Source organism: Ammospiza nelsoni, chromosome 3, assembly GCF_027579445.1.
Source record: "Ammospiza nelsoni isolate bAmmNel1 chromosome 3, bAmmNel1.pri, whole genome shotgun sequence".
NCBI classification, from domain to species: Eukaryota; Metazoa; Chordata; class Aves; order Passeriformes; family Passerellidae; genus Ammospiza; species Ammospiza nelsoni.
The window spans coordinates 91810263-91872621 of record NC_080635.1 but is presented as its reverse complement, the minus strand read 5'-3'; the positions used below and the strand labels follow the sequence as shown (position 1 = coordinate 91872621).

Sequence of the window (62359 nt, the reverse complement as noted above, 5' to 3'; positions counted from 1 at the left end):
CGTGCTCCTCCACAGTCAACCTTACATGCATACTTAAAGGGTGTGCTGGGGAGGCTGATGCCATTCATAAATCCAAGCCTTTGCAGAATATTCACCATGCTTCCTCTCATTCCACAATAGCAAGGGCACCTTGAATACAAAGGAGGATTAAGCTTGGTCAAGCCAGTACTTTCAGGGGCATCTCACTCCTAACACCCCTCCTCAAACACTCTCATTCCCCTAAAAGTGGAATTCTCCAGAAAATTAAAGGTATTTGTGTTTATGACTGAGAGCAAGAAACTGAAAACTCCATGAGGAACATCCTGTATGTGTTGTGCATGCATAAACCCTTGGGTATTTTACACAGAAATGTTGATTATAATTATAGTACCAGAACATTTCTATCTGCCAAAGCGTCTGCCTTGCACCTGCTCTCCTACCATGGAAAGAGAGCAATGAGAGAGAACAGAAGCTGCATCAGGAAAGGGAAGAAAAATAGTAACCTCTTTAGAAAAGCACCATCAGTTTTTATTCAAACAAATTTCTTCCTGGCTTCAGTGTGAGGAAAAAACAAGCATGGATCTTCCACTCTTTCCCTGCTCATGTTATAAGAAAATTCATGAAGGCACCTCAGATCTACAGTTCTTTGAAGAATTGAAATGACAGGATGGATCCTCAGAAGCTGGTATTTTCTCTTTGTCTGATTGAACAGTAACAGGTCTTGCAGTGTCAAAACAGGTTTTCTTTCCCTGCCTCTGAATGTTACGTGTTTGTTGGCACTGTGACATCACGTGAGAATTCATACAGCTCCTTTGCAGGTCAAAGTAAAGTCACTGCAGGTTTCAGAGGCAGCCAGGGCAGGATTTAAAATTTCCTTTTGAGGCATTTTTTTTGAGGCCACTCAATCCTTTTTAGATTTCCAGTGTGCTGCCAATCAACATATGGGTTTTTCTGATAAAAGCAAAATGTGCACCTGGAAATGAAACTCTCAGTTATTCTGAGTTAAACATAATGCTGGGTTTCATTTATAATGAAAATTATATGTTAATATACATACTAACATATGTTCAAATGCAAAAAATTTCCCAAACTTGCTCTCAACAATGTACTTAAGAATGTTTATGCATAAAAGTTGCTTTAACAGAGCATTCACTTAATATTTTTTAAAATTATGCCTATCACTCCATATTCATGTCCCCTTAATCCTTTCTATGTATCTCAGTAAATAAATAAATAATAAACCCACAAATAAATATATAAGTTTCAATGTATTTAAAATATGTATTTTAAACAGAAAGGTACTTAGTGTGCATGAGAAGTCATATTTTATTATGGAGTATTTGCCAACAATATGAGACATCTCTTGCAATACTGAGAGAATGAATATCTAAAGAAATAATTTCCAGGATTAGCTCTGCATTTAAGATGGAAAACACTCTTAAAATTTTTTGTGTTTTAAATTTCCTCTAATAACAGCACCATTTAAAAAAATACATATTTTTTGCAATTTTTATTTAGAAGATACATCTGACAAAGTTTAGATTTCCTATTTTTTCAGTTTCCAACTAGGCCATATATATTTAGGTAAAAGTTAATTTAATATGTACTTTAATTTAATTTAATATGTACTTCATCCATATGCAAAAATTCCATATATATTTTATGGTATATATATATATATATATATATATATATATATATATATATGAAATGTCAGTATTCTTGGATGGTAAGAATATATATATATATTCTCCTATATAATGTATGTTTTACACACAATATATTTTAACAGTATAAATATAGCTAGAGATAAATATAAATTCTGTAAGGGCGAAAAACAGAGAAACAACAACAATAATTTACAATGTCTGTTATAGCTACAAAGTATTTCAGCAACAAAAAAATCCCCAAATTTGTTATGATATGAACTGCTATTTTGAAGAAAGAACCAATTTAGGAAGATGGAAGGTAAATGTAATGGAAAAATGTCAGACTCTTTTTTTATACTCATGCTGCAGCAATGCCTGGAGGCCAGAGAGATACTTGGCTGACTAACAAAATGCTAATTATCCAGAGACTTCTGTTTCACAGAGTAAAGCCACATCAGTAACTTGGAAAGTGGAATCTGTGGAATTCTTAAAGCATACTAATGAAAAAAAATGCCAAGAGAAAATTTAAAGATGAGAGAGTAAAAATTATTAATAATGTGATATCACACTTATTGCTATCCTGTATTTCTTATTGTGAATACCAGGATGTGCAGGAATGCAATGTCTCCTAATGAGACTGTGGCTGTAGCTCAAACAGGAAAGAAATCAATAAAAATGTGAGCTGAGGAAGGTGATTAAAATATTGAGGATGCAGCTTTAAAAACACTGTGATAGTGTTCTTCAAGGTCTTAAAAAATGACAAATTTATGACTATGAGAGAAAATTTTCAATTACCTATTTTGAAAGTTTTACCTGTGTATAATACCTGTATCTAAGTATCTACATTCATGTCAAAACCAAATATTGTATCCCATAGTTTTCTGCTTGATATGAAATATATTGAATATTTTGATAAATTTGGTGGTGAATAGTATCTTGAATATTATGTTTGGGCACATAAAGGCATGCACAAAGGCTTTTGAGGGAAATTAAAAAGGGGAGAATCTCAACAAAATTTCCAGCTGGAATACACCACAGACAATGTCTTACACTCACAGACAATTGTGTGTCAAAACAACATTGTAAAGACTGTGAGAGTGAGCATCAGAAAGTTAGAAAAATGCCAGGATTATGGTTATCTACACAACCTAAATTCAGCTTGCATGTGTCTATGCATTATGGCAGTCAATGGCACCACCACCTCCTGTTTTTCACAAGTCCCTTTCCTCTCTCAGTGCTCAGAATAGGTGATGAGAAGGTATTGATTGGCTTTTCAGCAAATCATTTGTTCTCTGCTCAGCCTGCACACTCTGATGGCTTCCTTTCTTAGCAAAAACAAGACAAGATTTCAAAATGCTGCTCTGATGGCCCGGGAATTGGACCTAGATGATTTTTAAGGTCCCTTCCATCCCAAACCATTCTATGATATTAAGATTCTGCCAGTAACCATGGTGGCTGCAGGAATTAAACAAGACTCCACAGAGCCTTTAGAGACTACTGCTGCCATTTTATACCAAGTGGCTAAAAAGGCTCTTTAAACCTGGCTGGCCAGTTTGAGATAATTAGGACTTCATTTTTCCATAGTATTATATAGTACTGAATTATACAGTACTGCATTAAAGGCATGATTCTCATTAATTTCAAATGCACTCATGAGCCTCAGATCCATAGTGTTCAAGCTATTTAGGACACAAAAGTGCAAGAGGGAATTTGCACTTGCAAACCCTCGGAGGGACAGACTTAAGCACTTCTACAAATCTTACTGCAGCCTCGTATCAGACAAACAAATACAGAGATATGTCATTTGGATTCACATTACCTAGCCTGAGACATCTAAAAGCTATTGTCAAGCTAAACTAGGCATTTCTAAGTTAAACTGGTCATCTTTCAGAGGCAGTAGAGACACAGATTGAGCCAGAGAGCTTGTCGTCTTGCCTGCCCATGGCATTTTTGACATTTTAGGACATTTTTAGGAGACACTCTCTTCTTCTAGGACACAATCAGTTGTCTGAAGGTTTCTATTGAACAGCAACCTGAATTCATGTTAGATTTAAATAAAGAGCTATTAAACACTTATATATGATGAGCTAAAAGTCATCTGTGAACCTCACAGAATTTTTTTTAGGTTTCTGCTTTCTGGGTGACTGACTGCAGAATTAAAATTGTTCCACATTACAGTCTAGAGGTGAATTGCTATGTTATACAAATACAAATGGAAAAACCAGGTGGGAAAAATCATCAGGTCATGCAATAATAGGACCTAGATAGAAAAATGTCACAGACATCTCTGGGACAGAATCAGAGAGAGCTCCTTTGTTTATTCATTCCTTTTCTATTCTTTGCTAACAAGCTTCTGAGACTTTTCTCTCTATTCCTTTTAGTGTAGTCATAATGTAACATATATATCATAAAATAATAAATCCAGCCTTCTGATCATGGAGTCAAGATTCTCGCCTCTCTCTTCACCCTGAAAGACCCATGCAAGCCCAGCAACAGAAAAATTCAGTATGACGCAGGATTTTGTTCTTTGAGGTAAAAGAGTAACTGTTCGTGTTACTAACTTGGAACCTCTCTAGAAGACTATGGGACCTTTGCAGCAGGTTTCTCAGGCCTTGCTGGAATAGAGTCTCCTGAGGTCCACACAGGCTTTGGAAAGGTGCACACTGGGGCTACAACTCCTACATTGATTTTATTCCCAACTCAATTACCCTCTCCCTTCTCCTCAATGTACCAATATTTTAGACATGTATCTTCCCAATTTTGACTTTTCATCTTACTTCTTATTAACCAGTCCCAGGTTCTAGCTTTCAGACTCTCTTCAGATTATGTCCAGGAACAAAACATCCAGGCTCAGCGTCCTTCACTAAGACTGTTTTCCCAGTATTTTCCCATTTGTAAGCACTTGGAGGTCTTCCTGTCCCCAGTCCTTCACCTCAATCTTCTTACTCTGTTCTGACATCACCAAGTTATAATTTTCCAGTCAAAATTGTCCTTCCCATGCTAAATGCCTTCTTTTGCCAGCTCCTATTCTAGTCACTCTTGCTTTGCTTCTGCAGCCTTGCTCTTTGGTGACTGTCCTGCCTCTTTTCTCTCCCTGTTCTCTGATGCCTATCTGGGACTTGGATCCAGTCTCCTTGCTCCCACATCTTTAAGATGACTTTCCCCATATCTACTAAAACCTACTCCTCTCCAAAAAAAAGGCATCAGAACTTTTTCATATTGCAAGATGATCTCCCAGTCCCCAGAAGTGTTCAAGCCAAGATTGGATGGGGCCCTGAGCAACCTGATCTAATGAGTGACATTGCTGCCCCTGGCAGGGGGGTTGGAACTAAGTGATACTTAAGGTCCCTTTCATCCCAAAACATTCTATGATTCTTGAAAATGGCTCAGTGATTTGAGCTGTCTTGTTTTGTTTGCAGTCTCCTCCACTCCCACATTCCCTCCCGCACCCCCGCCCCCAACTAATTCCTCTACCACAGGAAAATTTAGCTCAAATAAAATTTGGAAAATTATAAGCAATGGAAATTGTGATTTTAAGGGTACTGACAAGCAGCCTGAAAAACAAGTGATAACAGTTTTTACCTTTGTTACCTTTGGCACTTATCTGCATCTTCATTAATAACAGACAGGCTAGCATCCTATCCCTTGTGCTCAGGATCCCTGGGAGCATGCTCAAAGAAGTGCTGAAATTCTGACACGATGGAATTGGCAGCCTCACAACATCAGTCACAAGAAGCCAGTGAGGAGCTGCAGGCTTAGAGGGTTCCTGTCAGCAGCTATCTGCAGGCACCTGAGTAAGAGCTCTGACATCCCTGCAGTGCAGTACGAGATACCGAGTGTGCGCCTCGGGCTGGCACTGCTTATCTTCAGGACTCACATTGCCTTTCTCAGGTGCTTGTTTCTCAGAGGTACAGCTCTGTTTCTTGCAATTCATTCCCTCCTGACAGAGGTTAAATGCTCCATTATATACATCATTCTGCATTATATACATCATGCTTAGTGGCATGCATCTTTAAGGGAGAGTTGATGCTGTGCTGATAGCTTGGAGAGACAAGGGAAATTGAAAAACAACCGCTCTGCTTCCATCGCTATCTTTGTAGCTAGGAAAGCAATATATCTGAAGAAACAGTTAATTGAATGGAACATTGTGAGAGAGGAGATGACATTGCTAGGGACTGTATTACCAGAGGGGTCAGATCAGGACATTCCAATGATTATCTTAATTTCTTCATCTCTTCTGTCAATAGCTGTTGGCTTCATTTCATTTGGCTGCTTCTCACTTATTTCCAGAGGCAAGAGGGCAAATTCTGCCAGTGCCACACTGCAGCACTCTGTGCTCCAACTGCAGCAAACACTGTGACATTATGCTGCATTATGCTGAGCCAGCCAGACACTTCTGCTGAGCCCTGGCATCAATGATAAATCAGTGTTTCACCGACTCCTATTCTATTAAAAGAGGTTAACAAGATTGGTGTTCAGCACTGACGTCTCTGTTCCTTATCTGCATGGAATTTAAAGTGCCCATAACTCAATAGCAAGTGATACTCCTATTTTTTTAAAAGATCCCTGTAACTGGTGACTGATTCTATTACACACTCTCAGTCCCTTAATGTGCTGCTTTCCCATGTGGATACATTATCCTTTACCATTTGCCAGCCTGGGCCTGGGAGCGGAGTGCAGAGGGGGAGGGAAATGAGGAAGCCCAAGGTGCTGTGTGCAGTCACACTTTGCCACTTGGACACGCGGGGCTCGCTCGTGTGCCATGAACACACACAGCACATTGCTCGTCCCCCAGCAGACTGCAGCGACCGCCCCAGCACAAAGCCTGTAACAGCACCAGCTCTGGCATAAACCTGAGGAAGTTGGAGGGTTTCAGTCTCATTGGCAGGATGAAATGTAGAGCTGTGCCCCTTCAAGTGAGGCCATTCACTCCTGAATTACCAGCAGCTGGTTCCCAATAGCAAAAAGAGGGTGAAAAGACATCCTTTCCTGGAATTGCATCCCTCCGTTTCACAAAGTTTTCTTTCTGGTGTTTCATTTAAATAGAGGAGGGGGAGAATAATTTTCTGCATAAAATGAAAGAATGATGTTTAATACTAGTACAATCTAGTCAAAATCCAGTGAAATGAGGAGAAGTGGGATGGATATGTTCATGAAAGAGGATTTCATCTTTAGATCTCCAACATACACCTCTGTGGGAATCACCAGGCACTTTGGTTTAAGTGGAATGACTCTGATTATATACTGCATTTTTGTATATAAATAGGATGGTAAAAATACATACCAGCAATAGGACAAGCACCACCTTTATTAACCAAGCAATCATTTTATAGCCATTGGTAACACTGGTAATGTGAATAGACTGGTCTGCTGACTTAGTTATGTTCCTTTTTTTTTAATAAAAAGGTTAATTTGTATTTATTTTATTTCTTGGAGTGTAGTTTGGATATCATATTATTTATTGACAAAAATAAATCATTTTGTGAAAATGCTGAATGAAGCCCACTTTCAGGTACATTAGGTCTATTGAAAATACTCTATCAAATCCAAATAGTGGTAAGGACAAAGGTTGGTAAACACATCTGTGGTGGTCTTTTTGCTTTGCAAATTGATGTTTTATTTTCAAACTATAGCAGAAAGAATGCCCTTTGTGTCATATCACAGCTAAAAATGCTTAAAGCCTCATAAGACATCACTGCAAAGTTTTCAGTAAATTGTTATTGCATACAGATGAACATCTACCAAAGTTGTTCACAAATTTCCTGTGTGAACTTTGCTTTTAGTGGGAAAAAAGATATCAATTTATGAGCTAACAGACCAAACACATAAACAAATGACATATGTATGTACAGTCAATACCTATATGCAAATATCAGGCATAGACTTAATTTGAAAACCTGGTCCTAAAGTGCTGCTAAAAGTGGAAGCATCAAGATGAAGCTAGGCTATAAAATAATCAAGATCAAATTTTGTCTGTTAATCAGTTTTCTCAGTTCAGTCTCAGTAAGAAGAAGAACAGTTCCACGTGTTTGACCTTGCTTTTGTCACTAAAACAAATTCCTGACTAGATTAAGCCAATTCTCTCCCTATATCCACTCATGCAATAATTTTCATTAAATGTCCCTGCTTTACTCATAATTGAGAGGTATTTCTGCCTTAAGGGAGGTGAATATGAAGCCAGCTGACTGTCCTCTGTCCAGATATTCCCATGCCCAGTGTGATTAGCACCGTCTTGTCAAATTTAGCTCTAAGCCATTTGTGAACACCTTCTTGTTTATAGTAGCACACTGAAATCTGCACAGATCTCTGTGTTTGCTTTTCTGTGTATCCTATTAACAGTGCACTACATTTCAAGATGTCACACTGCAGAAAGCCACAAAATCACTTTTAATCAATTTAAACCAAATTTTAAAAAATTACTTTCATTCGGGAAAAATACTACTTGGTATAATTCTGGTAGAAGAATCACTGTACAAGAATTTTTGTACTCTATTTGAAATTCTTCAATTGCAATTTTGTACAAAAATTCCTATAAAAATCAACGTATGGCTAAGCAGGATTGAACCCTGTAAATGACTGGCTATGATCTGCTTGGAAAATGGTATAAGTAAGTCTTTTAAATCTATGACCTTGAGAGAAATTTTCAAAAAGCACAGGTATTTTTATTATTGCACAAGAGTAAATAAGACCATAAACCACAATTTTTCAGTTTTCATTCCAGTATAATAAAGCACAGTGTATTAGATCCTGATTAGCAGCCTTCCTTTCCTAGAGGCAGTCTAGTTATGTATGTACAACCTAAACTCAGGACTTGTACTTTTTTAAAAACGTGGAAATACAAAAAAGCAGGAACTAAGGCAGACAATGAGAAATATTGCTTTAGTTAGATGAGTCAAGAATGCATGAGGGAACTGCCTCTATTGGACTTCATGTTGAATTCAGAGCTATGTATTCCACTACTGTATTAAAAGAACCAGTTTAAAGAGTATTCCATCACTCCCATTACACCAACTATTTGTTCAGCAGTGGTATGTAGCTCCTACCTGAAGAGATTTTAGCATGATGAAACAATGAACAATGCACTGTTACTACACAGCGCACAAATTGTAGAAGAGACAAACATGACAAAGCATCTTCTATCCCTGATTTATCAGTTTCCAGTCTGTATTTCAAGGTCAATGGGAAGATAGCAAAATGTTAAGGATTTGGGTTTTTTTTTTTGTTAGTGGTGTTTTTGTTTTTTCTTCTTGTTGTTTTTTATTTTTTTTTAATGATGTCAATGATAACAAGTTATTATTGCAATGACAGACTTCTGTATTTCTCTCAACAAACAGGACTGCATTACTGAACTGAAAAGCCAAGAAGACTGACACAGTGTGAAAATATGCAGGGGAACAACAGCTGTTAGTCATTATTTTCTCCTTATCCTTTCAACACCTCTATTTCAATTTGCTCTCTAATGGGTAAATCACACTTTCTCCCTAGGATGTTTTCTCATTTCAGGCAGGTACTAAAAAGAATCCTGAGACAATTAAAAGTCGTTGGTCAAAGATACCTCATCTTTTGTTGCTTTCACTGTAGACATTAAAATTAATTTTTATGCTTTACCAAACAGATAAAGCTGATGTTGTGTTCTCCTAGCCCTTTGTCACTACTAATGCGATGGAGGATGTTTCTGCTTTTCTTCTTTAGACAATGAACTTTGCCTCTTCTTTTCCCTTATGTAGCTTGTGTTAAACTTCTCAAAGGAGAAACGTGAAATATAAAAATTACTGCTTTCACTTCATTTAAGCCAAAGAAGAATCTAGTACCAGAGAGCTTTTAAATATTTCTTTTATGCTTTACCTCACCAACAAGCATCACAGTAGCTATTTGGAAAAAAATGTAGAAACAGTTTTGCTTATGATCACATTTGGTTTATTGCACAAGTTACTATACTTTGCTCTAGTCTCTATTTCTTAGCTGTGAGATGAATATGAATTGTAGTTTGAGCCTTTTGTTCACTGATTTTAATCAATCTCATTCTAGGTCAAAGTGAAAATAAGGCAAGGAAAAACACAAAGGGCTACAAACATCACGTCCTACTAAACTGGATTTTCACTGGAAAATACCTTTTCCTTTATTAACTCTTAAAGTCATAATTATCAATTTTTCCAAGTGGCCAAATGGCACAAATCTCCAAAATGACAGAGTATGTCCACTGATAAAGTTGAAATGTATCACAGCACACACAAGCTTGAATGTGTGCATTCTTCCAACTATTTCTTGTTCAACGTAAGTGGTTGCTTTCCTTCAGAAAGGCAAGTCGGTCTACATCTGGTTTTGACTTTAGGATGTGAAAGATTACCCTGATTACATTTCCCACACAGCTTCTAACACGTAACATTTTTTACAACTGGTACTGCTGGTACTATTTGGTGAAATGGATTGTGCTGAAGATGATGTGGAGAAGGCACAAGCCTGTAGCTACTCTTTTTAGAGCAGCAGCTACTTGCAGTTACTCTTGGGCAATGCTAAGGTAGACACATTCCTTATGCCTCAGACAAACTCGAGGAGGCAAAATACTATTCCAAACAGTGCCTCAGTAATGTGGGTCTTTAACGGGACAATAAATTACCTGGGGTTTAAGCCCTCCTTCAGCATCTAGGGCAGCTCCATCCCACCAACCCTCCTAGTCCTTAAGGCTGATATTATTACTGTTTACCAGCTCTTACGTAACTTGTTTCTGCTCCTCTCACACGCATCACTGATTGCAACCTCAGAAAGAAAAGGGGATAATAAATAAAAATAGAAACAAAATAAAAATAGAAACAAAAGTAAACTCCCTTGGTACCGGGGAACATGGAAACGGCAGGAGCTCCACGTAAAACCTTGCACCTGTAGTGATAGCATCCAGTGCTGGCAGCGGAACAAAGTATTGGACCACAATAAAAAGGAATTAAGACAGGCACGGTAAAAATACCCTATTAAAAAAAGGTGTGTGTGTGTCTGCATATATTTAGATACAAATATATAAAAAGAGCCACCACCGTTGCCTGAGGGGGAACACGTCAGGGAGCGCACTGGGGCTGACGCGTTATTGAATAAGAACCCCTCCGAAGGGCGTCATGTCCCCCGCCACCCGGGGATGGGATGTCCGTGCCTGCCATCCGCGGTGCCCACACGCCGTGACTCGCCGCTCCGGGGCATAAACAAACACGGCTGGAACAACACAAGGCCGCGGTGGCGGGGGCCGGACCCCGCCGCCGGGGCGCAGAGCGGCCGGGCGCATCCCCGGTGCCGCCGCCCCCGCTCCGTTCCCACAGGGCTGTCCCCGCCCGCCCCCGGGCAGCTGCCATGTGTCTGCTGGAGTGCGATTAACACCGACTCGCCAAATCCCCCCCGCGCCCGCTTCCCCTCCCCGGGCCATTTGGGGCATGCCCGCGCCCCGTGTTTACACGGCGGCGCCTTCGCGCGGGGCCTTTCTGCGGATGGCGCTGGCAGATGAGCCGGGGGAGGTGGGGGCTCCGCTCCGCGCAGCGCCCGCCGCCGGCTATAAAAGCCTCCGGGCCCGCGGGCGGCGGCGATAAGCGAGCAGCCGCGCACGGGCGGAGGATGGAGGGCGGCTGTCCCCGCCCGCTCTCGGCGGCGCTGCCCCCGCAGGGTTACTCGCCCCTCTCCTCCTCCCGGTGCGGGGGACGGCCCGGTCCTGCGCTCACGGCCCTGCCCTCGCCCCGCAGCCCTGCGCCCTTCTGGAGACCGTGGGTGCCCGCGCCGGGTGAGGCGGCCCAGCGGAGCCCCGGCCCCGCCGCGGTGAGTGGGGAGCGGCGTGGCGGAGCATCTAGCGCACTCGGCGGGCGGGGATGCTCGGGGAGGGCCCTGTGCCGTGCCGGCGGGCTGACCTCTGCTCTCTCCTCCGCAGCCTCACAGCCCCGGCGGGCTGGCGGGAGCCTCCCGAAAGCTGGCGCAGTACACGCACCCCGTCAGGTAAGCGGCAGTGCCCGGCCCCGGCGGCTCTCGCGGGGCCCTCGGGGCGCCAGGCGCCCCTGGCGCTGCGCGGCCAGGAGAAAGTCCCTCGCTCGCCAGTGTAGTGTCGTAGCATTAGCTCTCCCGCCCCTTTTGTTTCCACCCATGTATTTATGTAGATATTAAAGCGCCTTGGGAATGAATTTGCCGTCTACGTGTTTTTTTACAGATCCTTGGGCAAATGATTGCCAGGATTTGTGTATTTAATATATTTCAGTTGTTGATGTGCCTCTGTGGTTTGAGACTTAAGACGTATTACACAGGTATGTGGGTGTTTTTTGGTGGTAGTGGAGCTGGCTGAAGCACCCTGTTACTCATTCCCGTGCCCACGATTAAAAAAGGCACGGGACTGTAGTTCCTAGGCTGTGCTGCTGCGCAAACATTCCAGCGCCCTCCCACAGCAACGAAGCAGGTGGAGGCGTGGGAGAGAGTGGCAGGATGAGAAGATATGCACTGGCTAAGCCACCATTGCCGAGGAAAATACTTGTGTAACTGCTGCTTTAATGATAAAGGCAATGATAGTATCTGCACTGTCAGTTCTGAAAAGGAAATAAAAGAAACTAACAGCAGTTGAATCTGTAGGAGAGTCTGTATTCAGAAATGCTGCTAGGTTTTGCAAGATGCTTAAAATAATTGCACAGGTAGTTTTTTCCAGACAGAAGTGGCTTTCTTTCAAATCTAGGCTCTCATCCTTCAAATAGTGATGCACTAGCTAAGCAACTGTATGGGCAGACTTCACTGTGACTGCTCCAATGCTTAGGTTTGAGTGAATGCTGGGAACATTGGGAATGGCGACCTGTTACAAAGCCAACGTCAGTGACTTTGTGCTGCCAAGGAAGCAGTGTTCTGTTAAATAGTAGCCTAAAAAGTATTTCTTGTAATTGCTAGAAAGCTGTCTACTTCTGTTTCTTCATGCATTTCTATTTTAAACAATCTGCAGTCAGCATTTCATTATGTTGTAGTGTGCTAGTCTCTTGGCTCTTGGGACTTCCTTGGTCTATTCCTTCTATCTAATTCCAAACTGTAAGCAAAAGAGGACACTAGTTGAAAAGGAACAGGAATTTGGAGTATATCAATTGCAATATATTGTCATTAGCTGATAGCCCATGCTAACTGTGATCTTATCAGCATATTTTGTTAATTTCTGAATACAACACAGACGGCTTTAAAATCTACATCCATGGGACATCTTCCTTATGGAGCCTGTTGATTATTTTTGGAAAGACAGATGAAATACCAAGGTCTGATCACCCCTAGACATTTATCATTCCTTTGAATTTTACAATGGTGTGAAACAAGTATCAACAACTACCTAGGCTGGGGACCTTCAGTAAGAAAACTTCTAATTTGATTCAAATTTTTTTTTATCCTGTTTGATGCCAATTATATTCCCTGTGAATAGTTCCAGTAGGGGCGGTACAGTTAATGAGGTACTGGAGTGGGAAGTTCCAGATGCAGAGTCTTGGGCTTTCGTAGTTTTGCTGCAAAACTCGCACTCTAAATCATCTTTTTCTCTTCAGATGGAGATAAGATTTTTTTTTTCTTAATTGAATATAGAAAGCAACTTAGCAATTGAGCTTGTAAGGAAAAGCTCTATAGGATACTTGTTTTAATAGAATTTCACTTTGCTTTTTTGCATGTCCCTCCATGTAAAATACATAATAACAATAAGCAAATCTATTGTATACTTGTTTCAGACTATTTTGGCCCAAATCAAGGTGCTATGATTACTTGTATCAGGAAGCTGAAGCACTTCTGAAAAACTTCCCAGTACAGGCTACAATTTCCTTTTATGAAGACTCGGATAGTGAAGATGATGAAGATCAACAGGAACAAGATTCAGGAACAGAATCAGATTGCTGACTGCAGCAACTTCTGACTTAATTTAAATGTAATATAAATATGTATTATAGTATTTTTAAAGATAATTTATTTCTATGTAAGTTATTCTTAATAAAACTGAGATGCCTTGTAATTTTATCCTTTTTCCTTGGTTCCTTTCCTGTCCTGGTTTAAGTGGGGAAGGTATTGATTAGTACTTTTCTGTCTGAGGTCCTATAGTTTGTAGATCATAAGCTGAACACCAAGCAGAGAACAGATGCCTTATTTTGACAGGCTCTGTGGTTGTGACTTTCTCAAAGTCTGAGGACACAAGGAAAGCTTGTAATTGTGATTTAGTAGGCTCCATATGGAAGTGTATCAAGGAATCATTGGATTAAGTATTCCAATTGTGTGGTGCCTGCTGTTACAACCGTTTCAAACATAGAGAAGAGAAACAATACAGCTGTTTTTGAAATGGAGAGAAGAGTCCAAATTCTAATCTAGTTCTTGTTGTGTAGAAGAGTTTGCCTCACATCACTTGTATTCTCATGTATATGTGCTGTGTTCTTATACATAAAAGTAAGTTTCTGCACTTGTTTGTAAAGTGGACATCAAGAAACAGATCTGAGTTGTTATAATAGTGAGATTGGTTTTAATAATTGAAACAAAGTTGGGTCTCAATCATCGCGAAGGCCAAAGCCCCTAAAAGAACAACAGAACAAATCCAAAGCTTTAAATTAAAGGCAGTGCCTCTGTCAGGTAGCGGCTGTGTACTTACCTGGACCTGCCCTTGCCTTGTGTGTGCAGCTGCAGGCCGCGCTGGCTCAGTGTGCCAGCACCATCCAGGGAGTGCTTGGCCCGTGCTCCCCGGGCCCTGCAGCAGGATCGGAGCGGGTCCGCACCCGGAGCCTGCCCACACTTAACCTGCAGAGCGCGGGGTGCACCGGCCTAAGCACCTGGCGCTGGGACCCCTGGACGGAAAACCAATCCTAGTGCAGGGGCGTGCACCCCCTCGCCGCCGGGGTGGGTACGCGCTGCTCCGTGCCCACAGCGACACCCGCTCCCGGCCAGTCTCCCCCACACCGCCCCCGAGCCGAAGCCGCCGCTCCCGCTCCCGGCCGGGCCGCGGCCCCGCCCGCCGCGGCGGAGCCTGCGCACTGTGTCCCAGCGCTCCGCCCGCCCTCCCGCGGGGGCCCGGCTGCGGCCCGGCCCGGCACGATGCTCAACGTGCCGCCGTCGGCCTTCCCCGCGCCCGGCTCCCAGCAGCGAGCGGCAGCGTGTGGCCGCAGCAAGGTACGGGCGGCTCTGCCGCTCTTGGTCGCTTGGGGGGAGGTGAACGGGCCCGCGTTTTTCCCGCTGCGGCGGCGGCTGCCTGGCCTGGCCCCGCCCGGCCGAGCTGCGGTGGTCTCCGGTCGGTTCCCGGTCGGTTCCCGGCTGCAGCTGGGGCAGGGCTGCTGCCGGCCGCCCCCCTCCAGCGGCCGGGTCTCGGGCGAGGGCCCGGCTCGGCTGCGGCGCTGGAAAACACTTGGTACTTCTGGTTAGAGAGGGCGGCGGTGACAGCGCTTCCGGCACTTCCTGCCCCGGCTGTGCCTGCTGTGCCGCGATGGAGGCTTTCACCTTGGAATTACTGCCTGCAGCTCATGCTTTAATGTTGGATCTTCGTCTTTGGAGGGGTTTTGAGAACACTTGTTGTCTAGAGACCTTGCTTGGAAAGCAGACTTGGACTAAAGTAGCTTTAAGAAATATTAGTTTATGTACGCTTCAGGTTTTTTGCTTCTGTTTTTCCTGTGGTTTTGTAAGACCGCAGTTCTTTAACCCTGTTTCCTGTTGTTAAAGCTTGGATCAAAAGGGTTCCCAAACTGTGGTCTTACTTGTTTACTATTTCTTCGAATGCCTTGAAAATGCTTGGAAAATAAAGGTTCTGCAGCATGGGTGTGCTTTCTGCAAGGAATTGCAAACATGGTGTTGTAAATTGTGATTGACCGAGTCGGTATTTTTTAGAAACAGACAGTGGGTCTCCATTACTCACTAGGTGCTGTTGAAAAGGAAGGTGTTAGATACCCTGAAGATCTTGTTCTGCCTTTCAGGACAGGCAGGCCATGGCAATACTTCTCTGGAAAGCTACTAGTTCTGTCCCAGCTTTCTCTAGGTCAGGCTTCCAGTTGCTGTAGGGCTTGTGAAAAGTCTTTATGAATGCTGTGAAGGCAAAACTTGTCTTACCTGACCATGATTTTTAAATTTCCTTTCTTTATTGCTCATAGTTTTCCAGACAGTATCTCAAATGATTTGCCACCACAGGCAGACTTGGTGTCTTCAGCTTGCTTTGGGAAGAGTCAACTGAATGTTAGTTGCTGCTCAGTAATTTCTGTGTCACTACCCAGAACACTCCCTTAAGCACCCTTTCTACTGAGCAGGGCTCCCAAATACTGGTGAATAATATGAGTTGGGTTATTTCTCTTTTGTTTTTGTCTCAGCCCTCCTATGGAGCTTAGAAAAGTGTATTCTTAGAATGGCTTTTTCTTCCTTTAGAGGTTGAAGTTGTTTGTATATTTTTTATTTTTCAGGTACCTTTAAAACCAGGAAGGAGTCTTATGGATTGGATTCGGCTAACTAAAAGTGGGAAGGACTTGACTGGTTTGAAAGGGAGGCTGCTTGAAGTCACTGAAGATGAGCTCTCTAAACACAACAAAAAGGAGGACTGCTGGATATGTATAAGAGGTTGGTTGCTGTGACATTTTTTCTGCGTTTTTTACCTGGTTTCTCTTTTCTGTACTTAAAGAAGAAGCAATAAAACTCAAAAAACAAGAATAAAAGCCGTTCTCCGAGAGAAACTATGCACCTCCTGTGTTTAGGCCAGGTGTAATCTTGACATACTTTGGCATAACTTCAAGTAAGAGATTTTGTGTTACAAAGATTTTCTTTGCTTTCAAGCCTTTCAAAACAAATCTTCCAAATTGGCATGTTTTATACGTATTTTATAGCTGCCTATGAAAATAATAAAACACAAAATTTTAGGCAATGTATCAAATAAAAAGGACTTAGCAAGAAAACAGGGCTTTGAAAATGCTGACATGTACACTTGTCAGTCTCAGACAGTTTATTATTTTGAGGAGTTGACTATTTTTAAGGATTGCTTTAGAGCATCCAAAAACATAAAAATTAAAAATACTACTTAAACCTGGAGAATGGTCTTTAGGAAATAATTGTGAAAGCACACGTACTACTTCATAAAACTTAGCAGTGCAAATGACAGTTGCCAAACAGAGCAAATGTAATCTCTGACTACAGTGACAAATACCTGTGGTGACTATGCAATTCTATTTCTGTTATTATATTAATGAAATTTTAGCTCAGAAGTTGAATCATATGTTATATGTTTAGCATTGTGTGAAGGTGGTCTGGAGCAGTAGCTGTGGCTAGAAGAGTATTTTTGGAGTTGGAAATGAAGTTCCTAATTTTCCTACAGAAAGGAGCAAAACATTTGCCCTGCAATTTAGTCATTTAGATGCTAAAATATACTAATATCACTGTAAATTTATTAGGAGGTAACACAAATTTCTATGAAGATAGAACCACTCTTTCTACAGATATGTCCCATTAGTGTCTCTGATCTTCTTAATCTCTTAGTGATAACATTGATCTGGTAAGGAGCAGCATTGATATTTAATAAAATGTCATATCTGAACTTCAGCAAAAGAAAGCTAAGAATTTCTGTGTGAAGGTGATTGTATTATTGTTGGGTGTTAAAGGTGATGAGGGTGAAAGTAAAGGTAAAATGTTATTCAATACTGGCCTTTGACCAAAATAATCAGGTTGTTAATTTCCTGTGCTGCAATTTCATGTGCTAGTAAAGCTACAGTAGGAGGAGAGATAAAGAAACCTTGTCTGCCATGTTCATTGGTTCATTTTTCACTCTGAAAAAGGAACATCTACTGCAGACAGAATTACTGCCTAAAGATGCTTCTGTTTTCTTTTTAATCTCATTTTACCTTGACTGCATCTCTGAGGCTGGGTTTTACAAGAACTCCATCAAGTTGCCGCTGTATCTTTCCTTAAATTTTTCCAGGTCTGCCTTTTCTGTGTTTTCAGATGACCAGTGAAAAAAGCATCATAACCAAAAATGACAGTAGCCCTCGTACGTGGACACGTAGTAAAAGAATATAATTGTGGAAAAGGCTAAATTAGGTCTCTGTGTTGGTAGTTAGACTATCTCTAAAAGAAAGAGCAGAAACCCATGAGAGCAGTGTGAAGTAAAAGAAGAACAGGAACTAACTTGGTTCAAAACCCCAGTGTGATCAAAGAAAGGTGTCATATAGGGCACAAATTTGTACATAAAGGGGGTTCAGGGGAGTTAAAAAATGCATGAAGGGTGTATAAATGATATATTTCTTTTGCTCCAGCGAGTTTGATGGTAAATTTGAGTAATATTCAGGAGGCCATGGCTATGCAGAATCTTATAATTTATTGTGTGCAGTAATCAATGCTGCACACAAGATGGCACAGTGAATGCAGCCATCAGAAGAGCAGGTTGGTAAAGTGTGCAAAGATCCTTCCTTTGTTTTTGATGGGTCTTTGTTGTTGGCTGGGATGGTTGTTCTTGCCAACTAGGATTGCTCCAAATATGTCTGCCCCAGGCTCAGTGCTGAATGCCTTTCTCTTCTTCTGAAGTAATTAATGTACCGTTCCTAATGTCTTCAAAGCTTTTCTTCAAGCAGTGGCACAGTTCTGTTTTTGGTAGCTTCCTGTTTTGATAATGTTAAATATCTTCAAATATTCATGCAGGTAGGGATGCAATGATCATGTTAGCAGCAATATGTCTGCAGTTAAATCTGGTTATAGGCGCATTCTTCAGACTCCAATAAGCCAGTTGCCTAGCAACAATAATTAGCCCTCATCATTTCAGACCTGTGAAGAAACATTGTTTTATGTTGCTGGAGGTGTAGAAACAATGCTGAGCCCTTTTACTGGGACAGATACAGCCAGAGTTGTAAGCCTTCAATGAGCACGAGCTGGGTTAAGTTTCTTATATTGCTGAATCTGAAGAATGGAAGTTTTGTTGCTGATGGTGACAGTATTTCCTTGTGTGGGACAGTTCATTCCTGTAGGCATTTCATTCCATGATGGTGGGGTGGTACCGGAATGACTATGACAACACTTCAGGGAGAACTTTATTGGAAAGGAAACTGAAAAATTTTATGCACTAGCTGGTTCAATTTTGTCTCTTTTTAAATCTGCCTGTGGTACTTTTACCCTCTAGCTAGGGTTCATCATAACCAATTTCTAGGTTGAAGTCTTAACCCAAGGCAAGTGGTGTGGCATCTGCCATCTGTTGGGCTGGCATCTTCATGTAATAAGATACCTCTTGTGCTCTATACAATTGTGTCACTTATGTTTCTGTTTTTGTGAAGTCATACTGTCTGTTCCAATTATGCCTACTGTTTGCTAGTATACTCTTTAATTTGTGCTATCCTTTCCATTATTTTTGGAGACAGGAATGGTTGTAAAAATGCTGCTCATATGCTTTTATATTCTGTTTTCTTCAGGATTTGTATATAATGTCACGCCGTACATGGAATACCATCCAGGTGGTGAGGATGAACTAATGAAAGCAGCAGGAACTGATGGTACAGATCTCTTTGATCAGGTGAGAGCAACTGGCAGCAAATGACACTTGCTCACCATACTTGAAAAATGGATGTTTTGCCATTATTTTTAGGGCATTTCCGTGGAAATGGTGATTTGAACTTTTTCAGTCCCAAGGAAAGGCAGCAGGTCACTGCTGAGAATGACACTTACATGTGCTGGAAGATACTTGTAGTTTAAACTTTGTATCAAAAGACAGTAATGAAAATGTTACTTTATGTTGTTAGAATTACCCTTCAATTAGCTTTTTTTTAGCAGAAGTAGCAGTAAAGCTAGCAACAATTTGAGATACCACCTTCTTAATACATTGCTTCAATGACTACTGTTGTTGGAGAGACCTGTTTTTCTAAGAGCTTTCACTTTTTGACAAAAGCTTGTAGAATTCTTTGTCTGTTTATTTGGCAGATGCATTATCAGTAAAAATGCTGGAGCTTCTATTAACTTTAACTGGTGAGCAACTCACAAGATGACAGTTGGTCTCTTATTTCTTTACTGTTTCTTTAAATGCTTTGAAAATACTCAAAGGCTCTGAAGCATGGGTGTGCTTTCTGGAAGGAATTGCAAACTTGGTGTTGTAAAATGTGATTCACTGAGTTGGTATTTTTTAGACATTCTGTGGGTCTCCATTACTCACTAGGTTTATCTGAGAAACTGCAAAAGAGCAGAAAAGAAATCTCTGTTTCAGAAAGGAAGTATGTTACCTCTTTACATGTCATGCATCAGAATATGTTATGCCTTCATTTGCAAATATTTTTAACATTGTAAATAAAGATGGATAATGTTTTAGCTTTGAGTCCTTTGTTTTGTTTTGTTAGTCCTTTCACAAATGAAATGTTTGTTTTGGGCATAATTCTTTGATTTCAAGAAATCTCTAGTATTGAGTACCCAGTATCAAGTTGGGGCTTGGAATTATGTTGCTGGGTCATTATATGATGTCCTTGAAAACAAAAGTCTTGACATCAGGAGTATTTGGGGAAGCCCCTGTAGTTAAGTTCAGATATATGCTTGCAACTTTTTAATTTTTTGTGATGGGAATGGAAACAGGTTTAGATCCTGAAAATATGCTTTTCACTTTTATTGTTTCTGGCTTATGACTTTTATGTTACTGGAGGTGTTTGTTTTCCCCTCTGCTTTAGCATTCTATGTCTGTCAGATAGTATTTTTTTTAAGAGCTTGGTAGATTGCTAGTGTTCCCCAAATTTCTGGAAAAATTAACTGTCATTCATAATCCTTCATTTCTTTCTGTTACCTGTATATGAGGAAACTGCAACTTGTTGATGGGATTCTTTATCTCATCTCCTTAGCTAGTCCAGTTGAAAGTTTATATTTTTGAATCTAGGTACCATTCAAATTTGTCATGCAACACTTTGTTTCCTTTTCTCTTCTTGTGATGTTATCCTGGATGCCTTATCAGAATTCGCTTTTCTGCCATCCATTTCCTCTACAAGTTCTCCAGTTCTGGTCTGTAAAGCTACTGCTTTTTCTTCACTTTATTTTACTTTCTTAAATAGGGAATTTCCAAATGATTCAGTGATAGTAAGACAGAAGCAAACAGAAATACACCAGCTTGGTAGGAGGTGTTTGTCTTAACTATTATTTTTTTGTTTGTTTTCTTCATCCTTTTTCCCTTTACTTGTCTAAACAAGACTAATAAGCATTGTGATAGTGACAAGGTCTTTGTTCTGTTAGTTGTGTAGCATGCATCATAAAAATGCTCTTCTGAAATATATTCTGTTAAGGTTATGATGTTCATATATTGCAAACCATAAATGAGTAAATTAAACTATTGTTACTTTTTTCATAATCCTATTGTTTCACTTAATGACATGATATCTGTAATAGTAGTAAAAATAAGTACTGACTGATGTGATAGGGACTTCTAATGTATTTAAAAAATAATCTGCTAAATGAAGTTTATTAGTCAATGTACAAAAATGAACTTTTCTATTTCAGTGCATAGAACAACATAGTAAGAATCCCAAATTTTATGAAAAATATTTTGTTAATGTAGGTTCATCGTTGGGTCAATTATGAATCAATGCTGAAGGAATGTCTTGTTGGGAGAATGGCTGTCAAGGCCATTGCTGTTCCAAAAGGTGAGTTGTTTTAAGAAAGAAATATTGTCTATTATACTTTATTCCAAAATTATCTGGAAATTATGAGAAATCCTAAATCACCTCATATTTATGAGGAGAATCTCTATTCTTGTGTAGAGTTGAAGGCTTTTGTGTATATTACTTTTTTTACACCAGATACCTGTAGATGAAATTGTTGTATAATTGAAGACTTTTAGTAATGTACTGCTGTTTCTTCTTTTGTTTTTAGTAATTAGAAAACAGCTGTGCATGTGTGTTACATGTTTGTGTATATAGAAAAGACCTTTTACTGTCCTGCCATCTCTCTTCTTCTGATCCCAGGGGGAAAACTGTGATAGGCAGCTATCATATTGAAAGAAAAGTCAGTATTTTCAATCTGGTGATTTCAGCCCCTTAGAAACATCTGACAAGTTGCATATGTGTTGAGTTATTTGAATACACTTTGTGGGCAGTTGTTTTTTCCAGAGGTCCTTTCATTTGAATTTACCTTGAGAAAATTTTGCTAATACAATAGACTCCTCTGAGCCAGGAGAGCAAGAAATGTTGTATGGTCTTAGAATGCAGGTGTTGGTTTCCAGAAACTTTAATCTTCAGTCTGTTTTTTGGTTTGTAGGCCACAGCCAAATTTTCCTATACCTGGGAAGCAGACAGTGTTACTCAGTATTGACCCTTAGCAAAACTGCAGTGAAAACATGAAAGGATTAATGCTTACAACTATTTTTCTCCAATTCTATGACATACTTCAGTTCATGATTTCAGCTATCTTGTTGCTCTTCAGCTCCTGAAGAAGTGCACTGCATGCTTAATACTTAGATAACATTGTCTTAACAGTTGAGTTTGGTCTTTGTGTGAAGTGGAATAGTATTTTACATCTCCATCATGCTAAGTAGCTAATTCCAGTGTGAAAGTTTTAAAGTGCTACAAAGTATGGAGAAACCTCAGCAGCATAGCTGCCTCACTGAGTTGAGGCATTACAGAGACATTACTGCTGCTCTGTCAACTGAGTTAGAAATTTAAAAGTAAATATGCATTTTGTTGATTTTATTAATCTAACTTTTCTGCAACTGGAAGGAATTCTTGTCACTGCCAGTCAGTAAAACATAAACACATCTTCACCCCTGCTGGCTCTGGCAGTCCATTTTTCTGCTGTTCCCTTCTTCTGCTTTGTTTGCTAATAGGACTGTCTATTTTCCTGTAGTAAAATTTGCAGGATAAAGGTTGTCAACTATATACAACCAGTTCTGTTACCTGTGTCGTTTTTAACCATTTCAGACTTGAAAAGACTTAATTTTGTTAATAAGGAATCAAACTGGTAACAGAACTACAGAGTCATTTAGGTTGGAGAAGACCTCCAAGATCGAGTCAATTTTTTGAACAGTCACCACCTTGTCAACTAGACTGGCTAAGTGCTGTGTCCAGTTATTCCTTGAACATATCCAGGGATGGTGACTCCACCACTTCCCTGGGCAGCCTGATACAATACAATACTTGACAGCTCTTTCAGGGGAGTTCTTCCTGATCCCCAACCAGAACCTCCCCGCGCACAGCCAGGAGGCTGACCCCCACCTGGCTACACCCTCATTTGAGGGAGCTGTAGAGAGCAGTAAGGGCCCCCCTCAGCACCATCTTCTCCAGGCTAAACAACCCCAGCTCTCTCAGCCACTCCTCACAGGATTTACCCTCCAGACTGTTCACCAGCTTTCTGGCCCTTCTCTGGAACACTCCAGCACTGGACTTGCTGAAATCCTTCACTCTAAGATTCTCAAGGTTTACTTTGATTCCTGTGGGGTTATATATCCTCCTCTGAATTATCAAAAAGTGATTGACTTACTTCACTATTAGCCAGCAATACTAGTCTTTTATTTTTTGAGACCATATTCTGCAAAGTTTGCATTTCAGAGTAGAAGAATAAATTACTAAGTTAAGGTGCATGTTTTTGAATAGAGGATTAAATGGGTCCCATAAGTATAGAGGCAAAATAAGACTTCAAATTATGGATTACATTGCTTTCTTTTTGTCACAGAGAATGAATGTTCAGCAGTAAGATGAACATTAGTATTTGCTGTTTGGTGCAGTCTCAGTACAGAGCAAGGAAGGCAGATGTAGGTTTGTTTGGGCATTGCTGGAAGATTTGTGGTTTTTTACCTTAGGGTATTTTCCCTGTGGTGTGGTGGTTTCTTGGGAGATGGTACAATGGTTTGCTTACTGAACTGCTTAAGGAAGCTGAAGTTGTCCTTACACACTCTAGGTTGGGGATTTTTGAGGAAGAGTCTTTTGAAAATGCTGGTAATAGTTAGTGTTTTGTCAACTTGTATTTTGAGAATGCTGCTTCATGCTGTGGTGGTGACTAATAGGAAATTCTGAGGTGTCCCTTCTGTAGTGTTACAGTGGATCTTTGCTCTGAAGCATGTGGTGTTTGTACTTGCTGAGAAGGCCAGTGCCATACCTAGGTGTGTAAAGGATGATTTCAGAATCTCCCTCAGCAAACCTGTACAGCATGAAACGCTTGCTGCCCCTTCAGGGTGCTCAGCTGTAAATATTAGCACAGTCTGAAATATTTTAATACTGCTGGTGTTTCCAGAGACACTGGTTAGTGTGTATAGTAACATAATCCATATGTTACATTAGTGGTTCCTTGGGAGTCAGAATGCATGTTGTATTATTGTTAATTCAACAAGATTAGACTGGGAGCTGTGATGTCATCCAAGGAAGAGAGGTAGGGCTCTGCCTTCGCTGTATCTCATGTCATCCTTAAAATTGCAGTGCTGATTTCTGTGCAGTGTGTTAAAATATAGTGAAATGAGAATAGGCTTCTAAATACAAAGAATTACCTTTCATTAGAACACAGTTTTTGTGAACAACTTGCCCATCCTGGCAGAAACCATAAAGTGGTGCATAGCAGAATATGCAGACAAATGTTACCTCAACCAAAAATTTATGGAATATTTTCTTTTTACCTCAGCTAAAAATGTGTGGAGTATTTTCTTCTTACATTGAAATGGCACAACATGAAAGTCTCTGAAGGGTGTTCTTAAAGAGCTCGCAAGTAATTTTGGAATACCATTTGGTTGGTGCTTTGCTCTCTAAACCTTTCTTAACTTCTCTCTAGCATTTTTTCTCTAACACTCACTGGTGCAATGCAGAGCACTGGGAATGATATGGAAGACCAGGGAAGAAACATTCCTGTTTTGGTTTTCATAAAAAGGAGTAGGAAGAGCAGATTTGCTTCTCCTACTTCCCAAACTTGGCTCCTGTAAGAGAGAATATAAATGGGGCCTTTCATATAATGACATTCTGAGATGTGCAATGTAGAGAAGGGCAGAAAGGGGCCCCAGGTATAGCCAGAGGTCTGGTTTCCCCTCAGATTTACTGTGAATGGAAGGACATGTGGCTGAGAGGTGCAGTGCCTTTCCCATCAAGGTGAGCACCCAATAAAAGAATTGATGCTGTGTAATTCACCTGCTTGGTCTCTCTTTTTTTAAATTTTCTGCTAGAGTCAGTTGGTTTGGAATAGTTGTAGCGTACTGTAGAATAAATGAAAAACTGAGATAATAACTTGAAAATAAAATCATTTGGCAGAGGAAGCTTATAGAAATATTTCCTTTTTCCTATGTTCCTGCCAAGGATTGGGTTCATATTTCTAAGGATTGGATTGGTCAGATTTGCAGTCTATTATGTGATGTTGTGAGACAGGTATCGTTGGAATTCTTAACAGATTCAGTGAGCTTCTTAGCTATGAAGTTTATAATTGCACAAGATAATCTGTGATGGTTTTTTTGAAGTGTCAGAGTTCCTGCATTTCCTATCCTTTGGAGCTGTGCAATTTTTGGTGCTTGTAATGTAACAATTTTTTAATTAGACATGCTCTTTTGGAATGGTCATCAGTGCTGCATTTTTTTGTTGCTTCTTGATGTCTGAAGCATCCTGTTCATTCCGTTAAGACTTTTGGAATGTTTACTCAGAGATCCTTACTTTGGCTAATTTAGCATGATGTGGGGAAATACTGCAGCTTCTTAACTGTTGTGCTTCTTTTTTATTAATGCTTGCAGAGATTTCTTCTGCTGTGTCTGAAGACAAGAAACAGCTTAATGGTAAGTTCTCCCCTGGAGCAAAGTTGGGAGTGAATCTCAAACTTATGTGAATATCATTGAATGAGCAGTATTTATCCACACTTCTCTCTCTTTGCATTTGAATCCAGTAGTCAGGCTGTAGTGATTTGTGGAAATTTCAGAAGGCAAAATCCTACCCAAGTGTTGTGAATTCTGTATTATAAAACTGCAGTGGAATAGTGTAGATAAGGGAGATATGAGATGGACAAACAAGGTCATCTTGTCTGTGAAATGCCAGGAAAATTTTCTGCTCAAGTCTTTTCTATCCAGTCAGGTCTTCCACTTGTTTTGCCAGATCTTTTTTTTTTTTTCTTTCAAAGTGCAAAATTTTGCATTTCCTTGTGAGCTTCATGAAGTTTTTGTCAGCCCATTTCTCCAGACTCTCTGCATCCCTTAATAACCTTAACTTTCCATGTTTGCCTGTTTGCATGATTTGTTATTGTTCTGACTGGGAGAATGTGTGCCCTGTAGATTGCTGGTGACTGTGTGAAACAATATCAGCATTCCCTGTTCCCTAGGGAGTGCTTGCAGTATCTGCCCTCCAGCTGGACTTGGTATGCTGATCACAGCTTTTGTGACTGGCAGTTCTACTCACTTTCTGTCTGTGATACAATCTACCAACCAAACCCAGCTCTTTCCAGGTTGGCTGTGAAGGTGGTGTGAGAACCTCTATCACTAGCCTTGCTGTCCCATAGGATTGTGTAAAGCAGTCCTGTGATGTGCAGGGTTATAATTGTGCTGTTCATCTGGTCACATTAAACTCTTCATTTCATGCCTGCCATCAGCCTTTGGCTTCACCCACAGCTTTTCTTTATTTGTGATCACCATGACTAATAGAGCACTTTGCTTAATTGGTTCACTGATCACCTGAATCATTGTCTTTTTATTGCAGCATGAATCACTGTTTTCATGTAGCATCTTACAGTATTTCAAAATAATTAATAAATAACTTGTTTTGCCAGAATGTTCTGTTTTATTGTGACTGTTCATATATTTCTCTGGACCTGCAAAAGCAAATAAGAGTATGTATGACCATGGATTCCTGTTATCCCTGGAGACCAAGCAATTCATATGTGTGTCCTCAAGAAAGGCTTAGCCCTTGAGAAGGCTTTTATCATTAGGTGATGGGTTTTCTTTTGCAGTGATCTGACTGCTCTGACATTTAGCTTCCTTGGCAGCTGCAGATGTTGTGTACTTAGGAGTAATTAAGGATCAAAGAATGAGTAATTCGACTGAGTTTTAATTGCTTTGGGTTAATTCTGGGTGATCAAATAGTTTTGACAGATTGGGTTAGACCTGAGTGGCTCTTTTTGTTTTTATCTACTTCCCACGTGTTAGAGCCACTCAATTATGTGTTTAAGCTTTTAGTCATACTAGAAATTTTACTGGCATTTAGAAGATAATAATCTGGGTAACTGAGAATTCATGTGCTAATTATTTAATGCATAGCCATTTCAGGTTTGCAAGGTTTGCCTTTGAATGGGCTTGAAACCAGCACTTACCAGCTGTTCAGTCTGCAGCTTCCTCCATCATCATTCTATTTAGCTTCTTTGTGTTAAAACTGATTCAGGATTGCAGTTGCTTTTATCTATTCTCTGTCCTCAAGCTTTTGCCAAGTATGTTCAATTTCTATTCTGTCAGAGATTGGTACAGCTGACATTTTGAAAGACTGACCAACTGTTGCTTCCCAGCAAAAGCTGTTCCAGACTGTTTCATGCAGTTAAGTAGTTAAAGTGAATGTCTGAATTCTGTGAAAATTCCTAGCCAAATGCTGTGTAGAAAGATTTGGGCTGCTATCTTTGCTTAATTGACTGACACAAAATGTTACTTGCAAATTAGGTTAGATCAGACATCTCAAATTGAATTTATTCATCTGAATTGTATAAACAAATAGTTCTGATAAAGGAAAATCATTCAGATAATCTTTTTGTGCTACACTATCACAAAGTGTTAAAACACAAGCTACTAACAGATGAAATCAAGTACAACACAGGTACTGTGGTGTGTAGAACTGTGTTCTGAAGTAGACCTCCATGTTCTAGAACACTGCTCTCCAAGAGAAAGTGCTGAATAAAAACTAAGTACAAAATGTATATAGTCTAGCTGTGGAAACAAAGCCACCAAATATTGTTCAAGAACACTTAGAACATTCAATTATAAAAACCAAAACCATAAACCCCAAACATACCTAAGTATTATTTATATTAAGCAAGCATCCCAGCAAATATTTTAATGACTGTCTGCTCTTTGCAGGTGTGCTTCCTGAGAAGAAAGTACTGGCTTCTTCTGCTAAAGATTTAAGTCCAAGGTAAGCCTTTGTCTGTAGTTGTCTGTTGAACATTCTGTTTAAGAATTCTGTGCAATTCTTAGTAAATACAAGGCAAGTTCTTCCATGGGTAGCTCTTGAAATTTCAGTTAAATGAGTGTATTTCATTACCATCCTTGTATAAGTAGGAAAGTTGAAGTTCAGGTTTAAAACAAGTTGCCAGAGGTCATAGGGGCAGATGATGGTTCTTTACTTGTTCTGTTGATTCCTAAATCTTGTGCTGCCTTGATTGTATACAAATGCTTGGCTTATATTTGCAGGCTCCTCACCTTTGTTTCTTGGGAAAACTCATGGAAAGTGATTCTAATTGGACTGATTACTTTCTTGACTTTAATGAATTTGTCCATAAACAATTGCTGTGCCTTGAAAAAGGGCATCATTTCAAGCTGGAATGTATTGAGATTGATAGCTGCATTCAAGTTTCTACAGTATGTGAAGCCAAGCAGGCCCTGAAATCTTACTGTGATATGCCTGCTGATGTCACTGATGCATCATTTTACTCCATGATACCTTTGATCCTCAAGATCTAGCTTCCCACCTGGCATCAAAATCCCCTGGAAATATGTGTTCTCTGGGCTAGTTGCATGCAGTCATGAAATACTATGGCTTGTAAACAATTGGAATGGGGTTTATTTTCTGAAGTGCTCTCCAAACCTTGCTGCCTTTCTTTCCATGTGTGTCTGGCATATTCTGGCATGTGACTGGAAGGTGTGCAGCCTAAGATGTGTTGGCTGTCAGGAGTATTTTCTCCTCCCTTTGTCCCTGTTTTTCTGGTCCACGAGTAGATGGAAGTTACTTCCTGACAAGTGTAAGGCCATGCAAATAATTAGCAACTGAAGGCTTTCTTTTCTTTTTGTACTTTACACTGGATTTATTACAAGGTTTGGACTTGGGAACATAGGAATGAATGCAAAAACTTGATTTTTGATATAGAGGTCAGTCAGCCTGACCTCTATACCTGGCAAAATAATGGAACAGTTTATATTATGTGCCATCATGCAAAATTTGCAGGATGGCCAGGGTATCAGACCCAGCCAGCATGGATTTAGGAGGGGTAGATCATGTCTGACTAACCTGGTCACTTTTTATGACCAGGTAACCCGGCTAGTGGATGCAGGGAAGGATGTAGATGTTGTTTACTTGGATTTCAGCAAGGCCTTTGACACTGTCTCCCATAGCTTACTCCTAGACAAACTCGCAGGCCGTGGTCTGCACAGGAATACTCTTTGCTGGGTTCAGAACTGGCTGGATGGCCGGGCCCAGAGAGTGGTGGTGAATGGTGTCACATCCAGCTGGCGACCAGTCACCAGTGGTGTCCCTCAGGGGTCTGTGCTGGGGCCAGTTCTGTTCAATATTTTTATTGACGACATGGATGAGGGTTTAGAGTCTTTTATTAGTAAATTTGCTGATGACACTAAATTGGGAATGTGTGTAGATCTGCTAGAGGGACATAGGGCTCTGCAGAGAGATTTGGAACGGTTGGATGCATGGGCAGAATCAAACGGGATGAACTTCAATAAGTCCAAGTGCCGAGTCCTGCACTTTGGCCACAATAACCCCCTGTACCGATATAAGCTGGGGACGGTGTGGCTGGGCAGTGCTCAGGTGGAAAGGGACCTGGGGGTGCTGGTTGACAGTCGATTGAATATGAGCCAGCAGTGTGCCCAGGTGGCCAAGAGGGCCAATGCCATCCTGGCCGGTATCAGGAATGGTGTGGCCAGCAGGAGTAGGGAGGTCATTCTTCCCCTGTACTCGGCACTGGTGAGGCCTCACTTGGAGTATTGCATCCAGTTCTGGGCCCCTCACTTTAGGAGGGACGTTGAGTTGCTTGAGCGTGTCCAGAGGAGGGCAACGAGGTTGGTAAGGGGCTTGGAGTACAAGCCATATGAAGAACGACTGAGGGAGCTGGGGTTGTTCAGCCTGGAGAAAAGGAGACTAAGGGGCGACCTCATCGCTCTCTACAACTTCCTGAAGGGTGGCTGTGGTGAGCTGGGGGTCGGTCTCTTTCTCTGGGCAACAACAGATAGAACAAGAGGACACAGTCTCAAGCTGCATCAAGGGAGATGCAAGTTAGAATTAAGAAGGAAGTATTTTACAGAAAGAGTGATCAGATACTGGAATCATCTACCCAGTGAGGTGGTGGAGTCATCATCCCTCGAAGAGTTCAAAAAAAGACTGGATGTGGCACTTGCTGCCATGATCTAGTTGAATTGTTAGAACATGGGTTGGACTTGATGATCTTACAGGTCTCTTCCAGCCTTGAATTTCTGTGATTCTGTGATTCTGTGATTTGTGGAGGTGAAAGGAATTGTGGTTTTGTGGTATGTGCATCAAATCTTTAAGTCTTGGAAGCCACCCTGTCCGTTTCGGCTGTTTGTCTCTGCCCAGACACGCGTAGGATGGCTCTGGGACAGCCCGCACTTCAAAGGACGAATCCGGACTCTTCAGATTTTCAGTCTTCAGATTGTTTATTATTTCTTATCTACAGAATTTTCTTTCAGCCCGACAGAGGTCTGACCAGCCAGGCAGCCAAGGGCACTCTGACCTCCCACTGGGCGGTCATCTATTTTTATACTAAAAACTACGTACATCATATTTACCTTTATTTCTCAATACCTTTCACCCATATTAGCAAGTGCACCTTCACCATGGACCAATCCCAAAGTGCCAACATCACCACAGAAAATGGATGACAAGAAGAAGAAAGAAGGACAAGACATGCCCTGATCTCTCCATCTTGTCTCCATAACCCCCCTGTACCAAAACCCTAAAATCTATATTTCACTCTGTAAATACATCATTCCTACACCGTTCATTCCCAAGTGACTCTCACGTCCTCAAACAGGTGGCACATCCCTCGAAGGGTCAAAGTCAAGACACCAGAAGCTTCTGGCAACATTCCAGGATTTCTGAGCCCCCCAAGGGTTGTCTCAGTAACTCTGGACATCCGGAGTGATGTGCTGAGTTCCCACACCACCCTGCCTATTTAATGCTTTTGTCTGGACTTAAGATTTTAATCATCCATATGCAAGGTTCATATACTACGAAGAGAATATATGTGCTTTTTAAGTAAAATTAATGCCATACAATTTTAACTACAGTGTACTGACTATAAGAATACATAATTAGGTAGTTATTTTAGTAGTTTTGTCAGAATTACTGACTTTGAACTTAGTCTTCAAAAGTAGTAAGTAATATGTTTGGCTTGTAAATTTGTTATACAAGCTCTGTTTGAAGGCTTGGGGTTAAATATGTTTTGATATGCTCAAATAAAGTATATGTTTTTTTATTTATTTTATTTTTGTTTTACAGTTACGACTGGTTCCAAACAGATAGTTTGATCACAATTGTCATATACACTAAGCAGAAGGTAAGTATATTTCATGAAGGAAGAATTACAAGATCCAGTTGTGATCTAGCTTGAATTCTGGGAGAACTTCATAAAAATTTTTGGTTTTTTTCCCCTTGGCTATGAAAGGACATGAATGCAGACTTGGTGATAGCTGACTGTCAAGACAAACAATTAAGGGGAGAAATCATCATGGATGATCACTCATATCTTGTAGAAGTTGGTAGGTACTGTAATTTTGCAATTGAAAGTATTGTATTTTCATTCTACTGTATTAAAACCTTTTCATCACACCATTAGCATTTTACATGCACCAATTAATATTTTATTCCTCTTTCATTAGAGATGGTTAAAGTGCCTTGATGTAAAGGAATTACATTGTTTATCAACTCACATCTTCATTTTTTTAGTATGTACTAAATTTCTTACATATGGACTAAAATGCAGTAAGAAATTGATTTTAAAGTTGTGTAAAATTTTTCTTCAAATGTGTTTTTTATGATTATTAAAAAGCCCTCATTCACAAGGGCAAGTGCAATAATTGCAGATTGGTAGCTTTGCCTGAGCCATTATTAAAAGTAATGGGAAAAATAATGCCTTCATGCATGAGGCTTGTAGAAGTTATGAGTCAAATTTCAAGGCCAAATAAACATGCATACCTTTTTTAAGTATTATTAGTTCACTCAGTATTCCGAGACTTACCTATACTTTTTGTGTATATGATGGCTGTAGTAGAATTTCTTTAATGCTTAACACACAGTTTGTTTGTTTTTATTTCAGACTTGGATCATGCAGTTTCAGAAGATGTGGCTGGTAATTTCTGTCTCTTGCAGCACTTCTGTATCTCTTCTAGGATAGTCCAGTCAGGAGCTGAACTTCCACGATCTTTGTGGGTCCCTTCCAACGCAAGATGTTCTATGATTCTGATACCAAAATTCAATTTAAATTGGGAATTTCAGTTTATTTTTCTGACTCATCAGATACTTCACAATTTTACTTACCACCAGGTCCTGACAGAGTCAATCAAACCAAGTCATAACATGAAATATTTTTTCTTAATTGTGGCATTTGGGCCTGTGAAAGTAATAAGCTGGTAGTGCTCTGATCCCTCTGAGCATGACTGAAGGCTAAAAGAGCTAGAAGTTGGTTCTGTTGTGTATTTTTAAACTGTTCTTTGCTTGGACTGAGACTTTCTTATATTTCATTGTTAATTCAAATGGCTTTGAAAAGAAGGTAGTAAGTTGTGCTAACTAACAATTTCCAGTACGTGAGGACTCTGGGTTCATGAGTATTTTTCTTGACCAGATGGTCTGTGAAGCTGTCCTGGTTCCACAAACTGTCAAGCAAATAATGTGTATTAATTATGCATATCCAGTTAGTGCTTTTTTGAACTGCACTCTAAAATATTATAGGGAGATAGCTGGAAGTACTAATTTGATTTGATACTCTGATTTAAAGAATTAATTACATGTGTCTTGAGAAATGAGTAATTGTTCTGAATTTCTTTATAGTTTATGTGTGAAATTTTTTTTGTACAAAGTGTAACTAAAAGTAACAATATGAAATCTTTTCTCTTTTAGTAAATATTGCTGAAAAAGTAGGGAAAGTAGAGATTATCTTAAAGAAAAAGGATAATGTTCATTGGAAAAATCTGGGCCAGCCCTCTGAGGGTCATAATACTTTTATCAAACGCACAGACAGAGGTAAGCAATTTTATAGCCAGCTACCAGCTATTTTAGGACTTCTTGGAGCTTGTTAGTGATATTTGTTTTTTTCCAGAATTTCTTTTTCTGTTGTTGGACCTTCACTTCTTTTACAATTTGAAATTCTGATCTTGAAAGCTATTCAGGAATTTTCCTAGAAAGGGTTTGATTTGGAGGAGGGTTTTTTGTTTTGCTTTAGTTTGCCCGTTTGTTTTGTCCCACAGTGGATTTGAAGGTGAACCTAATATTGGAAGGGGAGCACTGCCTGAGTGTTGTTCCATCTCATGGTTGCCTGTGTGCTGGGTGACCTCTCTGTCCCCATGAAAACCTCAGTAGTCCCTGAGGACAGTGTGCCTGGATATGTGTCAATCATTATGAGAGTAACTGGAGTGAAGTATCAAAAACCTTCACTTGCAATTGTTACTGTAGATACAGTAACATCTGTCAGTGCTGCAAGGTTGTTCCAATACTTTGCGTCTTTGTAACTTGAGCTCAGATTAAATAAGGGACTTGAAGTCATGTGTAGGTACTAAAGCCACCTTTGAATAAGCTGTGTCTACAAGAAGCAGTAAATGTTATATATGGATTCATTTTGTAGTAACAGAATAGTATAAACTTGCTGCAGCACCAAAGTATGTTAGAGTAATCGGTATGGGTTTGGGGTTTTTTTCAGCTAAATTAAAAATTTCTGCACTATTACATTGTGTAATATAATCACACTCCTGATGTTATTGCTGTCACCTAGTTTCTCCAAAACCCTCTTGATCCTCTATCTAATAATGCTCAAAAATTGACTGTTGGATTGTAGTCTGTGTTACTCTGTGTGAAAGCAAAGCTGTGCATTTTTAAGAGCTAATAAAATGTTGCTCACCCTATTGTACACCTCTTACTGGCCCTCAGTTACACTACATGGGCCTTTAGAGTTGAGAGATTATTGTGGTAGAAAAAGAAAGACTGCAGGAAAGCTTATCTCTCTAGCTACCTTTAGTTTATGTGGAATGTATTTTTCTTTTTGAGAGTTTCAGAAACTGTTGAGTCATCCACTTTAAAATTAGATTTTTCAATACAATCCTCTGTATCTAAGGGGTTACAGCCTGATCTAATGTGTTGTCCACTGTCTGTTGGTCATTTTCTCCCTTATCACTTTTTGTGATTATAGAAAACAGAAAGAGAAGATAATCTAAAAGAATAAGAGATACAGGATATAGTGGCTTTGTAGATCCTTTGCAAATGAGGAAGGTTAGATGCAATTGACAAAATACATATTGAGCATTAGTAACTAATGCTTTCTAGATTGTTATCTTGTTACACTTTTTTTTTTGTAGTTTATTTTATTCAATTTTTGTGTATTACTAGTTCTTTTGGTAACTGTACTTTCTAATATGAGTGATCATTTTACCCAAAATGATTCCACTTTGGTGGCAAGGCTGTGAATAGTCAGTGCTTATGGGAGCAATGGTGTTTAATTAATTAGGATTTTCTTGTCTTTGAGTTTTTAGTATTTCTGTGTGTATTGACCAGTTAAAACACTTCATTGTATTCAGAGCACAGGAAGAAGGGCTGAAAACCAGCCAAGATTGACACTTGATGTTGTGTCTTTATTACTTGTTGATAAGACAGCATTCATAAATGAGTTTGTAAAGGATGGGTGTGTGACCACCACATGTGCAGAAGCATCTATACTTTATAAAGTTATTTAATATTTATTTTTGAAGCAGGCATGTTTAAATTCTACAAAAAAGTGATAAAGGTCTTCTTCAGGAACAGCAACTTAATGCAAAGATGGTACTGGAAGCCTATGGAAGAAACAATTAAAATAAGCCCTTCCTTTTTTCTTCATAGACTGGGAAAGCAATACTCCCAGATAAATTGCCTATGTACTCTCAAATTCCTGCTGAGTTTATACTAACATTTTGTCCAGTGTATTTTAGTTAATGGGAAGGAATGAGCAGAATTGTTGAAATTCCTCAAAGTTGAAGGGGATTTTTTTTCCAAAATGACTTCAATTTCAGTTAATTGCATTGTGTCTTAGGATGGTCAGGAGACACAGAAGAATATTCAATACTGCTTCTACTCCTTAAGAAGGATTAAGTACTTAGTTTTCTGGAGAAATAATTATTTATAATCCACAGTATTCCATAGAAAACAGAATTCAGTATAATTAGATTGTCAGTATAGGGGGGTTGGTGACATTACTTTTGGGTAGGTATTGTGACACTGGTCATTAAAAGTGCAAACAAAAACTTATGGTCATAGGTCTGGCATCCTGTGAAATTCAAATGCTGTATAAAAAATAAAATAGAGCTTTCTCATTAAACCAAACAAAAAAACCAAAACCCTAAAACCTGACCCCTTCCAACCAACAAAAATATCATACAGCACAGTGATAGAATGCAGGTTTTCATGTAGGTATTAAGATGTGATTTTCTTGTTGCTGCTTTTTCTGGGAAATAAGGTGTGGAAGCCCACTCATGAGGGAGCATGCACATAAATGCAGTAACCATATGCAATTAAAAATTACATGTTAGTAGGGATGACTTGGAGGTGTGTGTGTGTGTATGTTTTTTCCCATGGAGAATAAACTGCATCTTCCTTCTGAAAATGATACTGAGCTTTTACTCAGACTCCTGTTTTGGAAAGTTATCTGATTACTAAATTCTGCTGTTTTAAAGAGTGTGCAACTATTGGCAGATGTTCAGTAAAGAAACAAGGTGCAGCTGCCTCTGAGGGCTGAAGCAGGATCCAGTTTTCCTTGTTTTGTGCCGTGGTTTTTGTACAGATCAAGTGGAAGATCATAGAGGTTTTTTGGTTGGAAATACCAGAAGGGAGCAGAGTGCTGCTGCTGCACTTACTGTGTATCAGCAAGACTGACACTTTTACAGAGTGCTGCGTAACCTGAAAAAGTTTAGAAGGTGTTGATTCAGTGGGAACTCTATTTTGGGAGGGGAGAGAGGCCATCTAGGAAGAGCATGGCTGGCCTTCTTGGGTAATATCAAATAGCTTGTGAAATCTGGTAATTAACTGAAGCATTTGAGGGTACTGATGATTTGATGGTCAACAGTGAGGGGTCGTGGTTGTCTTAACTCCTAAGACTGGGCTGCTGCTGGAAGTGGTGGGAAGCCACCTTCCTTCAGCTGTGGTCTAACCTCCATTAGCTGTTCTATCTCCATTAGCATTCTCCATTGGCAGGAGTAGTACTTGAGGCTCCATAACCAAGAAACCTGAACAAAATAAGGATTAACATTGGTTGTTGGGCATGTTTGGGTAGTAAATGCTTTCTGAGAATAGGGTGGAATTCCTCTACCTGAGATGGAAGGGTAGTGGAGCTATTCATTTTTTTCCCAAGCCAACAGGCTAATGTTGCCACTGCAGCATCACTAGGATTATGACTAATAACTAAGAAATAAGAATTGTCACTGAAGTTTTATCATTGAAGAAAAGCAAAAAAACATCATTAAAGAAAAATTCTCAAGCTCCCTTTCATGACAAGGAAGAACATGCATTATGCAGAAGGGTGATACTCTCCAAAAGCTATCGTTATCTGTACAGCAGCTCTGTTACTAAAACTGAATTTGTATGCCTATAAATCAAGGTACTGTAGTTCTTGAATCCAGTGGAAGATGAGTTTAGAGACTGATGTCTCTAGCCCATGATTGTATTGCTTTTTTGTGGCAAGCCTTTGGTAGTGAGAGGCTGCAGGGCTGCTTCTCCTAGATCAGGAGCTGCAGTTCTGCCACTTGATGCCTACAAAGTGTTTAATTCAACCTAATCTGCTCACTAACTACTTTGGTCACTTTGAAAAATTGAGATTTGCTGCTAGACACTGACATCAAGATGAGAGAACAGTACCTTTTGCTTCTGTATAGTAGCAAATTATAAATCTTTGGCATCTGACAGTAACATGGCTTTGTGGGTTGACAAAACCAACTGGTTGGCTTCAGCTTGCTACTAGGGGCTAGCTCCTTTTGTTGAAAGGCTTTTCTGCTTTGACAGTTATTTTTGCTTGTGGCCACAGATTTTATAGGAATGACTGATAATGAACTAATTTTAGTTAATGTAGCAAAGACTACAATCTAAAGTAGAAGTTTACTTAGAAAATTTTCAAAAGTTATATTGGATGAATCAGGACGAAAGTTCTGTATGGCAATTGTGAAAATATGTGTATTAAAAATAGAGAGATAAAGGTTATTTATGAGGAAAAGGTTGGAATTAGTCAGGTTGGAAAGGTGAAAAAATTGTCAGGGAACAGTGAATCAGTTGATGAATCAGTTTTTTAACTTCTTTCTCCACGCCCAAATATGTGTAAGAGTATTAGCTGATGAGTGTTAAGGGTTACATTACCAACCTCACACATCCTTTTAAGCAATTTTTAAGTCTGCAGAATTGACAGCAGTCTTGGCATATTTATTTGACTACTGTACTTTGCAATCTTATTGTGTATTGTTTCTCAAAAGAAGGATAGAAAACAAATTTCCACAAACTTTTCATAATATTTCTATAGCTGGAGAGATGATGTTTTGTTTTACTTCAAGATTGGTATGAAGTAGAATTACTGACTTCCATTTTTTCAGGGCTTTAGGCATTCTTTTGATTTATCTGAAATGCTTGTTCATTCAAAAGAAGGAATTTGTAGGATGTTAGATGAAAGATGTGAGAAAATCTTAATAAAGAAATATTTATTCCATGTCAGAAGCTTTACATCGTGTTTCTGCAGGCATTTGTAGTGGATAACTCACTAGTAGCTATTTGAATAATTTAAGAAAACCAGAGTATGCAGAAAAATGCCAATTGTAGACTGACTTAGCTGAAGGGGAGCTCTGGAAGTCATCTGCTCTGACCTCCTGCTCAAAGCTGTTCAGTCAAGGTTTAAATACCTCTAAGGACAGACTCCCTCTGAGCAGCTGTCCCAGTGTTGGACCAGACCATCCTCATGGTGATGCCTGGTTGGAATTTCCTTTGCATCTTATCCTGTTTCATGAGTAGCTCAGCTTTTCATGTGAGCAACATGAGTATTTTTCAATACCATGGAAAAAAAGGGAGAATAAAACGTTACTTCACTGAAATTGCTCCAATGTAGAAAGTGTTGTTAGAAGGGTGTCATGCTCAAGTATTGTCATACGTGAACCTACCAAATTTTGAGAGCCTTTACATAAAAATATCCACTGGGATTGAGTTACAAACCTGTTTAGGCAGTGTGGTGCTGTCATCACACTGGTATTCCAGGTTGGAGCTAAAATACTGCAGTGCTGAAACAAAGGCCTGGCTGAAAAATGCTCTCCTAAAGGTAGAAGAGAGAAAATTACTCATGATCATCTTTTTTACTGGAGGCTCCTATAAGCTCCCTGGAACTTTCTCTTCTCCAGGTTGAACAACCCCAACTCTCTCAGTGTATCTTCACAGGAGAGATGCTCCCGCCCTCTGTTCATCTTCGTGACCCTTTTCTGGACTTGCTCCAGCAGGTCCACAACATCCTTCTTATGTTGGGGACCCCAGAGCTGAACATGGTACTCCAGATGAGGGCTCACAAGAACAGAGCAGAGGTGCAGAATCACCTCCCTCAGCCTGCTGGGTGGCTGTGGGCAGTCTGGTGCTGTGCTGGTTTCTGTTTCATTTGCATCCCACCAGCTGCTTTTGGTCTGCTTAGGTGTGTACCCATGTTGTACTTGTAAGGGGAGCTCAGTGCACGTGCAGTGTGGTACATATGGTTCTGATAGTTTCTGGTGCTTTTCTACTTATTCCCAGTCAATAACTCAGAGGCTCTTAAAATAACATTATAAATGAGTCCTTAGTCCAAAATTATAAAAATTGTTATAAGTAATCATACAAGAAGCATCTGTTTATTGTCTTGTTATAAGTATATAGTATATAGTATATAGTATATAGAAATACACACATTTGTTTCTCTTGTTGAAAGATACATAATTACAGAATGACAGATTGAGACTTAACTAACAAATAAAATGTTTTTAGGACTGTTCTACAGAAAATGCAAGTTGGTTTCTAAGACAGAAGTTACCCATGACACCAAACTCTTCTGCCTAATGTTGCCTAAGGGAACACATCTCCGTGTTCCTACTGGACAACATGTTTACCTCAAACACATTATTGCAGGTAAGAAAAATTGAGAATGTTGTAATGGATGTATTTTCATTAATCCTTTTCATAGTGTTGGGAAAATGCCAAGTCCATGGCCACTAACTCCCTGATTGTCGTTAGCAAGTCTCTGCTTCCAGGATCACAATCAGTACTTAATAATGAACTGACTGGATTAATATTAATGGAAAGCTAGTTATTGAGATGGCTGGCATTTACTGGTGACCCTACTGGTGGTCTCTACTGCCATCTCTTCCTTTAAAAAAAGCCAAAGCAGTGCTGTTCATCTTTGAAGTGTGGGGAGGTTATTGTATATGTATGCAGTGCATGTATATGTATCATTAGTCAGTTCCTTTTAGTTTGCAGCTTTTTTGAAGTGAGGAGGGTACTGTTGCAATTTTTTTTTTTTCTTCTGAGGGATTTATGGTAGTCATGGTTACTCTGCTTTACACTCCTGTTGTGCAATATTGATAATAATGTGAAGTTATGAGAGGAATGTGTCTTGAAAATCATGTGCTTTTCTTCAATGTACTATTCTTCAAAATTTTACAGAAGCTTAGAAAACAGGAGGTCAAAGAAATAGCCAATTTACTATTTTAAAGGGTACTTCTTAAAATTTGCATATTAATAGTTATACTGGTCACTGCACTTAGATTGCAGTATACATGGTAGAGACTTCTCAGAAGAATTTTTAAACATCCATTAATTTAGAACTGTTATGACCTTCTCCTCCTCCTCCTCCCTTCCTCATTCTTTAGTGGTGTCCAGCTCTTGAGGTATTACTGGCATTATACAATAGCTTTTTGAAATGATACTGCAAGAAAATATACTTCTGCAGTATTAAAAATCTGCTGTTTAGATTTAAAATAAATCAAGCTGTGATACTTGAAAATTAATGAAAATGTTTAGATTTTCGTATTCTTTGGGGATGACTCAAGATCTTTTCATCCTGTGTCCTGAATTGCTAAGTAGCATGGAAATACCATAGTCAAGTTTTTAATTGGAAGTAGAAGGCTTCCAATTCTGTAATAAAAACTGGTGCAGTGGAAAGTAATAACTTGTGCAAAAGCATGGGATGGTTTTATTTTTATGGTATATACAGGTTATTTATTTACTCTTTGCTTATCTTGGTATTTGTTTGTAGTATCTGTATGTAGAGTACTTTTCATATTATGTGAGCTGTATTTCTGTCTGCTCTCTAGGGACAGAGGTAGTAAAACCATACACACCTGTGTTGCCTTTTTTGCCACTGGATTTCCAAGAACCACCTTGCCATGATGGTGTGCATATATATTTAATGATTAAAATTTATTCCCATGGACTGTTCACACAGGCACTTGACCACCTACAAATTGGTAAATATATGCTGGGGGGTTGTGTTTGGTTTTGCAACAATTGCATTATTTTTAAAGATTCAGTGAGTATTTGTCTGAGTCTTGTGATGTTCTGATTGTTTACCTGCTCAATCAGGAATTACTTAAAACTTCTTTTAAATCTTACTCTCCATTTCCTGAGTGTAAAGGCTTGTCCTCACTGTAAACAGGAGTTGTCCTTTACAGAAAGCTCTCTCCTGAGTGATGTGTGTGGACTGTATCACACATCATAGTTGATGGCTTTGATGTCATATGCTCTGAGAACAACTTCTTGTACTTTTGCACAAAAAAAGGAGGTCTGTTTTATGGGACTTAGGATGTACTTCCTTTTCTGTTTCAGATACCGAGGTACATTTTTAATACTGACTTTGCAAATGTTTGTGTTCTCATTGTGTAAAATTCATCAAGGCAAAACATTTTATTTGTACATCTCTTCTTTTAACAAGAATGATCCTTATGTGTATAGTACCTTTCTGAAAGAAACCCTAATATTACAAAGATGAAGGCAATATGAAATGGCCTTTAAAAAAATCAGAATGCTAATTAGCCTGTTTTCATCAAATTAATGTTTACTTTTTATTTTTTAATAAAGGAGACTATATTTCTGTCAGCAATCCTGAAGGCAACTTCAAGAAGTCACAAGTTCAAACTTCAGAAGATCTGCTTTTATTGGCAGGAGGCACAGGTTTCACACCAATGGTTAAGCTGCTGAATTTTGCTCTGACTGAAGTCAGCTGTCTGAGGTATGTGGACTTCTTGACACACAAGCTTCAGTGTTAATAAAACAATTAACACAATAAAATGGTATGAAAGCATTTTTCTGGCATGCTTTAGGGAAGAATCTGTCTGAGGCTGAGGCAACTTCCACTTATTTGCTTATTGTCTTCTCTCTGATACATTAGAATAGTTAGCTAATGGTTTTCACCTACTGCTAAGCAGCAGTAACACATTGTTCCCAGATGAGTTCCAGTTTTCACAGATTTATATGTCACTTATGTAAATACAACATTAAGTATATTTGAACTCATGAAAAGATGTGTATTGCATATGCATTCTGTACTCTGTAAAATCTACAGAAGAAAGCATTACTTGTTCTTGCTCAAGGGAACAGGTTATGTCTTGCAGAACTAGCACTTCTGCTTTTGAAACAGAGAGATTATTGTACACTAATCTTCATACTAAAGCTACGAAGGATGACATAGACTGCAAAAGTTTGTTTCCAAAAAAACAAACCCCAAATCCAGACACTATTCTTAGATTGTTATATTTCAGCAGTTACATATAATCCTGTTTTGTGAGCAAAGAGACTTTGATTCTTGTTTGATTCTTCCAAAATGTCCTGTATTGTCAGTAGCAGATAAAAAGTGGTTGACTGGCTTTGTGAAGCCAAAGGATGAGTCTAGCATCTGACAGAGTGGGAACACATTTTTAGCTCTTTTCGGCACAATTTCATATGGGAATTCAGTGTTAGTTTAGGGTGCAGCAGCATCTGTTTCCTTACTAGTCAGAGTAAATGAATTTTTCCTTCTTGCTGTGGAGGCTAGTTAGGTGCTGGAGTGACTTGAACTCAGGCAAGTTCCATTTTTAAGGATTTGTTTTTCTGACTGTTCTAGGCAATTTGGTTCCTTGGCCTTACATTTGCTCTTTAACCCTCAATTTATTTTTTGGGAAAGTACTCCCAGACTGTCTTTAATATATGTATGTTTATCTGTATGAGATACATATGTGTGTATATATATGAGCAGTATTGCATAGAATGATCTTACTTTGCAAAGTAACTAGCCATAAGCTTGGTTTGTATATGCTAGGACACAAATTGCAGAAAGCTGAGGAATAATCTGTACAATGACAGACTTGACTCCTGAGGGTGCCAAAGCAACCTCTGTCTGGAGTGCTGGGTGAGTGGTGCTGAACCTCTGGGGCTGCACTGTGAATGCTGGAGAATCTTCAGCTTTCCTGGGCAGCATCTGCTGTAATGGGCTTAGACAATTGGATTTTCATTCTTACTGTCTAGACAAAGTCTGCCTATTGTCTTGTCAGTCTATTTCTTGCCTATTGTAAATGGGCAAAACAATTTGTTCCCTTCATAGCTGCACTATCCTTTTGTGCATCAAGTCATGATGCATTTTCTGCAGCCTTGTTTCCTCTCTTACAGGTCAAATTAAATTTGGCCAAAGTATTACCTATAAAAGAATATTGGTCCTCTATGCTTCCTTTTTCAGATGAGGATTTTTTGCTCCTTTTACTGGTTGTATATAACTGCAGTCAGGTGGGTATATTTCTTAAAGAAGACTGAAGCACAAAGACACTAAACACTAGGTAGAGGGCTAATGCTCTTCTCAAGTATAGGATGCTGGTAATCTATTCTTGATTCTCCTTGCTCATTGTATCTTTGTCTCCAGCTTTTCATTCCTAAATTACCCCTCTGTTGTCATATTCACTTTTAATATAGTGTCCCACTTTCATCATTAGTCTTGTTCAGAAGGTAATTTTTTAGCTTTCTATCTCCTTCCTCCATTTTAAAATCCTTTAAGGGTCTTCACCTCTTCTTTCTGAGCAGTCTTCCATATGACCTTGCATACCAGTGTTTTTAGTTCATTAAAATCTACATCCCTTGAAGTAGTTTCCAATATGTTAGATTCACTCTCTTTCCTTACAAAGGGTTGATGAAGCTTCTTATTTATTGTCTAAATTTTTGTTATCATTCTGTCAACCAGTTTTTCTTTCCTGGTGGGGATCATACTAAATTTCCACTTCTTCATTTTAGTTGTGTTCTCCCTTATTTCCAGCAAGACTGCGACCAATTTATTCCAAGTTTGTAATTTTCTGTTCGTTGCAGTGCTGAGTACTGAGCAGAACTGCAGCAGATACCTTTGTCTACCCTGGGGAATAGGGTGTCTCAAAGCACCATTCTCCATATAATCAATTTCTACTTTTGTGCCCATGAATAAAATGCATGGCTTTCCAATGCACTTTTTATTGATTTTCCACCACCTGAGTAACACTCAATGCTGTGGTGCACCGTGCCACTGTTTAGAGCACTACTTTAGTGTAGTGGGCTTTATTTTCCATGTTTTCAGAGAAGTGGGCCCTGGGAAGCATGTAAAGGTTCTGGCACATTCCAGTTTCTGAATAAGATGATTTTAGTATTTAAAGATGGAGCGTAGCTGATTTGGGACTGTTTTATCTATACCAGGCAAGTTTTTCAAAGCTTGTTTAGTGAGCCTCATTTTGACTTATAATGCCTATGGAGAAAACAAAAAATATAAGTAAAAGGTTTCTGTATGATGCATTAAGTTCTGATTCTTTAACAGAAACAATCTGCAGTTAATTTTAATTTTTGTTTTGTTTTTTTAAGGACAGTGAAGCTGATCTTCTTCAACAAAACTGAGGATGACATACTCTGGAGAAACCAGCTAGAGCAATTAGCTCTTAAAGATGAAAGGTAATTAAAAGTCTTGTGGAGAACAACTTGTAACATCTCTGTATACAGAACAAGTCCTGGGTTTAGACTAACTGTTCAGCTTTGGCATAAGGCCAGATTCTGATTCTGTAAGCTCTTAGCTAAGAATATGATGAGACTTAGGGAGTGGAAGGAGATCCATTGCTCACAGATGCATAGCAGAGGCAATGTTGTATGTTCTGTAGGTCCCATGGGAAGCCAGGGATTTGATTTACAGTGTTTAATAGATGGTTATTGGAGATGATATGTTGGCTTGGATGATTTCTAAAATCATCTAATCATCTAATAAAAAAGTTGAGAAGCTTTTTGATGCAGAAAAAATTTGCCTTAGCCTTAACGATAGAAAATAGTTATGCAAAAAGGAACACAAAAGAGAGAAGGAGAATGTACCCCAGGAGAAACATTCTGAATTTAGAGAAGTCTTCTAAAAATCATATTGGTGTTACTGGTTATGAAAATGTTTATAATTCAGAGTTAAAATAGGCTCATTACTTTAATTTTTTTCTTAGTAATTGCTGCATTTTGCCCTCAATTACTATGTAATTGCAGATTAAAATGTAAGTAGTGCATGTGTAATGTTAAATTATTTCAGCAGGCCATAATTCTCTGTCAGAAGACAGAGGATTATCAGATTACCCTTTAATTTCAGTTCCCTTGCTGTTACCACAAGATAAATTGTCACTGCTTAGATTTTATGTGATAAAAATATTTTTTGTTTATGGTTAATTCTTAGTTGAATTCTTCCTCAGTAGAAACCACTTGTTCCTTCACAACACTGAAGTGAAAAATCAATACTATTTCATACCCTAGTGATGTCTGGCACATTCAAAGCTTTGTAGTCTAGACATTGTGCAAATTTACAGTAAAAGGCTGCTCTCCCTTTCCATAGGAGCCTCAGATACAGAAGTGTTTGGTTTTTACTCAGTTACTATTCTGTTAGTGAGTTTTTGAAACCAACGTTCAGTAATGAGTATTTTCTCATTACTGAAATTGTACTGACATTTTCACAAGCTTGGCCAAGCATTCTTATCTCACTGCTTGTTTACTGAGCTGCACCAAGGTTTGTGTAAAAGTGCTAATGGAATAGTAAAATCTGTGCTTAAGTATCTTAATTGGTGCCCAGCTTAATGGCTGGGACTTTTTGTAAGGTGAAATAGAAAGCTGGAATTTTTAACATTGGAAGATTTGGCTAAATAAATACGCAATATTGAAGGTGATTTGACTGACTTGATCAGTAGGAATGACTAAATATCTGTGAGATCTGATACTGTGGTGGGGAGCTGAGCAGAACAGGAAGGTAATCATAGGAAACATCAGTGTCATGGTCACTAGCATTTTGTGTAGCAGATTTGTAATTGGGGGTAATATTTATGAAATACTCTTCTCCTTACCAGGTTTGAGGTTCAGTTCATTCTTTCACAACCATCAAAAGACTGGGTAGGTAAACAGGGGAAGATTTCTCCATCTCTTCTGTCTGAGTTTGCGAAAAGAAGCAGAAGAGACTCCAAAGTGCTTATCTGCATCTGTGGTCCAGCACCTTTTACAGAACAAGGAGTACAGTGAGTATTTTAAATAATGAACTGGAAAGTGAGAAATTTTTTAGAATTTGATCACCTAATCACCTGTAGTGTTTCTGATTTGGTAGTCTTTAAAAAATGACATCCTGTTGTCTGCTTTCTAAGAAAATTTTCAAAATTTAAACAGACAAAAAAAGGAGTTAAAAAATCACCTTGTGCTGTACTTGAGGAGTATATTTATATTTATGTGTAGCTCAGTAAGTATCAGCAATGTATAAGTTTCGTGAGTTTTCGTAGTATGTTGTCCAGAACTTTCTAAAAGCAACTCTTTAACAGTGACCTTTTTTTCCCCAAGGTTTTAAATGCTGCTTTTAATTTGATGTTCATAGAAAAGTTGTAATAATAGGAGATAAGCTTTCTTTCTTGGTGTTAGCTTGATAAATAAGGTTACAGAAGATCAAAGCAGTTGTTCTATCAGAAGCATTTTTCTCAATTCTTTTAAAATTAATGCATTTATTTGTGTCTGTACCTAGTATTTTCCTTTTTAAATACATGTTTTAAGATAAAAGGTCCTCTAAATTTCTCTTGAAATTCATTGAAGCCCAGCTTCAAAATATCGAATATGATGTCATTTGCATTTCTGCAGTCCTACTGAAGTCAATGTGTATTGGCCAATAATTATGCTGCCTCTTGAGAAATCTGAGATAATTCAGATTACATCTGTATTAATTTTTAGAAATTGTTTTCATCACCCAAAAAGTTTATGTAGCATATCTGAGCTCCTGGGCATTGATTGTTTTCTAAACATATTTGCAGGGATAAAGTAGAATGTGCATGTCTGAATAAAAACAAGGAAGTGGTGCTGAAGTTATGCTTCATCTGTGTCTGTGTTGGGTTTTGAGTTCCAAATATTAATATTGCCAACTTGATTTCTGACTTTCAGATATCTGAAGGACCTTGGATACTCTCAAGAAGAGATACATGCTTTTACTGCATAAACACATAGGAGGATATAATGTTTGTTTGTATAATTCAGTGTTATTTATTTATCTTCATGAATTTAAATAAGTGAGAAACAATTTTGTAAGACTTGTAATTTCACTCTTGGTACCAAACTGTTTCTTGGAAGAAGCATATCTTGGAAAAGAAGTTTTATATTGTGTTTTATCTTCTTTTTGTAAATATTTTTGCTAATATTTAAATCATCCAGGGTATTAATTTATTGTAGAGGCAAGCAAAAAAGTGTAGTATACATTATGTCAGGTGTTTCATGTTGTTGGTTCATGAGAATTCTGAAATTTGTGACAAGTTCTGATTAAGGTTTTGACTTGATAAAGCTTATTATTTCTTACTGTAAAAAGTCCAAAGAGCAATACTGTCTGAAATTAAATATTGCACTGTAACTCAGGTAATCAGTCATTGAAAAATTTTCCTTTTCATCTGATGTCTCTTATTTGACTTGCAAGTGATCCAGATACATTTCTGGCTTTGTAAACAGAGAAGAAAAGTACCTTTGGTAAAATATAAAATTTACATCAAATAATAAAAAAATAATAATTTTACATTACTTCATGTATTTCTGCAATTTTTTTAATATTTTCATTTAAGTGCTATAAAGAAAGGTTTCCACAAGCTTAGTACTCCAGCTGAGAAATCAAAACAGAGCCATGGATTCTTGGTCTCTCACAAAACTTCCCATGTGACCATTTGACTGATGTCAGGCATCCTTTGTTGTGACCCAATCTGAAGATAAAAACATGACATCACAGATACCAGGGTCAGGACCACAGAAATATCTATAAATATTTGACAGGTTGCACTAGTATTAAGTGAGGTTATTTCCATCAGTGTGGTTTTTTACACTCCAGTATTAAGAATGAGTTATCAGGAGGCTGTAATCTGCAGCCTAATGGTATCTGAGAGAAAAAAGCGGTAGAGCAGCTGTTCATCCCCTTCTAGATGTTGTCATTATTTTATGTGGGTGTTGTTTTGTGTGACATCTAGTACTGTTTCTGTCTTCCTGTTGTGTTGAATTGATATTTCTTCCTCCTAAGAAGCAAGACTTGTAGTTGTGGCATTAATACATTCAAGAAAAATATCTTAATTATACCTTCAAAAAGGCTAAAATTGCTATCTGATAGTGACTGGCTATGCTTAACTGGACTGTCATCTCTTCAATAAACTGAGTGGCCCTCCTCAGTTTATTGGACTTGAAGTTAGAAAAGGATCTGGTTTTCAGTTGTTGCTCATAGGTCACAATTTATTTCAGAAGACTGTGGTTGAGAGCAGTCATAATTTGGTATCTACAGTGCAGTTAAGTGAAGGGACATTTTTCCAAGTTCCAGAGTGAACTTTCTGCTGAGATAAGCAGAGTTGTGTGTTTTCCCCTGGTCTGGCTCTCAAAACAGTAGGCACTTTGAAGATTTTTCAAATGTAATTTAGGATTAATTGTCATACTTCCAAAAGCCTCAGATGTTCTTTGGAGTTTTGAATAGATCTGTTATTACTGATAACAGATCTTTGTGTGAGTAGCTCAGCAACAAATGGTCATTTGACTTCAATTTGCTAATCCAGATATGATAGAATTTGTTAAAAATGCCTGAACTGGATCTTTTAAGTTTTGCTTATATTGTTCAAATACTTGAAAGACTTGTTGCAGGTCATAAATTTTATAATACATTCCTAAAGTGATGGCCACCAGGCTGAGCATCTAAAATAAAGGTGAAATGTTTTTTGAAGGCAGCAATGCTCATGGTCTGGCTGCTTGCATTAGGAATTATCCCAGCCTTAATGCTGATGTTAAAATGGAGCTGCTAGCAGCCAAGGTTTTTTTCTTGTAATTAACCTTTTTGTGATGAGATCAAACAGACACAAAATGTTTTGACTGGAGAGCAGGCCAGTGCAAAAGGATGTGGAGGTGCTGGTTGACAATGGCTGAACAGGAGCCAGCTGTGCCCAGGTGGCCAAGAAGGCCAATGGCACCTGGCCTGTGTCAGCATTGGTGTGGCCAGCAGGGCCAGGGCAGGGATTGTCCCCCTGTACTCTGCAATGCTGAGGCTGCATCTTGAGTGCTGTGTCCAGTGCTGGGCCCCTTTACTGCAAGGATGGCACTGAGGTGCTGGAGCAAGTCTAAAAGAGGTTAACAGGGCTGATGAAGGGTCTGGGGAGTGCCTCACTCATATGAAGAGCAGCTGAGGAGGGAGCTGGGGTTGTTAGCCTGGAGAGGAGGCTCAGACATTCTCACTCTACAGCTGCCTGAAAGGAGTGTAAGCCAAGTGGGGGTTGGCCTCTTCTCCCAGGCAGCCAGTGACAGGATGACAGGGCATAATCTCAGGCTGCACCAGAGAAGGCTCTGGTTGGACATCAGGAAGAATTTCTTCAAGGGCTGTCAGGCATTGGAATGGACTGACCAAGGAAGTGGTGGAGTCACCATGCAATGGAATGTTCAAAAAACAACTGGACATGGCAATTACTGCCATGGTCTAGTTGACAAGATGGTGATTGTTCAAAGGTTGGACTTGATGATCTTAGAGGTCTCTTGCAACCTAAATGATTCTGTGATTCCTGAAAGTTTTCTGTGTTAGTGTGTGAGCTGGTGCTCACACCAGGTGTATCTCACAGCAAATTGTGTGACTTAAAAAACAAGCAAGAGAAACAAAGTATTGAGTTGAGTGCTTCCAGTACTCAATACCGTGTTCTGTGGTTAGGTGAATATCAAAATGTTCTACACACAAAGCAATTATCTCTGCTCATATAAGCGCTACCTTACAGCTTTTCTTTATTCCTTTAAAGGATGATATTGAAAGTACCATGACTGATCTTGTTGAGATACTTTCCCACTCTTTCATTCTTTGCATTACGTGTGCAAGGGGTGAAATGACAGGGGAAAAAAAATCGTAAAAAAGTATTAAACACCTTGCAGTTCAATGCTTTTTTCTATTTGATCTCCCCAGAGCAGGATTTAGGTTGAAAACAAGATGTCTAAAATGAGCTGCCTGCAGCAGAGCTACGTTTCTGAGCTCTTTGTAATCACTAGAATTCAAGAATTCAAATCAGCACAGCCTGTGCAGGTCTTGAGAGCTGGTTCAGCTGTGCTGGATGTGGGATTAAGGATGCTCAGGGCCATTTGAAATGTTCAGTGACAAGCCAGACCTGTCAACATCATCCTTTTTGTTTGTCTCTTTGTTTTTCCTTCCATTTATGCCTGTCAGACAATGTTTTCTATACATCTGCAGCCCAGTTTGATGCCTAAATCTGTCTCAATATCTGTGTCTTTGATCACTAGTAATGTAAATAGTACTGATAAATAGTCACAATAGTACTGTGAAAGTAGGTTTAGGTTTTTTTGGTGGTTTTGTTTTTTAACTGTCTTTAGGTTTTTCTAGTATATGTTTATTTTAAAAATATATCTGCACTCCTAAAGAGTTAATATATGGTTTTCCTGATCTTATTTTAAATGGTCCTATTAAAATAGCTGTTTTCACACAAACAGCAGCAAGAATAAGTTTACTTCACTTTGTATTCTACAGATATTAAAATCTACTTGGAGAAGGGGTTACGTAATTTTCCTAGGCTAGTCTGGAGAAATTGGGATTGACAAAACCCCAAACTCTCTGTACCACAGCCCTTTCAACTTCTTAAGCAGATATTATAAATATTAAAGCTGCCAATCACTGAGGGGTAAAAGAAATCATATTTTTACCTAGCTGTCCTAGTGTGTGTGATCAGTGGCTTAACACTCTAGTCAGAGTCCAGATTTACTTAGTTCTTGGCCAGAGTAAATGTTCTGTGGTTGTCTCTCAGTACAGTCCTATGAGTATGCAGTATACAGATTCTCTTAGTTAGCTACCCGCCTTTCTTTCTTTCTTGTTATTGGATAAATGTCATGTTTTCCCAGCTGAAATTTTAGGGCAGGCCTGCATGCATAGTTCCCATAGAAACATATTACTGTCTTCACACAAACTGGACATGCTGAGTTGCTGTGGCAACACAGGTAAAAAATTCTAGTAGGTGTAGAGAATTGTCAAGTCCATGCTGGCTGCCAAGCCTGAGCATCTGGCATCTGCCAGGAGCTGCTGCTGGGTGCCCCAGAAGGGAGTGACACGCTCCCTAGGGTGCAGATGATGGTGTCAAACCTTAAAATAGCAGAATACTCCTTCCAACTTGCATATATTTCTGCATTTAATCATGAGAAATACACTTCCCTTGTGTGTTTTGTAACTTCTCAAGGGATGTATTGATTCTGTTATTGATGATTGGGCATGTAGAGGTCAAAGAGGAATGTCTGGATTTTGTCACCAACTTGCAAATGTTTCTAACTGATACGTACCTGGTGGTAATCCTGAGTGTATTTGCATCTTCCCATAGGAAAGGTGGTCCTGTTGGAACTATTTTCCCCTATTGGAATTAAGAAATCAGTTTAAAATGCAGTGAGATGAGGTAAGGAAGATCCACTTAGTGTGCATTTAAAAGCAAGTAAAACAAGAAGTGTGAATCAACTTGCAAAAGATACAAAAATATTTACCTGTCAGAAAATGGAGGTGTGGGAAAGCACTTGAGATTATATGATAGAGGATAAAAGTGACTTCATGCTAGCTGGATTGTAGTCATACAAGAGCAGCTTTTGCCAAAGTCTGTAAAGACAGGTATGTTAGTTAAAGCACAGTATGATATCACCTTTCTGCTCACTAAGTCAGGAGTGGTGCCTGGCTCATTCTCAGTAAAGTGGAAAAAAGTTGCTAAACCAATTGACCAGCTCAGGATGGGGAGAAGGGGCTCATCTTGTTTCCCTTTTGGTCTTGTTGATCTGTGCTTTGAACTGTGTCCCTCTTGATCAAATGAAGGTCAGTGCAGAGCACAAAGTAAAATGTTGAGCATCAGCTCCATAGAAGATGAAGAGGAGACAAACCATTTTAGAGAAGAGTTACCTGCTTCAGTTAAAGTAAGGCCTTATGATGTATTTTATTCATATTAAAATAAATAAATAATTCAGCTGTTTTAAATGTGAACCTATAAGGTTTTGGTTAACTTTTGAACTCATCTCCTAGACTCTAGATTTGAGACATAACCTCTCAAAAATTCCACTCAGGAGACGTTTGATCAGGCCTTTGCAAAGGTGTTCTGCACAGCCACAGAGGGTCAGTGAACAAGGGCAAGGGAGGAATTCTGTATTGATAATATACCAGATGTTTGGTGTATTATTTTTCACACTTGTTTATACATCAGTTTGTCCAGTGACACTAATCTCTAGCATAGCTTGCCTTGCTGTTGTCTCAAAATGTCTCTCTACCCTACTCCCTTCAACCTAAGGTCTCAAACCACCTCATATGCATGAACCTATATTCCTTATGTACTCCACAGGACTCCTGACTGGTGTGTGTGTGTGTCTTTGTCCCCTGTGCCTAACACTGTGCTCACCATTCTCCTCTGCTCCATGCTGCTCTCTTTCCTTTCCCCTTAAGCTGAGTAACTGAGGAACAGAATCAAGTTAAATTCAGATCAACCATCTCAAATTTCAGCTGGAAATCTTTCTGTTTCAGACACAAAGGTGGTGTGCACTCCTTTTTTTTCTTATTTCAGTTTATTTAAGACAAGAAATAGCATCTCCCAGCAAAACACATCTTGTTAAGATTATAAAACCTCAACACAGACCTTTAGGATGTGTTTAGGACATAGGATGTCCTTGGTGTCTTGCATATGTAAGGGAGACATTTGCCAATCTTGATAAGGCCTTGAGCTAGGGTATACCTTACCTTGGTTAGCATTTAATTCTGTGTAGCACTTCCTTACATGCTCTTAGAAAATTAAGAATAATTTAGTAATAAAATATGCCAGTGTATCTATAACTAAAAAAAATAGCTTCTCCCAGCCTAGCACATAATTGCCTTGAAAAATAATTTCTAAAACATTCATAGAAAATACAGATCTGGCAACAAAACTTGCACGTAAGGGCCAAACATTTATGTAGTCTCTTTCTGATGATTAGTATGACTACTTCAAAATGATTACAAAGGAAAATTGAGTGCAGCTCCTTTCCTTTTTCATCCTTTGCCAGAAGTCAAGAAAATGCATGAATCCTGTGCATAACTGCTTACTTTTTTCAACTAGGAATTATAATTTTGTATATTCTTCGAGGTAGCAGAAAAAAAAATTAAATTTTTATACTGCAAGCTAAGGACAATTAAAAAGAACTGCTTGAAATGAGTTTTCATCAATTATTAACCTTTTATTGTCTACAAGTAGTAAACACACTGGTTTCAGCTCCCTCAGCCCATCAGTTGCCATGGAGAGAACTTAGAGTGAGCTCTACTTTGATATCCAGTAAAATTGTGCAGCAGATTTAATGCTCCTAGTTTTGCCTGTAATGCGTCATAGAGATTGGTTTTGTGGTACCTTTGAACCATGGTTGTTATACCAGAAGCCATAAACTGAGACCAATGGACAGCTTAGACTGTGGTAATAGTTAAATCAATTAAAAAGCCAAGCAATGTTTTAGAGCAAGGCACTGAGGTGTCCTGATCTGACACACAAGCTGAAAGCACCAGAACTTTTTTCTTTCAGGCACTTTGATTCTCTGTATTAGTTTCTCTAGTCCGACTCTGAAAACGATCCTATGCCATGGAGGTGGAACTTGCCTGTAACCTTGCCTCTCTGCATATGGCTGAGCTCCCTTTGACAGTGTAAAGTGTGGCCTTCTTGACAGTGGCAGGTGTGTGTTTTTCAGTTTGCAGATGTGGCTATAAAGAGGTTCAGTCATCAGTGAATATCCCTGCTCCCCAAAACATAAGTGGATATAGCAGAATAGGCATGAGTTCCCTTGGATCTGGGGAACTGAGAAATAAAGACCTAAACTGATTTCCTACCCCAGTCATGTAACAGCTGTATAGTTACCATAGTAATGAAAATGTTGCCCAGCATAAGAGAGAAATTAGCTGGACTGATGGACCATGCCATGGATGGTTTGGAACAGCACTCACTTCAGATTCCATTCACTGGGAATAATGCCAACAGAACAATGTCACATTTAATAAAACAGGAAAATAACAAGACCACAGTATGTCTCAGGTGAATAAATTGTACAGAAAAAGACACAGGATACAATTTTTGTTTGTATTCCATGCACAGTCGTATTTATAATGGCATGCAGCAATTTTGGCAGTCCAGACAGCTTCCTAAGTGAAAGTGTGTTTGCTTTTATTTCCCCTTTCAAATAGTCTGGTATCACGGCACTGTTTGCAAATAAATTTTATGTACTCAGGGGAGAATGAGTGTGAGGCAAATTCAGAATTTGTATCTTGTTAGGCTGTGTACAGTGAGAACCAAAGACAGTGGAATTTTACTCAGTAAATAATTACATGTTTTTATAAAAAAAATAATTATTATACACATTTTTTAATGCAGTGGAATCTCTTCCTAGTAAAGCTCTTTAATCAAATTCTAAGTTTGGAACAATGCTTGTGAATTGTGTATTGGGATGCTCACACAACCTGAACATTTGAAAAAGGAGCTGACAGATCAAGACCCTGAGAAGTGGGGTTATCTGGAGGTGTCTCTTAACGTGTGTTGCTTGACAGGAGAGCAGGATGAATGCATCACTCAGGCACAGGTTACTTCTTTACTGTTAGGCATTGGAGGTGACCCTGCCGCTGCAGAAAGACCCCCAGTGTAGGCTGGGGCTCTATGCACTCTGCTCGATGCATGTTGGGTTCAGGAAGCAGGGTTCCTGTGGAGTTTTCTGACCTTGCTGGTCTTCTGTGAGGGCACAGCCTCAGCAGGACATTCCTCTTTCATGCTCAGTCCTAACCTTCTGCTCTCAGCTCAGATTTAAATCTAGGTTGAAAATTTGGTATAGTGAAGATGCTTCTGTCTTGTCATATTTCTCTCATCAAATTGGCTACTTGTTCCCACAGAATGGAAAACTGCTGGCCATCCCTTGCCCAGTAATGGCTGGGGAGCTTTGCCAGGAAGCCAAGAATGTAAAAGCATGCAGGGCACCAGTGGTTTAGCGTACTTCTGTGTCCCCTGGTCATGCAGGGTGGACCTGCATCCTGCCAGTGAAGTGGCACAAACACCTTGGGAACCAAGTGCAAGTCAAAGGTTGTAGTAGAAAGAAGATGGATGAAGATGGGTGGTCTCTTGGGAAGAGCATCCTCAAAGGCAGCCCTGTTGTAGAGAAGGTCTTTCTCTAGGGCTTGCAAAAGAATTAGCCCATTAGCCCAGAGGAGACAGGTAATGCTTAGCAAAGCTGCCTGTCCTGTTTCTGCTGGAAACAAACATTTTTCAGTACTTTTGCAGAGCAGCTGTCACTGTACTCATTGCTCTGTATGGTGGAAGGTAGGTCCAGCCCACACTTCCTTGGCACTGTTTTCAGCAAGGGATGGGCCTGGCCAAACATGGCTGCAACCTACGTGTCACGGCCTCAGCGCTTGCTTTGGCATCACACCCTTGGAAAAGCAAATTGAGGTACAATTGGCTTAGCCCACTTCTATGTCCACTACTCATCCATCCCCTTGGAACTTAAAGATGCTCCTGATCATAAGGTTTAGTGAGAGAGCTCTTCTTTCCAGCCTAGGTTTTTGTGTTGCAATGTGCTGAAAATAGTTTTAGCAGCAGTTTTGTCACCGGCAAGGAGAGTGTGAACTCCTAGGCACTGACAAAAACCCTTCTGGCTGATCCTGTGATAGTGTCTATTTTGGTACACAATTGGCTGTATAGATGTCTGTGCTGGGAATGAATGTACTGCCTAGCCTGGGTGGTGGTTAAAACTGGAATGAAACAACAATGAGAACTGCAGTTTTTTATCTGAAGTTGACTTGGGCTCTTCAGTATCTGTCGCTTACAAAAATGTCGACTTGAAAATAGTGCCTGCTGTCTTTTTATTAACTTGGGATGACTTCATGTGTTGGTGGAAATGAAGGACAGCAAACACTTTATTCCTTATCTCTTCCTCACCTTTACTGAAGAGAAGAAATGGCAGCATAATAGAGAGACACGGGTGTTGAGGAGGACATGAACCTGACACAAGAGGCAATGTCAGAATGCCTCAGAGTATGCCTTGAAAAAATGCCAAGAACCAGGGAAAACAGACGAGCTAAATGTAAATGTTTTGACCTGTGAGTGTTATTCTACTGACATGTTCACAAGGATGTTTAGAGATGGGAGTGTGATGGCTCAAGAAGTGTTTGAAAAAGAAAATGAAACCAGCATGAAATTCTGTAATGCAGAAATCCAGGGGTGATGTCAAGGAGCAAAGTGTTACCTTTTGTTTCCTTTGGTATCAGTGAGCCCAAGGTCAGGCCCTGAATGCACATTCTCCTGCTGTCACCTGGGCTTTCAGGGGATGAACATAAGCAGTGAATGTCTTCTCCTTCCTTGCTTCATATTGGGGAAAAAAATGTTTGGCACAGACAGAATTTAAGTGCTAATTTGTTTCAGGTCCCCCCTGCTTCTCCTGTAAACATGGTCATTTTTTCAAGTCTACATTGCTGTTGAAAACAAATCCTGAAACTGTTTTTTAATAAAATCTACATCATCTGTGAAAACAATCTGTTATGCATTGAAGAGGTATAATTACCACAGTCACTGTCAGAATTGCATAATTTAAATCCTTTATCCCTTTCTTCCATGGAAGAAAAGGAACTAATTATTTCAGGGATTCCCATTATTTAGGAAGAGCAAGATTCTTAAAAGAAATTAATTTCTTTGGTGACAAGTGACTTGTCTCATCCCAATGAGCACTGCAAACTTGTCTGTGTGATCCCCAGGGAGATGTGGGTGTGAGGCCTTTGTTTCAGCTCCTGTGTTACCTAAGTGCAGGCATCTGAATGTATATACTTAATTTGCAGAAAAAAAGTCTCTGAGCACAACATCTGCTAAAGCAGAGTCTCTGCTAGTGCTCTGAGATGAGAGTAAACCATGTCCTCCTGGATCATTGGCAGCCAGTGCTGCTGGGGATGCATGTTTAGGCTGACAGATGGAAGATTTATTTACAAAATATGTCTCATCTTCCCTTCAGACATATTCATGGATATATTATTTTATTGCCATTGCCAAGAAATTCTGTTTTAAGGACCTGGAAGTCTGTGGGGAGGATCTTGTGTGTCCTGCCTGCCTGATCATTGGCCTCTTTGTCTCTTCAAGGATCTAAAACATCTTTATTTTGCCTAATGACTAAATTTCCTGGCAAGCTGTCTTATATTTATTCCAATTACTGTTCTCTGTCTTACATGCTTCTCACTCTTGGTAAGGTACTTTACATAACAGAGCAAATGTGTCAAGACTTGTTTACTCTGTTCTTTGCTTCTGTAGTCGGCCATCAAAGAATTATCCTGGCACTATGGACCTATCTTGTCTGTGCAAGTCACTTTCTGAAATAGCTGGTAAAACATATTACCTGGCTGCTGTTGCCATTAGTTCTGTTAAAAAAACCACTAGCTAAATATTTCAATTGTTATTTTATCTGCTATGCAGCATGATACTCTTTTAAACCATACTCTGGTAGGTTGGCACTGAAGAATGGCATTGTCAAGAAGTTACCTTTTAGCTATCTTTTTCTGTCCTCTTTAGACATGAGATATTTTTTCCAAAGTGATCATTGTCCTGTAGTGTGGAATACTTGAAGTGTCTCTATTGAGTTTTGCTGAGCTGGAGCTCACTGTTCTGTCAGTCTGGTCCTCAGCAAGCCTTCAGTGACAAGGTGAACCTTAGCTTGGGGTAGATCCTCAGCAGTCACAGTTTTCCCAGAGCTTACTGCTAATTTACTTAAGTTTTCCCAGAACTTACTGGATCTGATTTCCATGTTTCCTCCCCAGCTGTCATCTTAACAATCTTCTCCAGAGTGGAAAAGGGTAAGGACAAAACAGACCAGTCTTGATAGGAGGTGGGATGCGTGCAAAAAAAGGCTGAAGAAGTGAAAATGTGCCAAGACACAGCTTTTTATCAGTTTTATATAGAATCATAGAATGGTTTGCATTGGAAGGAACCTTAAAGATCATCTAGTTCCACACCCCCATCAAGACTTTTTTGTTGTGGGTTGTATCCTGTAGTTATTTCTGATACTTATGAATCTGACATTCCTTGTACATTAGGCAGACCCAAACACTGTCCATTAAGTTGGTTGATAAATAATCAAATTCAGCAAGAAGATGTGCATAAGTGCTCTTTACTGTTAAATTGGATATAAAATCTTTCTGTATTTTTCTAATAACTGAAAACCCCAAGTTTAGGATGGGAAGATTGTAAGCTGTACAACCTACCCTATTCCTTTTTAAGTTATGACATCCATAACAGCAGGGCTTATCTAGAAGTAAGCCTAGTGTTACTCTCTGCTTTTGGGAGGGTCAGAGTTGAACTTAAACACTTCTTCAGGAGTTGCATAGCAATGGAATTTGCTTGCTCTCACATGGTGTATGAGCCTAAATTTTTCCTTCAGCTTCTGATAAAGAGCATCTCAAAACTGGGACAATCCTTGTTAAGCCTGCTGTAGGAAATGGAATTTCTTCCATTCCAGGTGTTTGTTTTTTCAGTAACTGCCATTGTTGATCCACCTTCAAACAAAAGCATCAGTGAACAGGAAAGTGTTCTCCTTAATATGTAGTGCGGGTGACAGAAAAGTGAGATGCATGAATCACTTTCCTTGACTACCCAGAAATCAAGCATAGGATGTTCAGCTCACTCCTGCTTATAGTCAGGGGGAGAAGGACAGGAAAGGGCTCCTACAGTGGATGTGTCAATTGCAGAGAGATGTTCCCACTAGACCATGATTCCCATCCTTCCCTCCACTTTCCCTGGACTGATCCTGGCTGGAATGCTCTTTATTGCTTTCATAGCAGCTCATATGGTGCTTTGCTTGGGTTTGTGACCACAGAGTGGTGATAACACAGTGATGTTTTAGCTAGAGATGAACAGTGTCTGCATGTTTTATCTGCAGATGAACAGTGTCTGCACAGCATCAAGGCCTTGGTTTCTCTTCTTGGGAATAGATTGAGGGTGGGGAGGGCACAACCAGGCAGATATCCCAAACGAAGCAAAACGATATTCCATGCCATATAATGTCATGCTCAGCAACAAAATGGACAGAAGGGTATTTGAAGAGATGAGCCATCTTTTTTTTTTTTTTTTTTTTTTTTGCTCATGGCTGGCATCAGTCGACTTGTGGGAGGTGGTAAGTGATTGGTTTGGTTTGGTTCGGTTTATTTTCTTTCTTTCTTCTTTCACTTCTCATTTGCTTATTAAGCAAATTCTATCTTGCTTTTGCTCTTCCTTTCCTCTTCCCCTGCTCCACTGTGGGTTGAAGGGGGATGCAAACGAGTTGTGTGGTGCTTAGTTGCCTTCCAGGTTGACCCACAACACAACACATCTGCATTGAGAACACAGCTCCACTTCCAGTCAAGCTGTGTGAGTTTCTGAAGCCTTGGTTGGAATGGTAATTGTTAGCACATTTATATATAGCAGGTCGCTGAGGCCACTAAAGCAAAGCAGCTCTTACAGGATAGATCTTAACAGTGAATGCAGTAATCAGCTCTCTTTGGTCAAAGTCAGAGAGCTTCTAAAGATGCACAGGCAGGAGCATCTGGGAACACCTGTATGAGTCTGGGTGTTCTCCACAGCTGTAACAAGAGCTTGCAAAGCCCTGGTTGTCCTCTGGTGCTGCTTGGGGATGACCAGTCTGGCCATGCCAGTATGTTGGCCAGGCCCATGCAGCAGCAAGAAAGAATGATCTCAAGCACCAGCAGCATTTGGCTCATGGCTTTTCCAGTGTCATCTGGCTTTGGTTCCCGGCTTAGCCATGGACTGCTTGGGTCACATCTCTGCTAGGGGTCCCCTCAATCTGCTTCAGTACTCTGGCAGTGAGAGAGTGTTACAGAAAAGCTTATTATCAGGCTCAAATAATGATACACATAAGTAGCTTTCTCCCATGTTTTGAAGCTGACTTGCCCAAATTGGATGATAGAGAATGAAGGATGAAGGAGAGCTCTTTGTCTCTTTTCCCCTGTACAATGATAAATGTTCCTCCTGTGGCTTCATTTTTAAATTAAAGCAATTTAAACCCATTGTGCTTTCCCTGCACCTTTATTTAATTTTCAGCCTCTTGGCATTTTGCTTTCACTCTTCTTCCAAATTTGTTATGATTTTTCCTGTCTGATTAAATTATTTTAGGGCTCTACTTGTCACTTGTTTATTGGCTAATTCCCTAGCTCCCTTCACTCTCCTACTGTTTAATACTTAGTACACATTGTATTTCTCAGCTTTAGCAATCTTTTCTCCATCTTCCTTGGCTGTTGTCCAGTATTTTGCTCGTGAGTAGCTTTCATGACATAAATTCTTCCCATTGTTATCCATCAACGTTGGAAAGCTTTGAGTCAGCTTCTCAGCAAGGGAGCAGATTGTGCCACCAGTCCTGCACTTTTCAGTACTAGCTAGTAGCACTGTGAGTGGTTCAGCCACAGCATTTGTTTCTTTTCTGATACCAATTGTAAGTTTTTGATAATCTGAGAGTGATGTTTTTAACCATGAGGTTGTGCTGGTATCTCCATCCTTATGTTCTCCTGACATACCTTGCTTCTGTGCCCTTATTGCTTCTGTGAAGATGGTAAGAAAATTGAATTCAATTATGTTTTACTCCTGCAACTGACTTGTTGGTTGGATTTTTCCCCCTCCTGAAAAGTCATAGAAATATTTGAAGCCAAACAATATGGCAGGATACTCTATCCACAACTCACCAGAATATACTATCTCACTGCTCATGATGGAGGATTTAATCATAGTGACAAAGGTAAGAGTTGGGAACAAGCTTTTTGTGCACTTTTATATTTCCCCTCAGGACTGATATTTGGGGTGTTTTCCCTGGACACAAAGTGTGAACATATTTTTATGCTTTATGTTTCTCAAATCTCCTTTTGAGCATCTTGCTATAACATCCCCCCCTCCCATTTACCCTCTATCTGCTTCAGGACAGAGCTGCCCCATTATATGGAATTGCACTCTGCTTCCTACTATGAAGCGTCAAGATAAGGATTTTTTCTTGGATGTTATAACATAGAAACATAGAACAGTTTGGGCTGGAAATGACCTTTAAATGCCATCTAGCCCAACCCCTCTGGAGTGAGCAGGGACATCTTCAAGTTGTTCAGGCCCCATCCAATCTGACCTTAAAACCCCATTTCCAGGGTTTTACCACCCTCATTATAAACAACTTCTAAATTAGATATAAGGATTGTTGTATCCTACAACATCAGAGGACCTCTATCACTCTTCATAATCATAATGGAGTTATCAAATATATACAAGAACTTGCTTACTAGGAGCTTAAGTTACAAGAAAGATATATGGATATTATAAGTTTCATTCTCTCCCATGTAATCCAAAAATTGTTCTTGAAGACACGGAAAGGCAGCAAGAAGTTAATAATCAGCTCTTGCTGGAGAGAAGCACTGCAGCATTAATTGTGTCTCTCATGAGGAGGCTTCAGGCATATCACTTCCACTCACACTGATCATAAAACCAGCACTGTGAATTGTTTCACATTTATATCCATATCATGCTAATGCCAATTTATGACTGTTATGTTCTTTTTAAGTACTAAAATCTAATTTTGTTTTGATCTGTACAGATAAGGTCCATTAGTTTCATTACAAGGTGTACAGTGTGATTTCAAAAAGCTGCCTATTATTGATATTACTGAGCTGTTAGAACCTCACTCCATTCTCAAACACCACCCTAGCAAGAGGAGTAGCATATCAGGCCTATTGTCACTGAAGGGCTTTATCATATTTGACAGTTTAAACATACTTGGTGTTCTCATTTTAGCTTAACTTTCTAAACCATTTGCTTAACTACAGCATGTTCTTGTCGCACTTTGTTTAGCTCTTCCTGGGAATACTTGTGCCATGTGTTTGCCCAGACTCCAGGAAGGGCTGAATGCTGCTTGAAGCTGGTGGCACTCACCTCTGCCCTTTTCTTTGTCCCACTGAGTTTCATTTGAGAACAAGTTGTCAATGGGGATTTCAGGAACAGTGTGGACTTCAAAACACAGTGTGGCTTGGGTTAGGCCTGGCAGAGTCATTAGACTGTTTTTGACCTAAGGGAGCTCAAAAGAGTTGGTATTTCTCTGACTAAGAAAGATTTTGGATGGACACCAAAAACCTTTTCTGCGTACCGACTTATAAATTCCATACTCACACAGCCTGTGACCCAGGACTCTCATTGAAGCAATGCTACCTAGCAATGCTGTAGAGAAAAACTTTTCCATACTATAAAATAATCTTTGAACTGTTGGAAGCTACAACTGCCAGACCCTCAGGGAAGGAAGGCCTGCAGGTTAGCAAGTTCAGCCTTTTCAATTTACCAGCAAGACCTTTTTGATGGGGGCAGCCTCATTTAAAGGTGAAGGAATGAGTATAGCTCACCTAGTTGCTGGGGAAAAGTCCTGACCTCCTGTCCTTGTGCTGGCCAGAAGGATTCCTGTATTGATCATCCTTGTTCTCCATGCTCTCCAGCCACAGAGATTATTTGGCCTCTGGAGCACTTTAAGTCTGATTGTGCAGAAGATAAAAGAGCCTGAGACCTTTTCTGTGACACAGGAGGCAGCTCAAACCACTCTGTTGAACTCAAGAATTGGATTTGAAGCTGGCCTAAAGTTTTGAGACCTCTGAATGAAAGGTATTTTGCTATACAAGCAGCATGTACTTAAATATTAATACCTATTTCCAAGCTCTATCCTAGTTCAAGCAGAAAGATTATTTCATTGAAGAAATATATGACTTAAGAAGATTAGATGTTGTTTGTAGTGCAAGAATATCTTGCTTTATCAAGGAAAACTTTTCAAAGCTGAAGAGGGCCAAAAGCCAGTTACATGCAGATTTCAGGGAGCTGTGGTTTTATACAAACTGTGTGTACAAAATTATTTTTTTAAAACAGCAAGCCCTTTAAAGAGCTATATTTTCACTGGAGGTTAAATGAGAGATGTTCTAAAGTGATGTTTAGTATTCAAAGTGCCTAACAGAAATGGAAACTCTTAAAATTTTAGGAATCTCTGCTAACCATCTTGAAGAAAGCAGTCAATTCCTTCGCACCAAGAATCTTTTCTGTCTATAGATGGTGGGTCACTCTTGGTTGTGTATTTCTTCCATACACTCACCAGTGCTGGTGCTATGTGACAACTGTGCATGTCTTATATGCAGGGGCTGTTCCTATAACATAATAAGGTCTATTTAAGGGGGTCCCCAATCCCATG

At 39.5% G+C, this 62359-nt stretch overlaps 2 protein-coding genes across 2 annotated transcripts; both read left to right on the top strand.

The window, feature by feature from the left end:
* The first annotated feature begins 11111 nt into the window (after positions 1–11111).
* On the top strand, positions 11112–13613 carry RIPPLY2 (ripply transcriptional repressor 2). Its single transcript, XM_059469251.1, has 3 exons — positions 11112–11420; positions 11530–11594; positions 13331–13613. The coding sequence occupies exons 1-3, from the start codon at positions 11112–11114 to the stop codon at positions 13494–13496; spliced, it is 540 nt and encodes a 179-aa protein (XP_059325234.1). The 3' UTR covers positions 13497–13613.
* A 1012-nt stretch (positions 13614–14625) lies between these two features.
* Positions 14626–46693, top strand: LOC132071595 (cytochrome b5 reductase 4). Its single transcript, XM_059469250.1, has 16 exons — positions 14626–14747; positions 16019–16172; positions 18998–19098; positions 21109–21193; positions 25243–25284; positions 27556–27610; positions 30941–30998; positions 31107–31200; positions 31758–31790; positions 32558–32680; positions 38651–38791; positions 39976–40128; positions 40739–40889; positions 43505–43591; positions 45004–45168; positions 46070–46693. The coding sequence occupies exons 1-16, from the start codon at positions 14673–14675 to the stop codon at positions 46122–46124; spliced, it is 1572 nt and encodes a 523-aa protein (XP_059325233.1). The 5' UTR covers positions 14626–14672; the 3' UTR covers positions 46125–46693.
* The last annotated feature ends 15666 nt before the right edge of the window (positions 46694–62359 follow it).

Bases quoted from the DNA above. Each gene is read 5' to 3' on its own strand.
- LOC132071595 (XM_059469250.1), top strand. From the start codon at position 14,673: ATGCTCAACGTGCCGCCGTCGGCCTTCCCCGCGCCCGGCTCCCAGCAG. The intron at 19,099-21,108 runs GTGAGAGCAACT...TTGTTAATGTAG, and splicing joins GTACAGATCTCTTTGATCAG to GTTCATCGTTGGGTCAATTA. The intron at 43,592-45,003 runs GTAATTAAAAGT...TCTCCTTACCAG, and splicing joins TTAGCTCTTAAAGATGAAAG to GTTTGAGGTTCAGTTCATTC.
- RIPPLY2 (XM_059469251.1), top strand. From the start codon at position 11,112: ATGAGCCGGGGGAGGTGGGGGCTCCGCTCCGCGCAGCGCCCGCCGCCG. The intron at 11,421-11,529 runs GTGAGTGGGGAG...TCTCCTCCGCAG, and splicing joins GGAGCCCCGGCCCCGCCGCG to CCTCACAGCCCCGGCGGGCT. The intron at 11,595-13,330 runs GTAAGCGGCAGT...TACTTGTTTCAG, and splicing joins CAGTACACGCACCCCGTCAG to ACTATTTTGGCCCAAATCAA.